The following is a 72,089-nucleotide window of genomic DNA, read 5'->3' as shown; positions in this document are numbered from 1 at the left end:
GTGTCCACTTGCAAAAACTGTTCTATTAGCTTCACTAATTAATTCATCAATTTCCTCTACAGATTTGACTAGATGTATAGCTAGTAGTTTCTCAATTTTAATTTTCTTATCTAGCTCCATAATTGCTAACCTCTTAGCATCTAACCACCTATATAATTCACTAGGCAAATCATCTACAACTTCAATTAATACTTTCTTGTAAATGTCAAGATGTAAAATAATGTTGTTCTCAATACTTTCTTTTTCTGTATTAGTAAATGTATTGTACAGTTTGGTCACATTTGATAGATTGTCGTCATCAGTTATTTCATTCAATAAGTTATCCAATGGTGGTATGACCTGTTTTTGTTTCCTTTAAGGTGTCAGCTTCTTTGCCAATGGCCTCACTGCCTGTTGCTTCTTCCTTGTCTTCTTGGGTGTAGGAGAGGGTACCAGTGAGGGTTTTCTCTTCCTATCAACTCTTTTAAACTCTGCAAGAATTTCACTCTCAGAGGATGTACCAATTGGTGAGAGATGTGCCTCCGGTTGTAATCCTTCTAAGTCACTTTCCTTTATACTAGTTATGTTCACAATGTTTTCTTTTATTTCCTTCACTTGCTTGGTTGCACTCCTAATGTACTTTTCTCTTTTCTTCCTCTGTTTCAATGTCTGCACACCACTCTCTATTGTCTCTGCATTTCCAAAAACCTTTTCTTCTAGTTCTCTAGGATCTTCTAATAGGGCTTTGGCATAAGTTTCAATGATGTTTACATCTACCTCATACCCCATTTCTATTACCCATACAGTTCTAGGAAGAACTGCCTCCATCCAAATTTCATCCTTTTTAATTAGAAACATATTTATTTTTCATATTTGTCTACAATACTTTGTGACAGTCTTTCTCTTGTTTTCATTTTTGCTTTGAAGGTTTTGAAGTACTTTGTTATATTATTTTCCTTGTTTGTACCCATACCGGTGAAGATTTCTAGCAGTTGTTTGCCTACCGGTATGTCATAACCAAAGTCTTTCTTACCAATATCGGGAACCTCTTTTGTGAGATACAACATCAGACATACCAAAAGATTGCCAAAACAAAAAGTTCCTTTCTTGTCTCCTTTTATCTTTTTCAGATTGTCTATTAATTCATCCTTTAACCACTCACATACATCTATTTTTCCATCATTGTTGACCATATCATAAGCACTTTTAATACAAAGACTAGAAATCGAGTTCAACCGGTTTGCATGTGTGGTTTTATAACCTAGAATCATGCTTATGAATATGACATTTTCATCTTTAACATCATTCACTCTCAGGGATTTGCTATCATGTGTTGCTCCTATTAATGTCATCACTATGTTATTGGGTACCTTCTTCGTCCTATCTGGCCTACTACCGGTGGAGGGTAAACCAGTCACTGCCCTAACTTCTTCTTTGGTGGTTTTTCAAACATAATCCAGCCAAAAGAATTCTCCATGAACTCTGCTAAGGACAATCCTTACTACCTCCTTAGGAAATTTAGGGATGTCAAGGATTTCCACAAAACCTAAAGTTTCAATAACCTCGTGTTCGGGTTTCACATTTCCACTTTCATCACAGATAATAGTTTTAAACATTTTCAATATTTCCTTTGAACCTAATTCCTCAATATTGCAATGAATATAGATTCTAGGGTCTTCAACATATACAACACATTTTGGAATTTTAGAAAAAGCACCTAGGGAATCATCTTGTTTTGCTATCTTGAGAATGATCTTAAAAACGGGCCTAGGGCATTTTACTACTTCCACAACAGTAGGGTTTGCAATAAATTCCGGAGTAGAGGAGGAAGTCATTGATAAATACCTTAAGCTGCCTGATAGGTTTGAGTGCTTGAAAGAACTTGCTTCACTTCTTTGCTTTGGATGCCTTCGCTCGGATTTTCGTGCTTTTTGAAAGTTTGAATGCTCGGTGAATTGAAAAAGAGGGAAAATCAATGATTTATAATGTCTTTTCCTCCAACAACCACATTAAATGCTTGTCGGTTAAGTGAAACTTAACACATCTGCCGGTAAAGAAGAAATCCATCTTCTTACCATCAATCGAGGGTAAATTTGCATGATTTTCAACTTGTTGCAATACCCCCAAAAGGTTTCTTTCCAGTTAGATGAAGAATCTCCTGCCAATGGAGTAATACTCTGTTCTACCGGTGAAGGAATAGTCTCATCAACATTCTGATCTCTCTTTTTAATCCACTATTTTGAAAATTCTTGCTTTACCTCGTCTACTTTCTCTTTGCCTTTCAAACTGGGTCCTTTATTATTTGTCGGTGAAGTCTTACTTCTACAAAATTTTGCAATATGTCCAATCTTGTTACAAGCATAACAAGTCACATTGTTCTTCTGAATTGCCTTTCCATATCCTATGTCAGTTTGTGTTCTACATTGATTAGATAAGTGCCCAAATCTTCCACAAACATAACATCTCACATTCAATCTGCAGTTTTCTAAATTATGACCAATTTTGTTGCATTTGGAACATTGACCGGTGGGTGCATTAATGTTCTGATTGTTTCTAGATCTACACTGATTTGCTCTATGACCATACTTGTTACAGTTAAAACATTTCCCATTAAATTTGTAAGCATTAGGTTGTCTTACCGGTTTATTGTGATCATGATTGTTTGCAGTACCAGAACTTTCACCAACTTCAAATCCAAGTCCATTAGTATCTCCATTAGGTTTCAGACTTTTTAGCATATCATCAAGTTCTTCTGAACTTTTCTTGAATTTCTCTTTATGTTGATTTGCAGTAGCCAACTCATTTTCCAAAATTCCCTTTTGTCTCATAAGTTCAGTTTTATCATGTTGCATGTGAATCAGATCAGTCTTCAACATATCATTTTCATGACTGAGTCTTAGATTTTCATTTCCAGCATCATTGCATCTCCTACTCAAGTCATCTTCATTCTTCTTCTTGTCCTCAATGTCTTTACAAAACCTCATAGTCATGTCTTGCATTTCATTCCTCATAGTACTGTTTTCTTGCCTCAACTTATTCACAAGATCATTAAGAGTTTTCTTTTCATCATCATCACTCTGCATCTTCTCATGAAGTTCTTTTCTTTTATTTCTAGCAATAGTGAGATTTTCCTGAAGTCCTTGAATGAATTCCTATGCAATCCTCAGATCATCTTCAAGTTTGATATTCTTCAACTTCTCTACATCATAGTCTGCAAGAGCTCCTTCTAATTGCTTTCTCAAGTTCTCCATCTGTACCGGTGTCAGAATCTTCCTCAAACTGTTAGGATTTTGAAAATAGAGGACCAGACTCTGATACCAATTGTTAGGATTAATGATAGTCCCAAAGATACTGAGAGGGGGGGGGGGTGAATCAGTATCTAAACGGTTAACAAAATATTTGACCTTATTATGTAATTTGTGTTCCAAAACAATGTACCAGTAAACAAGGATTAATGCAATAAATATGAACAATAAAGACAACATAGAAAACACACCATAACACAATATTTTTAACGAGCAAACCTGGTGTGGGAAAAACCTCGGTGGGATTCGTGACCCACAATATTCACTCACTAGCCAATGAATGGATATTACTTACAATGAGGTGCCTGCACATGCAAGAAGACAAACTGCCTAGAGCTCACTGCTCAAATACAAAATAGAAGTCTCACTGACTTACAAAATGGATTATGAGAATCCAGTATAATGTACTGCTACAATTCAGCATCTGCTATGCCAGGTTCAGTTTTGGTTTAAGCTCATACTATAACCATAACCTTATACAAAATCTACCTTAATATTCACCCATCACTTCTGCCTATCCATACTACATGTCCATCCATATCAAAATGATTTACAAGATCTCATACATATATATGAGTCTTTTTACAATATGCCATGTCAATTACAAAATATATTTACAATTAAATACAATAAACAAAAGTTGTTCTTGTCGGTAGGGGTGCCGGTATATATTGTTGTAGCTGCTGGTGAAGTGTCTGCCGGTGCCGATACCACAAGATTGCCTCAAGGTTGCCATCAATGACAACACCTTCAATTACTTTCAATTCTCATTAGAGTGTGCAATGCCAACAAGTCTCAATGTGAAGGGGTTTATTATGGGTTGGGTCTATAGATGGGGTGTCCTTGGATGTAAAGACGAGATGGTGCTGCACAACAAGGTTACCGATGAGGGCTTGGAATTGGGTTGCATTAATGTTATCTGGGACATGGGATTCTATAAGGGTTGGTTCAAGTATCTTCTTATGAATGGGTGAGGTCTTAAGGAGTTCCAAGATGGATATTTGTGCAAGCATCTTACTAAGATGATTAAGGATATCATAACAATGGGTAGATGACATGGGGGCTTGTGGAGGAGGAGGAGGAGCACCTTGAATGGTTACTCTCCCTCTGTGAGTGGTGAAATTATTGTTATCTAATTGACATTCCTATGTCAATTGTGCATTTGAGGTCCATACATAGAATGTCAAATTACATTATTGGTCACATATTTAGAATGTTCTGTGAGTCGAGGTGAAAGAAAGCATTAAAATTTGTGCACATTCTTCACTTTTACAAGATGTCGAAATAGGCATGACCTTGAAGTAATGGGAGGTTTTTAAGTGCTAGTTTTTCATGGATATATCAAAAGAAGGTCTTATAGAATTTAAAAATATTTAAAAGTGAGCTAGACTCATTTAATTTTTAGAGAAGCTTCATATTTTGTAAATTCATGTGGCCTAAAAGCTCAGATGAAGACCTTTTAGTTTATTCTCAAAATTTTTTGGAGGGAACCTTAAACTCAAAGTTAGCTCGTGGTAAAGGAATATCTTTGAGTTAGGTCTCATTTGGAAAGCAAATTACAGGGAGTTGATTGCCCTAATTCCACGAATATGGTTATTCATGTCTCCCATAGAGTGAATGGTTTCAATTAAAAGGCGGGTTTCAAGGAATTACAAAAGTTTGACAAGAAGAAAGGAGTAGTCTCCTTTGTGTTTCAAGCCAAGATTTCAACATAAAGGTAGGGTTTTCAAACATATTTAAATTACCCTAACGTGGAAGTGTCCATTTACTTTGCTTATATTTGTATACCTTTGTGAAAGGAGCTCCCACTGTCTTTGTCAAGATAGAGTTGTTTATATTCTCCTCTCTGTGTGATTTATTCACCATCACTTGAAAGTTCATTCATTTTTTAAGGGTATATTCATTGTCTTGAGGTGATCTTTTAATAAGTATTGAGGAGATCATATTCATTTTTTGTTTTGAAAAAGGATTTTTGATTGTTCTATTTCTGCTTTGATTCATGGAAAGGATGTGACTATTTTGAAGAGAGAGGTCATTATATCTGAGGATATTCATTCATTTGATAGGTATATTTGATTTTGTTCAATGAAGTATTCATTATTTTGTAGAGTTTGATGATTGTCATAGGAAAGATGCATTCGACAGTTCTCAAAAACTATAGAGAAGCCATAGTTTCAAGGAGGTAGATAAATGAAATCATAGTGTGAGAGTCAAACCTAGCATTGTAGCATAGGAACAATGAAAATATGTTATGATAGTCAATACAAGGGTAAAGAGGATCAAGGTTATTACAACTTAGAGCAACCTGAGGTCTTGATTTAGCCTCAAGGATGATCAAAAGCACTGCAATGTCCAAAAGAACCAATCTACCAAACGATGAGCAACGTTTTGAAGTTGGAATTAGTAGATTATACACCAACGGTTGATTATACCTGTAGAAAGAGGAGTATCAAAGTCTCTAGATCAAGTAACAGTCAACACAAACTATGAAGGTAGTCACCTTGTGATAGAAAAGGTAGATAAGGCCAAATGGATCTTCAAAGGTAGTTAATATTTATAGATTCAAATTATAAATAATAGCAACGAATACCATTTTGAAGCTACCAAACAAGAGGCTACCAAGATGTAGTCACAAAGAAAAGATGAAAACAATGGAAGAGGATATAAAAGTCATGATTTCAACATCAAGATGGATGAGTGAATTATTAAGAACATAAGTGGGTGTCATAGAGTATCCTTTAAGAAAAATAATGCACTAATACCAGGTAGAGATTTTGCAGACCTATGAACTAGAAAAGGTAGTACAAAGGCCATTGTCAAAAAAATAGTAAAAGAGGATAGTGCAAACTTAGAAGCATATAATTCCTAACTGTCATGATATGACATAGAAACCTAGATATGATAGTATGAAACATTAATATCCTAATACATCATCTCAAGTTATCAAGGACAAAGGTATTCACATAGAAAGATGACAATATTAGCCATATTATCAAAAAATACAGTTGTGAAATCCATGGCATGTTACAATTTTGACAAAGAATAGAAAAAGATAGTGCAGTCCTTAATGGAAGAGTCTCACAAATCAAGGACAATTACAGGATAAGATAATAGCCCTTTAAGGGTAATGCTACAGTAAGAGCCTCACAAAGGATCAAAATGTGGAAGAAGGTGTTAGTTTTCTTCATAAAAAACCATAGGTAGAATTTTGAATCACAAGAGCATGAAAAGTTATAGAGATAAAAGTTTCATTTGACAGTGAATGCCCAAATACAATGAAAGAACAATAAACAAAGATTATAGAGGCATGCACAAGAGATAGTATGTGACAAGGGAAGACCTTGTACAAAGCCAACACAAGGTCTTGGTTTTTTGTTAGGAAACCAAGGAGATATCAATGTGTAGCCCATGAAAGTTACCAAGATAAGAGCAATAAAGATCAAGAAGGAGTTTCATTAGTTTAAGAAGATAGTCACCAAGAACTAAGTCTCTACAGATCTTAAAGAAGACAATTTCAATACACCTAAGTGTATCCTGAGTCAAATATGAGTAATCCAATGAACAATCAAAGGTATTTAGAAGTTAAGGGTTTCAGAGTAGTATCAAATATGAATGAAGAGTCATATAGCTTCAAAATATAGTGAGCAGATAAAGAACTATAAGAGCAGCCCTAAATCCTTCACCAAGGGTTGTTGTGATAAAGTCTAAAGCTATTTTGACCAAGCATTGATAAATGATCATGGAATTGTTTAATGGGTGGAGTCCATTATTGAAGATAAAGCAACATCTCATGAAGAAGAGCAATTTTTATAAATCTATCAAGACCAATAACATTAAAGAACCATACAAAGAAGTAGTCATAGTTGTTGATAAAAAACGAGATACATAGTAGCATGTGGCAAGGGTCTTCACGAGCTAGTGAGACACAAGCACACTGTCCTAGAGCAATCATAAGAATACACGATGTTGAGATAAAAACCTGCAAATAGTGGAATAATGTTTATAAACAGAAAATATCTCTACATTAACCTTATAGAGAAACAAATATAGTAATAATGAATATTAGCACATAATATAGTGATTCATTGTTAAAAGGACAATGTATTTAGGATATGAGATAAAAGGTATGAAGAATCATGACAAGCATTATGAGGTTGGTTACTGACAGCTATCAAGCCCATCTACCATAATGCAATCTTAGCTATGATCAACCATTTTATGACATAAATCATCAAGCTCTAAGGCATGAGCATACAAGTAGCACAAAAGGCAGGGAAGAATATTCAGGAATGTATTCACAACCCATATTCAGTCCTCCAGAACAAAGAGATGTCACAACGCCAAAGAGCATATGTTATCATCAAAGAGTAGAACTTTAAGCTTTATGCATATGGTGGTGTTGAGGTGTCTTTGAGACCCCATACCATGGGAAAGGAAAACCTACAATCCATGGAAAGTATGATCATATTAGGGAATTTAGTACAATATCAAGGGTATGATCAAAACCCTAGATCTAAAGATGAGAATGTTTGTCACATAAGGCTTTTGTACTAGAAAAGAGATCAAAACAATGTGATGCTTAGAGACAGAGACAAGTATATTCTTAGTGACTAAAGAATTAATGAATAGAGGATCATATGTGATGGTAGTCCAAAGTGTTGAGGAGATATGAAACCTAATCATGCTATATATAAGATCACCATTCCTTATGTTAACGATAACTCATTTAGAGAAGCCTCATAGGCAATAAGCATACACAACCATCACAAGAAGATGCAACCCAATTGTTGTTTGATAGTCCAAGTCATATTGGAGATAGATCTCAAAAAAAATCTCAGGCAACCTTAATGACAGTGACATCATAAGTTTGATAGAGCATATGTAAAGATACATCATTGAATCAATGATAGTAGTTCTTTCATAGTGAGGCAATGATTTGTTGTTCTTTAGATTGTCAGTGAAAGATACCAGATAACTCTAATAGTAGACCTTAAAGGAATCAATAGACAATGAAAGTAAATAAAGATCTCATTCTTTAGCTAACCAAAGGAACATTCTTCCAGTAGACAATGCACAGTGAGAGCAACTTTTAGAGCATAAGTGTACAATCTTGAATAGTAGTGACCACATCAAATGGGTCCATGTAAAACACAATGAGCAGGTTTTTGATCTTACCAAGAATACAATGTTTACATGGATAAAGACTGTCATGAAAGGGACAACAGAGACACAAAGTCTCTAGTCTCAATCATAAATTAGTTGGTGATAATGTAGTTAAATCATAAAGTAGAAGCCGCAGCCCTAATCCTAGAACCTAAAAGACCATAAGATAGTCTCTCTAAGGTAATATCAGTCATATGAGGCTATCGATAGTAAACATGTTGGGTGAAAATTTTGTAAACTGATGAAGGTTGACAAAATGTGTGTTTCATGATAGCACACAATATGATATCTCTCAGAAGGCAAGATATAACCCCTCCTAATTATAAGGCAAGGCTCCCCCTTTCTATTGTAATTGCTTTCTATTTTTCCTACCTGCTAACTTTACACTAATCCTTATTACAATAATAACCCTCATATATATAGGAGAGGGGTGCAACATGAAAATAGGAAATTATAACTAATTCTATGACTAAGTCAAAAGAAGAGTTTGATTTGACAGGACTTGTGCACTCAATAGGTGCACATATGCAATTACAAAATGATACCTGAGGTGTTAATAGACATAATAAAATGCCACTGGAAAAATGCAGAAATGACTAAGTGTCATTCCCTTGAGCTGAATCTCACTTCTGGAACTCCTCGATCTTCTACAAAGCATTCTTCATTTGAATTCTATCATGCCCCAAGGTGTTTTTGGTGATGCCTTTGACCTTGGTGATAGAATCTTCTAACTCAGTACAACACTTCTTATGTTTTTTAAAAATGAATCAAGAAAATCCAAAATTAATTATATATCAAGTAATTTATCAATGGATGACAATGAGAAGTCTTCCCTATCAACCTCAACAGTCAGGAGTAAGCTAAACCCTTTGATGATTTCATCTTCATTAAAAACCTTCTCATTTTTATCAAGGAAAGCACATGGGATTTCAAAGATTTTGGCAACAATCTCTATTTTCTTATCAACACATTCTTTTTGCACCTTCCTCATATCCTTAACTAGGCACTCAATAATATTCATCCGGTGCTCCAAATATTCTCGTTGCTCGATATACATGCGCAGTGAAGGAATGACACCATTTTGGTTGAGGTTATCAGGATCATAATCTTCAAACTTCAACCAAGCTTCAAAACCCTTTTCTTGTGTTTCAAGTTCCTGGGAGAAAACTCTTATGGTAATGTCCACCTCTGTCCTTACAATATCAAGGTTGTTGACAATGGTGCAAGCTGAACTTAGGAGATGTGTACCTTGGCTTAGCATTTGATCCATCCATTCTCCTATGACTCCGCTCCTTGATGCAACCTGCTCATCTCTCTTAACAACTTGGTAATTCAAAGAAGTTGCTACTAGTTCAACAACTTTTGAAGAATTGGTCACTTTGATAAGAATTGAGGTGAGTTTCTTAATTCATGCCTTAAGCTAATCTTTCTTGACCTTTTCCTCGTCATACTTGGAAACTAAAGCCTCCAAGGTAGACTGAGCATCCTATTCCATGGAATCACGAGTTTTCTTACCTAGATCAATCCTTTGAATGGTATAATTTGAGTCTTGGACTTGTCCAATGATAACATCTCGAGGAGGAATAGCAATCTCAACATACTTATTCCTATTCTTATCAACTTTAACCCTGAACAAAGTTTTGGATTTCTTAACCGTCTTGGATTTCACAGGAATAAGCTGACAGAAATCAAAGTCTTTATGAGAAACAACTTGTTTCTTTCTTTTAGCTGCATTTGACATTAACCAAGGAGGTAAAGTCGTATCATCATCCTCACCTACTACCATCTCCTGAGATGGATTGGTAGAGTCCTGAATGGTGGTGGTTACTATAGGAGAGGTCATGGTAATAACATGGGGAGGATTATCAAGGGATGATTCATTGGATCTAGGAATTGCTTCATTCATGAATTTATCAAAATCATCCATCGTGGTTGCAGATACTTCAAACAATGAGGGAAAATCTAAAAATACATTCTTAATATTGTCAAGGAGTGTATCTAGAGTAGACTCACTAGCAGTAGTGGAGGATACTTGAATAACACTGGAAGGGGAAATACATGTGACCATTGGAGGCTTAGGCTCATGAGTAGAAATGGGAACTTGAAACATATATGAAGGAGAAGATACCTAAAGTAAGGATTCCTCTACTCGTGGCATCTCTTCGACATCTAATTAATTTTGTTCTTGCTCATCCTCCTGTCTGTGAATTATCTCTTCATCAGGATGATCACCCTCCTCTTGTTCATTTGATACCTCTAACTCTGATATTTTCTGAACATTAGAACTCAAAGGCTCTCCTTGAGTTTTACCTTTCTTAGACCCAAGTGTAAATTTCAACTTAGGAGCCTTTGCCGGAGTATTAGGATCCTATTTGTTCTTGGTTCTAATCTTCGATCTCTTTCCCATTGGGCCAGTAGTGTCATCATTTGAAGCATAAGAGAAAGGTTTTAAAGGAACACCATGCAAAGATAACCAAACAATAGTATTCATAAGAATACTTTGAAAACGTGCCCTGATGTAAGTGCATTCCTTTTGCGACCATTGGATAAGAGGAAAAAGAGTATAAGAAACCTTGTTCATCTCATACATTGGATCCAAGATATAACCATTTTCCTCCAAATCTTCAAGAACATCTGCAAGACCAAAGTCCTCAATCTGTTCAACTGTCAACCGACAATAATCAAGTTTTATCACATCATGCTCAAACCTACAATCAACCCAAACATCTTCAATTTGATGCACATGTACATACGCCTTCTCCAGTTTGTTTCTCATTCCTTTGTAATCAAAGTCCTTTCTACCCTTAAAGAATCTCATGGTAACTATTCTCGTCTCCTCCTCCATTTCCATGGCCTTAAAGATGGAATTGATAGAATACCTACCAATTGAAAGAGAAAATTTTAAACCTTTCTTATGAGAACATGATTGGGCCTCATGCTTAGCATTCATCTGATGAGCTGGCTCCATCAATACAATCTTGTTGGAAGGGTATCTAGGGAGAATGAAGTGCTCACCATTGAAACATCCAACCTTGATATATGTGAAGGTTGGAAACTGAAGGAAGATGCATCCATATTGATTCACTACTTGCCATGCGTGATCAAACACTCTCTTATTATACAATTTCTTATCGAGCATAACCATATAATAACCAAAGAAAGCATAATTCACTCTTTAGAAATAATTAAGACTTTCTTGAAGAACCAACTGGGAATAGTATTTGTGTACCTCAATCAGCCTATTGCCAGTAGTAGACAATCCAGGAAAATGTCTCATTGAAGCCGCAGTTTTCACCAAGTAAGAATTCATATAGAACTTAAGTTTAGTAGGAACCTTGGTGAGCCATTCACATATAGCATCACTGATATGTTTTCCCCAAAATATCTTCTCCTTGTTTTGTCGGATCACATCAATATACTGATACATCCATTTATAGAAAGTATTAGAAGCAGTAAGTCCTTTAACTCTACTTAAAAGAGTTATCAAATAATTGACCTCTTGACTGAAGTCACATTTGGGAAGAGTCTCCAACCATCTTGCAATAGTAGGTCTTGGGGTTTTAAGCCAATTATCATTCATATTACACCTACACTTATTTGAATTTCTATCAAAGTAGGCTATAGCTAACTGCATTGTAATATCAATATACTTCTCAATACTGGGACACTTGAAGACTGAATCAAATAATTCTTCATCAATCCTGATCAATTTCTTCCCGGATTCATCCTTCACACTTATGCTATCTGGATCAAAATGATTTGCCACTGTCATTACAAATTCAGAATCCTGAGACGATATGGGAAAAGATGCTACTAAGTGGATGCCACTATTGATAATAGCTTCCATGTCACAATATGAAGGTAGTTTCTTAATTCTTTTTTAAAATTCTTTTAAATCAACATGACCTATCTCTGTGTCTCTAATGTGATCAATACTAGAAGTAACTGAAGAAGGTGGAAAATTTGGATATGGGTCCTACTTCTTGAATTTCATCCCTCTTTTGTTTGGAGAAGCCTTTGTCATTGATATAATAATAATACTGAGAGAAAAATACATTCATCAACATTATAATGATATATTGGATCAATTCACTTTTGTTCTTACGACTTGAACAAATTCTGAAAATAGTGTATTTGAAACAATTAGGTTTTCCAAAAACCCCTTTTTGACAAATTGATATCTCTATGGTAAATTGGATGAAAAATCACTATTTATGTGTGTGCGATAAATGAATTTCAAATAAATAAATTTTGAAAAATATTTACAACGCGTGGGTCAAAAGATGTAATTAGGGTTTTTTAAAATTCTAATTACATTTGGAAAAACCAAAAATAGGTGTAATTCAGGTTTATAAACTTGAATTATACATATTAAAATAACATGGTAGAGAGGTGTCGGTCAGGTTCATAGACCCACCGAACACCAAAAAAGGAAGATCAAAAGAAATGGTGGAGGCCAGGTTTAGAATCCTGCCATATACCATAGCATATAAAGAAACGATGTCGGGTGGGGTCGTAGACCTGGTATACACTATTCATGGTGTATGGCGGTCCTAAAGCCCCACCAAACACCATGAAAGAACACTGCAAAAACAATGGTAAAACATGTGTTGGTTAAGGTTGTAGACCCACCAACACCACATCGTGGTGTATGGCGAGCCTAAGGTCCTGCCAACACCACATAATAAAATGCAAGGGAACAGTGTGTGGTCGGGGTCATAGACCTGCCACACACCACATTGTGGTGTGTAGAAGGCCAACAACCATGCCCACACCACAATGAATTTGATAGCATTCGGTATAACACGAAAAAGGAAAGGTGGGGTCGTGGCGAGGTCGCAGACCTGCCAAAGACCAATTAGTGGTGCATCTCGGGCCTACAACCTCGCCATGACACCAAAGGGTAAAACCAAAAGAAATAATAGAAATCACTTAGGAGCATATGATCAAAGCAAAAAATCTGCTAATAAAAACCTGTGAAATGCATACGAAAATAAAAATAAGGAAGAACAAAAGGGTTTCTAAAACCCTAACAAGAGGGAAAAATAGATACATACCTGAAATGTAAATCTCTAACTAACTCAGATCTACAAATATAGATCATGTTCACAAAATTGACATGCCCCATTCTTTTTTTCCATAGCCAACATTAATTGCTTTGTGTCAGAAAACATTTATTCTCCTCTTTATCTTTAATGTAGTAAACATTTCCACCTATTTTAATTCCTTTTGCAACTCTTTTACCAATCTTCTCCTTTCTAATCACACATCCGGTATTGCTAAAAAAAAATTCATACCCTTTTCTACACATTTGACTTACACTTAACAAACTATGTCTCAATCCTTCAACATAATAAACATCATCAATCTTATGCTTACTATTAATTGAAACACTTCTATTACCTCAAATAGTTGCATCAAATTTTCCAACAAACTCCACAAATCCTCCATCTGTTGGAATTGCACACTCCAATGAGAAATTGTAGGTGATTGAATGTATTGTCATTGATGGAAACCTTGCAATCCTATGGCAGCGACATCGACAAACTCTACATTGGCAGATAGTTCACGGGCAGCGACAAAGATGATTACCGACACCCTAGCCGATAGGATTTTGTTTATTGGATATTGTATTTATTTGTAATATCTTTTTGTAAGCTGACAAGGCATATTGTAATAAGACTCATATATAAGTATGAGATCTTGTAGATCATTTAGAGGTATGGACATAGGTGTGAACATATTGCAGAAGGAACATGCGCATATTAAGGCAGATTTTGGAGTAAGGTTTATGGTTATTGTATGAGCTTAAACTGGTACTGAACCTGGCATAGAAGATGCTGAACTAAAGCAGTACATTATATTGGATTTGCATAATCCATTTTTGTAAGTCGGTGTGACTTCTTTTGTAATTAAGCAGTGAGCTTTAGACAGTTGGCCTTCCTGCATGTGCAGGCCCCTATTGTAAGTAATATCCATTCATTGGCCAGTGAGTGAATATTGTGGGTCACAAATCCCACCAAGGTTTTTCCCATACCGATTTTCCTCATTAAAAATCTTGTGTTATGGTGTGCTTTCTATGTTGTGCTCTTTGTTCATATTTAGTACATTAATTCTTGTTTATTGGTACACTGCTTTGGAATGCAATTTATTTAATAAGGTTAGAAAATCTATTAATCGACAAGATACTGATTCACCCCCCCTCTCAGTATCTTTGGGAATCCTAACACCATCATATTTATTCATATCAATAAACCTATCTTTGTCACCGGTCATATAATTTTAACATCCAGATCTATTATCCATGTATTCAATTCTATCTTAGCATGCAACACAATCTTAACAGCCTTCTCATCTTCAGGTTTCTCCAAAGAAGTTTCCTTATCCTCAATTGCTAAAAACAAATATTCTTCATTCGAGTCATCATCAACTTATTCTTTAGATGTATGTTCTTCAATAAAGCACAATCCCTTCTCTTTTCCATTGAAAATTGTGTCTTCTAAACTTGTTCTTCTTCTCATCTTCATCTGACTTCTTATAATCTTCTCTATACTTGCAATTAGAAGCATAATGTCTAATTCTACCACAATAAAAGTATTTTAGAGGTAACTTATCTTTATATTTTCTAATGCCTTGTTGCAATCTTCTCACAAAATTTGCTTCAACTTCATCTAGGTCTCCACTGCTTTTCAGATCATCAAATCTTGAAACATTAAATGGTGCTTCTCTCTTTTCTCCTTTCTCTTCCTCCATTTCTAAAATCTCATAGGTTGCTAAGGTACCAATAAGCCGAGCAATAGAATATTTTTTCAAATCATTACTCTCCTATATAGAACATCTCTGCAGCTTATAGGATTTAGGAAAAGTCAACAAGATCTTATGCACAACATCATATTCCTCCAAATGTCCTTTGGAAGCTCTAATGCCATCAGCAAGATCAATCACTGTCTAAATATAATTCTCAACTTCATCATCTTCAAGAGTTTTTGGGTGCTCGTACTACTGCTTCAAATTCATTAGCCTAGTTTGCTTTGTCTTTGCATCACCTTCATATGTTAAACATATCTTTTTCCTCACAACTTTAGCTTCCTTCAATCCTTTTGCTCTTCCAAATATCGAATCACTTGTGCAACTTAGAATTATAGCTCTATCCTTTGTATTAGCTTCCCTCTACTTTATCTCATCTGGTATCTTAGCACCACCATATGGCTCAGTATATCCAGTTTGAATAATCTCCCAAATTCCATTATGCAATGTCTCCAAATGCAATTCCATTCTCTCCTTCCAGTATGGAAAATTTGTACCATAAAAGATATGAACTTTGTAATGAATTTCCTATGCCATATCGGGTCTACCTCAAGTAGTTAAGCTTTCTCAAGAGAAACCACACTATGATGTGAATTGTTGAACCTAAGGCAAGACTAAGAAGGGGGATGAATTGGTTTAAACAAACAATTACAACAATACATAACAAATTAATGAACAACACATATCCAACACATATCCAACACATGAACACCAATATTTATATGTGGAAAAACCAAATAGGGAAAAAATACGATGGGATTCAACCTATAAGATAATCCATTATATATGAAATTATTACAAAGATAGAGCTTACTGCTCTAGAGTTGTACAGCACACAGGGGATTCATTGGCTAGGAAATATTATATCACATGCATTCATATTGTGGGGTTTAATATTCTAAAAATTTACAACAATATATTGTCTACTTGGTGAAAATAGGGGGGTTTTAATCCAGGCTATGAAATAATACAATATTTAGTGAAAATAGGGGGATTTTTAGTTCGGGTTGTTTATTGGGAAGGGGTGAAAAAAAAGGAGTGTAGGGCAATATTTTTTGAAAATAGGGGGATTCTTTAGTATGACACGAACACATGTGCTATAACCTAGGCCCACTGAGTGACACCCTTGTGGTACAACAAGGCTAACTGCTCATGGGGCAAGATACAAAGAGAACTTGCAAAAAATTAAGCTAACTGCACTTAGGGCAAGATACAAAAACAATTCTAAAAATAAATATCTCTTGGTCATGAAGCTATCCTTGAACTTTGCGTTAAGCGACCAACATCAACACACACGACTCTGATCTTAACTGCCAACACTCTGCCTCAAATCTCTATCATAATCACACCACAACTTACATATCATTTGAACATAACTCTTCTTCATTGCTCACACTTTCTCTGATCTTTGCACTTCACCACATCATCTACTCCCTCTCTCTCATTCCAATTGCCACTAACTCAAACCTTCAAATGACTTATACACAAGATAGATCATCAAAGCATAAAGCAAGTCAACCTGAAACAAAAATTTACTTTCTGAACCAAAAACACACATGCCGATCCACTCTAGGAGAAAGAGAGGACCAAAACACATCTTCCAAAGATTAATTCGCCGATCCGCAATCACTGAAACTTAACCAACTACATATCCATATGCTACACAACCATAAAAGCAATTACTGATCAAAACATACTCTCCAAAGCAAATAACTCAAATCCGGATCTCCACACGCTATGGTGAGACCGTTAAAATATCAAACATACTTCCACAAATCATATCTGAACCTAAGAATAGGTCAAGAATAGAATCTCACAACCAACAATGAACAATACCACAATGCTCGAAGAACACAAAGATGTTTCCAGACCTCAAAACCAATATATCCATGATATTGAAACTATATCCAATATCCATGATATCGAAACTATATCCATGATAACAATAATATTCAACACCAAAAATAGATTTCAGACCCAAGCACTTCTGGAACAACCAACACAACAACTGAACCAACAACACAATAAGATAAATCTACACCATAGACATTTCGAACCAAACCAAAACAACAATTTTGACATCAATGACAATCACAACAACACATCAACTCATATTTCCAACATATTGTATGTTTTCTTCAACTACTCCAATCTTTTGGTGTACCTTCAAAGAAGAGGTTATCCACAGTGGATGGTTTTTTTGGGTACTATTTGAATGGTCCAATCCTAGTCCCTTTCAAGTGTTATATCCTTTGGCATCTCTTCCAACATTGATAATGAATAGAAACATGTTATTTTCTTGGATACTTATTCTTCTTCTCCTGCTTCACCTCCTCCTCTTTGTCTCTTTTTTATTATTGTACTTCTACTTTATCCCTAGCACCTATTTTCTTTAATCTCATAATTTAGTTGAAGTAGTATTTCCTATGTTATCATGATAGTGAAATTGCAATTCATTAGTAAAAACTAATCAATTGACATTATAACTCTTCACATAAAGCCATCAATACCAAAGGAACCTCCCATGTTCTAAATGAATCCATGTCACCTTTTATGCACTTGGAATTTGATATTTATACAAAATCTCTATTTGATTAATTCATGCGATTGTAAATTTTCTATTGAACTAATACATATCCACCTTCAATAAAATAGTTCTAAGATTTAGAATGAGTGTTTCTATAATTTGGAAAGGATTGGCTTGTTTGGATGATCTGCCTTGATTTATCAATACATGGGGTCATACCTTTAGTCATGAGATAGATATCTTTTGAATACATTATTGGAGTTGGAACATTATTTCCTTAACAACAACCATTTGTCCCCTCATTTTAGACTTGATATTAGCCACTTCTTTCATTTTAGATTACATATTTTACATACTTGCTTCCAACCAATGCAATATTCCATCTACGAAAGAACACATCATATATGAAGTTAAATATAATCCTACTTCTAAATTTGTATTGTCTTTGTTTGGAGTTTTCCCCAAGGTGGAGGAGTTCTCGCCTTAGACTCTAGTTTGTGGCCCTATCATGGCACCACCAAATATTTTTGACAATAACTTCTTCAATACAAATCAAAATATGTTAAAAAATTTAGGTCATAATCTCTCTAACTAGATGTCACTTGTTACAAAACATCTAAGAGATTAACAATGATTCACATTCTTGAAGTGAAATTGGTGAAACCTCTATTTTTATAACAATTCCTTCAAATTAGGCTCAAACAACTTTAAATTTGGATTTTAGTAGATCTAGTAGGTCCTTAGCGAACTCTAAAAAATTTAAGGAGAAAAAATACCAACTTGAGAGAGATGTGTTATTCACAATTTGGCCTACAAATTATAAAAATCACCTTATTTCTTGTCTTCTCAATGCCAAGATCATGCTTTGATACCACCTATAATGAAATAACTGCACAAAAAAAGAATATAACAAGAAATATGTTGTAAATAACAAATAATAAGCCACTTAAAGGGGACAACCTCCAAAAGTAAGTAACATTGAGGGGGGATACCTCCTATAGCCACCAATAAGAATAGAATACACAATATGATAATAGTAAGCTAACTACATCCTTCCATGTATACGATACTTATGCTATAAATGCCATTAAGGCCAACCTAACTACCTATGAAAGGTGATATAGATTTTCATATAGATTTTATGCTAGCAACAAGTTAGCTACACATACCCCATACACACTACAGGTTAAGGGTGTAACAATACACATATTTTACCATAACCAAGTCAATCTCCCATAATCCCTCTTCACACTCTCTTCTACCGCTTTCCCCCTTGCTTCTAATACCCCCCACAATTCCCTACCACTAAGAGCTAAATATTTTGTTCATGCAAGCATTCTCACACTCTTACTGTTATTTATATTGACACATAAGTCGGACATAAAACCGTCAAAATCTTGCATGAATTTGAAATGAACCCTCACTCCTTGAAATTGTCAACACCTTTTATTACCCATTACCATTTTAATTTTATTTCACATATCATCCAACATAATAATACCAACTTTATAAATATTTAAATTGATTTTAACAACATAATTACAAGTCAATTTTATCGACCCAGGTTTTAAGAATATCTCTAACTAGTACAAACACCTTATTTAACACACATTGCATTTAATCAATCTTCACAAACACTAATGCATTTGACTCCAAATTTCATCTAAATTTCGACGAACGTTCGTCGCTTTTTCGACTAAACACCCAAAAAAAAATTGTCACATTTTTTTCATCACTTCATTCGGCGAAATTTGTTTCATCGAAATGTTGACGAACTTTCCTCGGATAGTGGCACTATGTTTTCATCGATAAATCGATGAAAAGTTCATCCAAAATAATCACAAAATATTGTCATTTATTTAGTCATCAATTGTTGTTATTTGGTCATTTATTTAGTCATGCAAGTCATTTATTTAGTCATTGATTGAGTTTTGGGTTTGTGTTATATATTTGTTGATTAATATCTTCTTTCTCTCTTAGATGGATAGAAGCTAAGCTTTGGACTGTGTGTGTGTGTGTGTGTGTATATATATATATATATATGTTTTAAAAAAATTAAAGTTTAAATAAGTTTCAACTTACACTATTGAAATTTAATATAAAAAATTAGACTTCAAATTTTAAATTTGAATTTGAATTTGAATAAAATATGCTTGTTGTAGTCCAAGGGGTTGAGCTTAATTGGTTAAAACACTGGCTTCTCATTGTGGAGACCCAAGTTCAATTCCCAATAGGGACATCTAAAGTGGAATTCAAAGCTATGACTCTTGGCCTTCCATAGGATGGGGAAGGTCTTGGGGTCAATCTAATAAAACATAATAATAATAATAATAATAATAATAATAATAATAATAATTCAAAGATATGTAATGGGGATGGGCCCCCCTACTGTGTCCCCACTAGTTCATAGCTCCATTCAAAAGCTATTCAGGCTTCAGCCAATTACCTATAAAAAATAAAATAAAAAAATATGCTTGTTGTAATAAAGAAAGCACATGTTCATCTAAAGAAATTCTGACCTTCAACATGTGAATATGAACGCTTATAACATCAAACTCATAGATAAATTTAAAACACACACACACACACACACACACACACATGCAAATAAAAAAATAAATCATTTTGATCTAGTTATTGTATATATGCATATATAGTACATATACATATATACAAATATATATATATATATATATATGTGTGTGTGTGTGTGTGTGTGTGTGTGTGTGTGTGTGTGTGTGTGTGTGTGTGTGTGTGTGTGTGTTAGAGTTATCTTGTATTAGCTAATAATTATTTATTAATTATCAGTCTATTATACTCTACGCTTAAGCTAAACTTAGGCATTTAATAATATGGTAGGTATTTAATAATTATTCTAATTATTAAATACAGTTTATCCCTTTAGGGTTTCACATTCTCCTTTTATAAGGATTGTATTTTATTTTTCTATTCTATTTCCTCTCTGAATGATATTTTTTCTTTAGAGCCATTATTGTGCTTTTGTCTCCAATCTTCTCTTGTGATGGGTGTATGCGGGGAATGAAGGCGACAAAAATAAAAAAGTTTGATTCAAAAAGCCCGCACACCAATGAGACTCTTGGTGCAAGTTATAGGAACTATATGAAATAGATCAACTTCCCAAGGGGTGTCCCATTGTTATCTATCTCACAGGATCCCTGAAGTCAATGTCTTTGCTCTTAGACCACTGAGTAAAGTGACTTAGGAATGACAACTCCAAGAACGAGTGATGTTTGATTATAAGAATGAATGCATTCCTAACATGTATGATATTGAAACTATGATAATTAAGCTAGCATAAAGATGATGATAAGATTAGCTAATTATCCTAGCAATGATATACTAGTCTAACATGGATATTCTATGATATTAAAATTCTTCTAAATACTACTATGATGATATAACAAAGAGAGGCTTAAAATGCTTAGTAATTAAACTATAAGTTTCATGCACAAAGACTTGGATCTCTAAAATGAGAGAATGAGAGCTCTATTTATAGGGAAAATAGGGCAATGGAGGGTCAAGATTGGATAATCTTAACAAGGGCCAGGATTGAAAGTTAATCAATCCATGTTCACAATTCTCACCAAAGAAATGGTGACAATTGTCAACAAAAGGTTGCTTGAGAGGAGATGAAAGAAGCATTAAATGCTTGAGAAGACATGATGGTTACCTTCGGAGGTAAGGGTTAAGGTTAGGTTAGGGTTATCTATTGGATAAAGCTTTTATCCAAGGGGTAAACACTTGTGCAAAGGTTAAAGGGATAACCAAGGTTAAAGCCATGAATGCTTGATAAGACCCTTGGGTTAGATGGGAGTTGAGTTAGAGAGAAAGTCTCTAATAATGCAAGAAGGTTGAGTTAACCATTAATGGTTATGAAGACTATGAGGGTTAACTTGTTGAGGACATAAAGCCTTTAATGGTTTTCAAAGACTTTGGAGGCTTTGAGAAATGCCTTCTATTTGCTTAGGATTGTGACAATAATTAGGAGATGGATTAGGCTAAATGGAAGGGATTAGAAGAATCTAGAAGGGGGTTTAGAAGGCAAGTGGGAGATGTAGGAAAATGCAAGTGGAGGGAAAAAGATTTTAATTTAAATAAAATTATTTTATTTCAATTAAATAGATGCAACTTGCATAAATACAAGTGGGGGATTTAATTAAATGTAAATTTAATTAATTTGCAAGGATTAATTAAATGTAAATTTAATTAAAAGGGGAGAAAGGGGAACTAATTAAATAAAGTGATTTATTTAATAAAAGACTAGAAAAGGCTTAGGTGAATTTAATTAAATAAATTGAGTAATTCATTTAATCAAATAGATGAATGTGAAGGAATTAATTATTTTGAATTTAATTAATAGGAGGAAAGGGGTTAAAATAAATATTAAGTATTCATTTAGGAAAGTAGTCAAATTTATACGTCTACATTTTTCCCCTCTTTGAAGTGACGTGTGTGCACATGTTGATTGTAATGGCCCGCCAGGAACCCCGAATGAAAACCCACAACAAGGGTGAAACATTTTTAAAAAAAAAAGTATAAACATCATATGTGCATTTACACAACATGCACGATAACACAAGCGGAAGATTACACCAGAATTCCTCAAGGGTTACCAATGAAGAATTAACTCTACAAGATAAATTCCACATATACAATTAATCCATCATTAACTCAAGGATCACAATAAGCCATAACAAATACATATACATCATTGAAAAATTGAAAGGATAAAATATAAATTCCTCTTCTATAAGCATGTACACATATCATAAAGGAAACTGATAAAAACATCCCAACATAGGATTACATTGCTCTTCCAATACATGGCTTCTCAAAATACATATAAAGATACATCTTAACCAAATACAAGGTTACATAAGATCAATATTATAATGACCACATTGGTCTCCAAATTACAATAATCTCCAAACATGAGATGAAACATGAGCCACGAACCACAAAAACTCCTGCGAAGCCAATCCTCGGATGAAGGTACAAATCTAGACATCCGATGGGAAGTGGCACTACCACTTGACCATGTAATTCCCAAAATGGAATCACTCCACCATTCTAGGAGATAACTAAGGACCCTTAAACAAGCATAAGAATGACATGGTCGACAAAACAATACGACTCCATGACAACACAATATAACTCCACAAAAACCAGGTGACTCAACATCACAAATACACAAGTGAACCAAATGAGAGAGTGTCATCACATAGCTTAAGATGGATACCATGGTACAACCTCCATAGGTCCCGGTTTACTGTCCTGGTAACCTCTCCCGAGCCTCTGGTTCCAACTAAGTCTCATGCGGACCCTACCAGCCTTTTGTGAAGACAAGGTGGTCGGTTTACCATTCCAGGCCTTCTCATAACATTATGAGCCTCGGTACAAGCACTCACCTATGCGCAAGGCACAATTATCTTTATTTATGTTTGAGTACTACCCACCTAATCAATTCATTAGGTTACCAGTTATTATCTGACTTTTGTTGGGTCGTATGCCTACAACTTTGGGCACAACCCCCAAATGAAAGCCAGTCTCTCAAAGGACACTAAAAAAGCATGGTCACTCCTCGAGGACCCTATGGCGAAGCAGACAACCATAACCACCATTATCAGAAACAAGTGGTAAAACATGGACATACTGAATCTTGGTTAACCAGAAGGCAAAGACACTACATGGTTAAGACAACAAAGCCCACATATATCACTTGGTCAAAGGTACCAAATATGCCACCACAAGACGACTGAACCACAGACCAAAAATAACACAATATACACTTGCAAGGATGGCTATTTCACTAAGTCTGCACTCAGACAATCTTAGAGAAAAACATTATCATAAACACTTGCAACATCATTGATTGAAAATTAAATAAAACACTCTTCCCAACAGTCACATTATTCGATTTCCAAATCAATATTCCATCAGAAATGAAATCCACCTTAAACATTCAACCGAATAAAAACATGAATTCCAAATAGGCAATTTAATTCGTTTCCTGAATATATCCAAATTAACCAATTTGAATTCCTAATCATGCCTTGATTTCCATTAATAAATTTATTAACCACATAATAAAAATCACACGAAAATCGCCTTTTATTTTTATTCAACACAAAATTCATTCTAAAATATATTTCATTTATAAAAAATTTGACTTAATAGCACTAACCAGTTTGAACTGGTAAAGTACATGGTGACGCGGGGGTTAAACCAACCCGCAGTAGTGCTGTTGTCGGGTGTTGGCAATATTGCATTATAACAGATAATGAAAGATTGTTGGCATTTCAATAAGGATATTGAGAAGGTTGTTGATGATTATGGATATAACTGATTAAGGATGTTTACTGTCTTGATATTATTATTTTGTCATTGATGTCAAGAAATTGATTTTCTAATTCAGTATGATGTTGCCATATCTTGAGAAGTATGATTTGAAGAATATAAAGATGTCGGTAAAAGACACAGGAAAGATTATGATGAATAAGAAGATGAATAAGGTATTCAATGGGAAACTATTACCGAGTCAGACAATGATGAGATCATGATGTTTAGATTGTTTTAACATCATACATATGTTGTAAATTGAAAGGTTAATACTATACTATGTTACCAAGCAAAGAACCTAGTCGGTAAACCCTAAGGAACCTAGTCAGTAAACCCTAAAGTTATCGCTATCGGTTAATGAAGGCGAAATGAATACTGAGTGAAGTTCAGTATTTACCGAGTTATAACCGAGTTGTAACTGAGCTATAACATAATGCATTAAATGGTTACATGCGATATTTAATGAAGGAAGTTGATGAGCTGGAACTGATTAAATGATTGGTATGCTGTGCATGAAGTTTGTTAATGAATCTAAGGCAAAGGAAAGTCGGCATGAAGATCTACAACGCAGATTGAACCGCAATACCCTAACACAAGTTCCAAGAAATATATGCAAGTTCCTAGGCGGGGTAAAACATTTTCAGGTCGAAAGATGCATTGAACCTGGACAAGATTGAAGATCTGATGGCTATGATTGATCATGGGAAATGTGATCAAGGAGATTAAGCGGTTAGCTAATTGTTTATAAATAGGGAACTGTTGATAGACAATGTATGCAGGCAAGTGTATGCATAGGGATGCTACATAGTGATTACCGAGCACAAGAAGCTTGAAGACCTATTTGAATAACAGAGTATAGAAGCCTAGCAGATGGAAAAGATTAGTTCTATGTCTAGATTGTATTGAGCAAATAAGAATCTGCTTTAGCATTTTAGATGTGAAGTTGCAGATAGATTTTTATTACTGTTATTTTGTGAAAGTGACAAAAAATCTCTTAACCGAGTGGACTTAATAGTCTTATTTGTAAAACCCTCTAGCAAGGTGACATTCTGATTGAGTGTTTGAAATCCTTTTAACAAGGTCACTTCTAACAAGGTGAAGATCCTAACAAATCTGAGGGAAATCCCTTAACTGGGTCACATCTAGCAATGTGTTTGTAATCTTTAACAGGATTTGCTTTTAACCGAGCATACTCTAGAAGAGTATATTTCTTAGTGGTCCAAAATCCCACAGTGGTTTTTCCCTATTTGGGTTTCCATATTAAATCTGGTGTTATGAGGTTTATGATGTTTATATGCTTTTGAGTTTGCATGTTTAACAGTTTTGGTTATAGTATTGAAGTATATGTTACCGAGGTTGAATCTGATGTTTTTATAGAAGATTTAGTTTTGTATGATTCACCCCCCCTCTCATCTTGTTGGCTATTGGATCTATACTTACATTTAGTATCAGAACTATCAATTGGTATCAGAGCTTTGAACTCCGGAAGAAAAGTTTAAAGGTACTTGAGTTAAAGATCCAAAGATGTATAAAAGGGATGCACCGAAGCTGAACAAGTCAAGTTTCTCCACATGGCAGAAAAGGATGAAGCTGCATCTATCAGGAGTTGGAGAATATGCTGTATACTATATGGAGAATGATTTTGTTACACCGAGCACCTATGCATTGACTATGGAAGAGATAAAGGCAAAGCAAGAAAATATTCAAGCAATGATTGAAATAACATCTACATTGACCAATTCAGAGTTTAATGATCTAGAAGGCTGCAATGATGCAAAGGCTATGTGGGATAAGCTCATATCAGTATATGGAGGAGATGAACATGTTCAAAGAGCAAAAGTAGATAGTCTAAGAGGACAACTTGAATCTATGAGGATGAATGAGGTGAGAACATAACCCAATATAGTACAAGACTAAAGGAGATTGTCAATCAAATCAAAGGAGCAGGTGGAACTATTGAAGAAAAGGATATAACAAGTAAGTTGTTAAGAACCCTTCTACCGGCTTATACAATCTGAGTCTCTACAATCAATGAATTGAGGTTTGTACCTAATATGCCAGTTTCTTTAGATGCTACTATTGGTAAGCTACATGCATTTGAGTTAGGTAACTTTGATAATAGTGGATCTTCGTTAAATAAAGTTGAATCTGCATTTAGTTCTTTTCACCTTGATGAATCTAATGATTTCAATAAAAGAAAGTATAAGTACTCTAAAGGAGATAATAGTGGAGCAAGTGAAAGATTTCGTAAGAACATGGAAGAAGTACACAAACTGTATGAGGAAATCAGAAAGCAAGAAGAGTTTGAAGCACTATTAGCCAAAAGGTTACCGAGAGGTAAAGGTAAGTATAAAGGAAAACTACCTGTAAAGCGGAAAATCGCGATCGAACCCTAGTTGTTCTCCCCTCTTCCAACTCCGAGGAGAGAGAAGGGAGATTCACTAGGGTTGATGGTTTTCACTTAGGGGAGAGACTTTACATTCAAAAGAGGGGTTGAAACCCACAAGATCCAATCCCACGCAATGCAAGATTGGATGCTAAATGTGTTTCAAGGGTTAAGACAGCAAGGCCACCCTCTTTTGTAAAGAATGTTGATAGGAGAATTAAGCTAAGCATGCATAGAAAGTGATAAAGATTCGCTTATAAACTGAGATAGGAATACAGTATGAAGCTGCGGACCTGGAATTAGCAGTAAAATGTCGATACGGCGCTGTCCTACAAATTTGAGCAAAAGTTGTCGGGACGATGGTGCCCGGCGCCACGGTCCTCCGAAAAATCCGCGAAACGAAGGGGGATCTGTTCGTCTCTGCACAAGGATTCCAGATCTTCAATTTCAGCCGCGTACCTGCAACCTACACATAGAAAAGTGAAGACGATTGGGGGGTTAGGGATTAGAGGTTTGCCTTTAGGTCAAACCCCGGTTTTGGAATTAACCAAGAAATGAGCAAGTGCTGTAAATGTAAATGACTGTAAAATAAGTACTAATACCTTGTTCTAAGGATGTTTGTATCCTTATGTGCGAAGGTTTAGATGTTGTATGTTGTATGTTGTATGTAACATGTAGTATATGATCTCCTCTTCAATGGTTGAATCCTTGTCTTGAATGCAACACTTAGCCTTGAATGGAGACTTGAAATGATCAATTGCTTGAAGGAGTGCTTGAATGCTTGAATGCTTGAGTATAATTTCCACCCTTTTTCCATCATGTCGAATGAAAGAGGAAAATGTAGTTTATATACTTGTCATTTAGGGTTGATAGACTGATTTTCCCGACCTTAGGCCGACCAGGAAAGTTAATTTCCAAATTGCAAACAAAAAGACCCGAGACCCCTTAGGAGACCGGGCCCAAAATAGGACCCAGGGACCAGGGCGCTGGGCGCTCTGCTCCCACCTCCCGGGACAGCAGGGTGCAAGGAGGTTCAGGCCAAGGTGCTTGAAAAATGCAGTTTTCAGTGTCGTGAGCAAGTTTCGGGGTCTCCATTCAGGTTGCGTGTTGCGTCGCCATCGTGAAGACCAAAATGCAGTCGAAACTGCAAGTGTCGCAATTTTAGGACGCTACATTTAGCCCCCACTTTAGCGGGAGTATGTATGCTCATACTTCCGGTAAAGTACAAGGAAACAACATTGAAAGACTTTCACCATGTCAAGGAGGCAAGATACACCAAGCCCCCAATGGACTAAGGATCTTACGACTTCGATTGACAAAGTAAAAGGGAAGATCATGAGGGAGAACCATGACTGTCAGTAGTAAGGCTCCCTCACTATGAGTCATGCAAGAAAGATATCAAAAATTTTCAAGGCAAGCCTAAATTTGCCAAGAAATTTTCAAGTATCTTGAAAAGATATGAATGGGATGTATGCCCCCCTACGTTAAAGTGATCGCACACGCCTCACCGGGGGTGATTGTTTTAACGTAGTGATACACATAAGAAATGAGAAAGGAAAGGAGCACGTTATCGCAAGGATTTAGCCCCCAAGTGTGAGATAAGCCCAAGGATAATAGACACAAAACACAAAGCACGAGGTGACTTCGCTTTCCTCGGGGTTAGTATGCTGTATGATAATTCATGTATATCATATGTATGTATGCATAATTGTTCTTCATTCCCCAATCAAGGAAGGTCACCTAGAAGAAGGGAACACATGTGTCTTTTGAGTCAACATGAGAGAGATCGAGAGATCTCAATGCTTTGCATCGTCCTCAAGTAGACAACACCAAGGAAAACAAATAGAAGAATGAGAATAACATATAGAAGAAGTAACAAAAGAGAGGAGGAGAGAATCTGCTATGCTAATGTAACTAGTCTAGCATGTCATCTACCCCCCGATCTTACTGATCAATGTTTCAGGAAGGCAGGGAACACGCTAGAGGAGGAACATCCAACACAACAGATGGAGCTATCACAAGATCCAAACAAGGGCTATGTTCATGTTCCGAGCCACATTGTTCTTGTCTAGGAGCTAGAATAAGTGCTTTAGAAAATTCATTAGATAAATGGTTATCAACATCAACAAGTTCATATTCACTATCAGAAGCAAGAGGAGTAATATTTTCATCATGAATAACATTTTCATCCATATCATCATCAAGATTTATAAAAATAGGATCTTTAACTGGCACAGGATCAAGACCATCATGCATCTTATGTTTAGGAGATTTCGGCTCAATTTCCGGCTGAGGAGAAAATGGAATAATGCTTGTTGAAGGTGTTTTTGGAGATTGCAAAGTTTGAGAAGCGGCTGCCTGAGCTCTAAGATGACGCTTTCATCGGCGTTCACGTGCAGAACGATTTCGTTTAGTCTTAGTAGGAAATGGAGAAGACTGAGGAGGAGGAATGTTCTCATCCTTAGCACTTGGGTGTTTAGGTTGTGGTCTCTTAGGTTGGATAATAGGAGAAGAAGAAGGTCTCTTCTCTCTATAAAAAGAAGGAGGAGGAACTGCTCCATATAAAGGAGGAATTTTTGGTTTAGGGAGAAGACCAAGTCCATCATGACGAGGAGGTATAGGTCTACTCTTAGGAAGTTTATTAGGTATAGACATAGTCACATCCATAGGGATGGGTTGAGAATCTTCTTGAGGAAAGACATTAGTTTTATCTTTCAAAGGAAGAACTTCCTTCTCAATAATGATAGGAATATCAAGCTTAGGTGTTCTAGGTTCACTTAGAGATAGGACCATATCTATTTTCCACTTTTGATAAGATTTGAAAAGATGATCACTTCGCGGAGGAAGAGATTGAAATTGTTTAGGCCAAAAGTAATCAAGAGGAACGCTAGAAGTTCTTTCAGCTGGTTTAAAGAGACTATGATTGACAGTAACAACTTCACCATTATGGGGAAATTTCAAACACTTGTGGATAGGAGAAGCAATAGCTTTCATGGAAGATAGCCAAGGATAGCCAAGCTTCACACAAAATTGTTCGGAAGATGGAATAATAGCAAAGTTCACATCAAGAGATTTGTTATGGACCTCAATAGGCAATGTAATAGAACCAATTGCAGGAGAAGAAAATGCATCAAATAGTTTCACAATCACATCTGTTTTGTCATATATCACTTGATTCAATTGCAAAGTAAAAAGGAATTCTTCAGTAATAACATTAATCATGCACGAAGGATCAATAAGCACTCCACGGCAAGGTATATTCTTAACTTTTGCAACTATGTATAAAGGACCATCAGGTGCCCTAATGGTTTCACTGGAATCAAATGTGATGGAAGGTTCTTTAGGGATTTCTTGCTGCTCTACAAAGTTAATCACATTCGGAGTCATAGACACAAGACCATCAGATGAAAGAGAGGAATCATTAGCCTCAATTGCATTAGAGGTATGAGAAGGCAATGGATCAGTGAAAATCTGAAGATTTTGGTTAGGAGGAGCTACAGATGTGTTGCCTTTATCATTCACTCCAGAAACAAAGATAGTATTGTTATCAATCAAATCTTGAATTTTACCCTTTAAAGAAAAACATTTTTCAGTATCATGCCCAGGCTGATGGTGAAATTGACAAAAAGATTTATTATCAAAATAAGGTGAAGTAATCTTTGCAGGATCAACTTGTCTTATAGGAGGAAGAGTAAGCACATTTTGTTCCAATAACTTATTCATAATACTATGCAATGATTCATTCAAAGGAGTATACTTTCTTTCTTTCTTGAAAAATTTAGAAATAGGAGGCACACCTGATGCTGCATTCACATTGTTGTTGATGATGTTTTCATTGAATTTGATGGAATCTCTGTTCGGTTTAAACTTCCCAAATGGTTGTTGACTGCTATCACCCTTATCACTCGGAGCCATAGGATGTGATTGTTCCATTTGACTCACAGTCAGTTGATAATTGTGAAGAGTGGCACACAACTGTTGGAAAGAAGTAAACTCAGAAAACAGAAGTTTGTCTCGAATATCTTTTTGTAAATTAGAAATAAAGATTCTTTGAATATCATTGTCAGGTACTGGAAAAGAAATTTGAGCATACAAATGCTTATATCTACCAATGAAATCAGTCACTTTTTCTTTAACACCTTGTTTACAATGCATTAAATCAATCAAAGTAACTTTAGGACTTATATTGTTTTGAAATTGTTGAATGAAAGCATTTGCAAGTTGTTCGAAAGAAGTAATAGAATAAGAAGGCAACGAGCAATACCATTGTAGGGCTTTGTCTCTTAATGTTCTAGTAAACAGTTTTGCAAGCAACCTTTGGTCATAAGCAAAATCGGTACATATTGTTTGAAAAGTCTTAACATGTGTTAGAGGATCTCCTTTACCATTATAAAGTTCCAAATGCGGGATTTCAACATGTTTAGGAGGGATAGCTCGAACAATGTCAAGAGAAAGTGGGCTCGCAACATCAAATGTGGGCACACTAAACTTAGATTGATTCATAGAGGCAATTTGTTGCTGTAAAGAAGAGACAGTTTGTGCTAGATTGTTAATGGTCGCTTCAGTCGAAGAATTCATATTGGATGTGTTAGATTGAGATGGAGGTGTTATGTTATTGAAAGAAGGTAAAGAGTAAGGTGGTGGGACTCTATGATAATTAGTCATAGGAGATGATTGGACAGGAGGAATACTACAAGGAGGGATGGAATGGTTAAATGAATTGCCCCCTTGTGTCATGTTCATTTGTGGAGATATAATAGGGACACTCATTGAAGGAATGAATGAAGAAGTCGGATTGAATGAAGGAAGAGGGTTAATTGAAGAAGAAGGGTTGCCCCCATGACTAGTAATCATGGGAGGAATATCTTGTATAGAAGTAGCCATGATGTTTGATTTAAAGGTAGGTATACTAGCAATAGGAGTTGTCAAAGGAATAGAATGATTGACTTGAGTAGGAGGTTGTGTATAACCTAAATTTTCAGCACAACTTTTCATAGGCATCACATTCGAATCCACAATGTGTGCAATACCACGCAAAATATCAATTCCATTCTTATCACTTTGAAGCATACGTTTTAGACCCTCAATTAAAGGAAGAGCTTGACTATCAGGGTATTCTTGAGACATCCATTGTCGAAAATCGTCAAATTGATTATCTAATTTCGAAAGTTGTTCTTCAGAAACCTCATGGAGAGCTTCTTCATCATTAGGAGGATTAGAGGAATTACCCATGTCCTCGTTAAAAAGGCTATTCAAATTAGGTTCCATCTCCTCAGTAGTTAAACCTTGGAAAGACTTAATTCTACGGCTTCGTCTAACGGGAATAGTGTAAGTAGGGCTTATTGTTGTAAAACTCATGCACTAGAAAGAGAGAGAAGATTTTGAATTTAGAGGAAGCAATTTTCAGTAAAATCAGCCAATCTTCTGGATTTAAGCTGTTAAATGCAATCACAACAGTCTCCCGAAATTTCGGAAAAAATGCCCGGGACCGTGGCGCCCAGAGTGCAACACGGTCCTTGCAACTTTTTTCGAAATTTGCAGGGATGAAAGGTATGATGATAAATGTGTGGGAGAAAAAGTGACACTAAGCAAACATGCCCTAATCTCACTTTCAAGCACACATTTGTGGAATACGAAAGAGCCTAGAGGTATCACACAATTGGCTACTTCTTTTTGTGGAAGAGAGAGCCACGGGCTACCTATTAGGATTTCTATTCCTTTGTTGTAAATGATAGATAGAATGATGCAAGTTCAATCCCTAACCCCAAAGTGCAAGTCTGAACTAATAACAAGATTACAGAATTGAACTTAAATGATGGAAAGCTGTAAACACAAAGACAAGACAAGAATGCAAATGCGTACCTGGAGTTAAAATCTGACTGAAAATGTTCGGGACAGGGGCGCGGGCGCCACTGTCCTGATTCTGCCCCTGAAACTGCTCTGGAAAACAAACATGCCCTAAGCAAAAACCCCTGAATCAAGATCAATACATCACTTAATCAAAAACCCTAATTAAGTCCTATTCCGAACTTGGGGGCTTGGTTTCGAGGTCAAAACATCTCGAAATCACTTGTAACTTCGGGATTCTCTCTAAAATCATCATATCCGACGGCCCTGAAAATTTGGTGAAAAGTTGTCGGGACCATGGCGCCCGTGCACATGGTCCCGGACATTTTTCCCAAAATTTTAGGAGCGCGATCCAATCATAAAATAAAGCTTAACCCCAAGAAATTGGCGGGATATTCAATCTCTAGGTCGGCCAAAATACGAATTTACGACCTAGGGTTTCATACATAAGAACTCTCTTTCTTCATTTGGAAGGATGCGATTTTTGTTTCCAAGAACTTCATATGCAGCGAAAGAGCAGATCTTTGAGTACTTCAACAACATTCAACATCATTCTATCAAGCATCTATCAAATTCATTCATCCACTTCGGGCTTGGAAGACATTGAAGAACAATAGGAGATTACCGACTGAAGATTGGCTTGTACTCCTCCCTTGAGGGTTGGGTATGATTTCGTATTGTTTTCATGTCTTTGCATAAGCTTTGATACATCATTTATTCATGCTTTAGATCACATTGCATCTTGATTTAGAGCATTTACATTATCATTTACAAGCAATTAGGGTTTACTTTCTAGGTTGCTCTAGTTTGCTTTCTTGCATTTTGGACCTTGCACACACACTAGGTCCACACACACACAATACATTTTACAAAACAACTTGGCTATTCGTGGAGGTGGAAATCACCGAAGCGGGGGTTTGACTAAGGCAAAACCCTATATAGCCGCCCCTCCCCCTTTTCAGATATTATTGTAGGTTTCGAGATTCGGACGACGCCACGGGATACAGATCTGGAGAGAGAAAGCTGAGACAGAAACCTGTGTGAAATTGCAGGTCAGAAGACTGGGACAGGGGCGCTGGGCGCCCTGGTCCCTGGGACAGAGGCGCTGGGCGCCCTGGTCCTCTGGACAGATAGTGTACAGACAATTTCTAGACAGTGTTTCAGAGTGCAAAACAGTGGTTTTCGGTGCAGTTTTCAGGACAGTGGCGCCCGCGCCCCCGTCTCGAACATTTTCAGTCTGATTTTGACTCCAGGTACATATCTGCATTCTTATTTCATCCTTGTACTTACAACTGTTCATTGTTTAATCTCAATTCTGCAATCTTGTTATTAGTTCATACTTGCATTTTGGGATTAGGGTTTGAACTTGCATTACTTGATTTTACAATTTCAACAAGGGAATAGAAATCCTAATAGATATCCCGTGGCTCTCTCTTTCACCAAAAGAAGTAGCCAATTGTGCGATATCTCTAGGCTCTTTCGTATTCCGTAATGTGTGTCAAAAGGTAGGATTAGGGCATGATTAACCTAGTCTTGAAAAAAATGTCGGGGACGATGGCGCTCGGCGCCACGGTCCTCGCAACTTTTTTCCAAATTTTCAGGGATGAAAGATATTGTGATTTTATTGCGGAATCCAAAGTTACAGCTGATTTGAAGATGTTTTGATCAGTGAAATTGTCGGACAAAGGTTGAATCAAGAGGGTTTCAAAAATTAGGGTTTTGACACTTAACCACTTAATTTTCAGAATTAAAGCACAAATATGAATTGAAAATTTGTAGTAGAAGGGCAGATCTAAAACAGGCATTAACATTTAGACATTTCGCAGGTTCAATTACTAAAAAGAAAATTTAGGGTTTTTATGCAATCACCTCTAAAATTTTGCAAAAGATCAAACATGGAAATGTAATCAATTTTTTCAGATCTAAGCATGAAAAATCAGAAAGGATGTTCACGTCGGGTTCACCAAAATGTAAAGCGGAAAATCGCGATCAAACCCTAGTTGTTCTCCCCTCTTCCAACTCCGAGGAGAGAGAAGGGAGATTCACTAGGGTTGATGGTTTTCACTTAGGGGAGAGACTTTACATTCAAAAGAGGGGTTGAAACCCACAAGATCCAATCCCACGCAATGCGAGATTGGATGCTAAATGTGTTTCAAGGGTTAAGACAGCAAGGCCACCCTCTTTTGTAAAGAATGTTGATAGGAGAATTAAGCTAAGCATGCATAGAAAGTGATAAAGATTCGCTTATAAACTGAGATAGGAATACAGTATGAAGCTGCAGACCTGGAATTAGCAGTAAAATGTCGATACGGCGCTGTCCTGCAAATTTGAGCAAAAGTTGTCGGGACGATGGCGCCCGATGCCACGGTCCTCCGAAAAATCTGCGAAACGAAGGGGGATCTGTTCATCTCTGCACAAGGATTCCAGATCTTCAATTTCAGCTGCGTACCTGCAACCTACACACAGAAAAGCGAAGATGATTGGGGGGTTAGGGATTAGGGATTTGCCTTTAGGTCAAACCCCGGTTTTGGAATTAACCAAGAAATGAGCAAGTGCTGTAAATGTAAATGACTGTAAAATAAGTACTAATACCTTGTTCTAAGGATGTTTGTATCCTTATGTGCGAAGGTTTAGATGTTGTATGTTGTATGTTGTATGTAACATGTAGTATATGATCTCCTCTTCAATGGTTGAATCCTTGTCTTGAATGCAACACTTAGCCTTGAATGGAGACTTGAAATGATCAATTGCTTGAAGGAGTGCTTGAATGCTTGAATGCTTGAGTATAATTTCCACCCTTTTTCCATCATGTCGAATGAAAGAGGAAAATGTAGTTTATATACTTGTCATTTAGGGTTGATAGACTGATTTTCCCGACCTTAGGCCGACCAGGAAAGTTAATTTCCAAATTGCAAACAAAAAGACCCGAGACCCCTTAGGAGACCGGGCCCAAAATAGGACCCAGGGACCAGGGCGCTGGGCGCTCTGCTCCCACCTCCCGGGACAGCAGGGTGCAAGGAGGTTCAGGCCAAGGTGCTTGAAAAATGCAGTTTTCAGTGTCGTGAGCAAGTTTCGGGGTCTCCATTCAGGTTGCGTGTTGCGTCGCCATCGTGAAGACCGAAATGCAGTCGAAATTGCAAGTGTCGCAATTTTAGGACGCTACACTACCTTTGAAATGTTTCAATTGTGATAAGATAGGACATATGGCTTCTAACTGTCCTAACAAAGTTTTTACTGAAAGGAGAGATTACCGAGATGACAGACAGAAAGACAATCATTACAGAGGACACCGGGATTTCAGAAGAAGAGTTAGAAAGACATGCTTAATAGCTGATGAGGAATCCGATGATGATAAATCAGATGATACTGATACAGAGGAAGTAGTTTATGTGGCTATCAAAGAGGGATCACATGAAGAAAGGTATGAAGAAAAAGCCCTAATATCTCACATAAACACTAATGATTCTTGGATCATAGATAGTGGATGCTCACATCAAATGACAGGAGATAAACACAAGTTTGTTATATTAGAAGATTATGATGGAGGCTATGTTAGATTTGGTAATGATGCACCATGTCTGGTGAAAGGTAAAGGATCTATAACACTTCTTGACAATGCAAGATGCAATGATGTTTATTGGGTTGAAGGTTTGAAATACAATTTGTTGAGTGTAGCACAACTAAACAACATAGGTTACCGAATAGAATTTCAGAAAGGAATTATCAAAGTTCATGACAAGAATGGAAAATTAGCTGCTACCAGGACACAAACAAAAGGTAACACATTTCACCTTGACTCAACTCGTAACAAGTGTTTGTATGCAAAGATAGATCATACTTGGTTATGGCATAAAAGGTTTTGTCATGTAAATTTTGATAATTTGATCAAAATAAGTAAGAAGCACCGAGTAAGAGGTCTACCGAGTCTTGAAAAACCTGAGAATGCTACGTGCCGAGGATGCAAGATGGGTAAGATGACAAGATCAAGCTTTACAAGTAAGTCTTACACTTCTAAGGGAATTTTAGATCTAGTGCACACTGATCTTTGTGGTCCTATGAAAGTTCAAAGTTATTATGGTGATAAATATTTCATATTATTTGTGGATGACTATTCAAGGATGATGTCAGTAATGTTTTTAAAAGATAAATTAGAAGCTTTTCAAATGTTTAAATGGTACAAGGCAAGAGTTGAAAATGAAACAGGAAGACAACTGAAATGACTTAGATCAGATAGAGGAGGAGAGTTCACATCTGATGAATTCAACTTATTCTACAATGATCATGGTATTAAAAGATAAGTCTCTGCACCGAGAACCCCACAACAGAATGGAATAGCTGAGAGAAGAAACATATCTATTGTGGATTGTGCTAGAACATTGATGATTGAAAAGAAGGTGCCACAAACATTTTGGAGATAAGCAATAAGCACAACAATTTACACCTTGAATCGAGTACAATTGAAGAAAGGTACTTTGAAGACACCATATGAAATATGGTATGATAAGAAACCTAATGTAAGTTATTTTAAAATCTTTGGAAGTAGATGCTATGCTCACAAAGATGATAGAAATGGCAAGTTTGATCAGAAAAGTGAAGAAGGAACATTTCTAGGTTATTCTTCCAGAAGCAAAACATTTAAATGTCTGATCAAATCATCTAACAAACTAGTAGAAAGTGCAAATGTGAAAATTGATGAATTTGCAGAAAGAAATGATGAAGGAAATTCTAAGGAACCAGAAGACTATGATGAATTTGTCTATGTTCAACCGAGAAGTCTTACCGAGAAGACTGTTGAAGAAAATGAAGAGAATATCCAGTTAATGAGTGATGGAGAAGATCATACAGAGCCTATCGAGCCTGTATTAGCCAAGTATGTTAGAAGACATCATGCACCAAGTCAGATTATAGGAGATAAGGATGATCCAGTGATGACAAGGAACAAACTGAGACATAACACATGTCTGATATCTGAATTTGAACTGAGAATAGTGAAAGAAGCATTTAACAGTGAAGATTGGATAAATGCTATGACAGAAGAGATTGATCAAATCAAGAAGAATGACACACGGACACTAATCCCAAGACTGAAGGACAAAAATGTAATCGTTACAAAGTGGATTTTCAGAAACAAGCTGAATGAAAAAGGAGAGGTCATTTGAAACAAAGCAAGACTAGTTTGCAAAGGTTATGCTCAAGAAGAAGGAATTGATTATGGTGAAACTTTTGCACCTCTTGCTAGACTTGAAGGAGTAAGAACATTGTTGGCCTATGCTACTTTCAAAAACTTCAAGGTATATCAAATGGATGTCAAATCTGCTTTTCTGAATGGAATATTAGAAGAAGAAGTTTTTTTTGAACAACCTGAAGGATTTGTTGAAGACAATAATAAAGATCAGGTATGTAAATTGAACAAAGCTTTATATGGTTTGAAACAAGCACCTAGAGCATGGTATGAAAGATTGCACTCTTATTTGATTAAGATTAGTTTTATAAGGACAAGTGAGAACAACAATATATACATGAAGAATGATGAAAATGGAATACTGATCTCAACCATATTTGTTGATGATATTATATTTTGTGGAAATGACTCTTTATGTAAGAACTTTTGAAATGAAATGAGCAAAGAATTTGAGATGTCATTAATCAGTGAGATAAAGTATTTTATAGGTCTATAGATACTGCAAATGAAAAATGAGATTTTCATTACTCAATCCAAGTACATAAAGGAAATCTTGAAGAAATTTGGAATGGAGGATTCAAAAATAGTAAGTACTCCTATGACTACCAACTGTAAATTATCAAAGAAAGATGAATCTACATCTATTGATAAGACACTTTACCGATCCATGATTGGAAAACTACAATATGTTGTTCACAACAGACTAGACATAGCACATGCAGTAGGCATAGTTGCAAGATTCTCTGCAGATCCTAAGGAAACACACATGACAATAATCAAAAGAATTTTTAGATACTTGAAAGGCATTGAGGATTATGGCTTAGTATATCAGAAAGGAAATGATTTTGATTTAAAAGCTTATATTGATGCTGATTGGGTAGGCAACATTGATGACAGAAAAAGCACAAGTGGAGGAGCTTTCTTTTTAGGAGAAAGACTAGTGAGTTGGCTTAGCAAGAAACAAGGATGTGTTTCACAGTCAACAATAGAAGCTGAATACGTTGCTGCAACATTGAATTGTACCAACATTGCATGGATCAAACAACTATTGGAAGGTATAAATGAGAAAGTTACCGAGCCAGTAACTATATTCCGTGACAATACTAGTGCCATTAATATTTCAAAAAATCCTGTTATGCACTCTAAGACAAAGCACATCTCTATCAAATATCATTATCTTAGAGAAGAAGCTCAAGAGAAGAAAGTGGTGTTGGAGTATGTTAGCACAAAGGAACAAATTGAAGATATCTTCACCAAGCCACTACCAAGGGACACTTTTGAATATTTCAGAAGTAAGTTAGGGGTCCTACCCCTATCTTCTAATCACTGACTGAGTTCGGTGAAAGCATCAATCCGATGACTCCATCGAATATCTTTTAGTAGTTGATGCTGCATTACACACTTTAGGATGTTTTCTAAAGGTGTACAGGAAATATTACAGGAAACAATATAGGGAACAAGAATTAAAGACAAAATGCTCTGACTGAGACTCAGTTGATACACAACAACAAGAAATCACTTCATACAAGAAGAAATTATGTTTTAGTTCTTTACTTTTTGGCATTGTTGTCAAAGGGGGAGAAGACCAATTTATGGGGAAGAAAACTGAGAAGACTATAGATTGGAAAGAAGACTGAAGAAAAGAGGAGAAGTCTAATGTATGGGGGAGAGCATTTCGACATTTTAGAATCACAACAATCCGAATCTTTTAAGGTCAAATCAATTGGTTTTGCCATCAATGCCAAAGGGGGAGATTGTTGGCAATATAGCATTATAACAGACAATGAAAGATTGTTGGCATTTCAATAAGGATATTGAGAAGGTTGTTGATGATTATGGATATAACTGATTAAGGATGTTTACTATCTTGATATTATTATTTTGTCATTGATGTCAAGAAATTGATTTTCTAATTCAGTATGATGTTGCCATATCTTGAGAAGTATGATTTGAAGAATATAAAGATGTTGGTAAAAGACATAGGAAAGATTATGATGAATAAGAAGATGAATAAGGTATTCAATGGGCAACTATTATCAAGTCAGACAATGATGAGATCACGATGTTTAGATTGTTTTAACATCATACATATGTTGTAAATTGAAAGGTTAATACTATACTATGTTACCAAGCAAAGAACCTAGTCGGTAAACCCTAAAGTTATCGCTATCGGTTAATGAAGGCGGAATGACTACCGAGTGAAGTTTAGTATTTATCGAGTTATAACCGAGTTGTAACCGAGCTATAACAGAATGCATTAAATGGTTACATGCGATATTTAATGAAGGAAGCTGATGAGCTGGAACTAATTAGATGATTGGTATGTCATGCATGAAGTTTGTTAATGAATCTAAGGCAAAGGAAAGTCGGCATGAAGATCTACAGTGCAGATTGAACCGCAATACCCTAACACAAGTTCCAAGAAATATATGCAAGTTCCTAGGTGGGGTAAAACATTTTCAGATCGAAAGATGCATTGAACCTGGACAAGATTGAAGATCTGATGGCTATGATTGATATGAGAAATGTGATCAAGGAGATTAAGCGGTTAGCTAATTGTTTATAAATAGGGAACTGTTGATAAACAATGTATGCGGGCAAGTGTATGCATAGGGATGCTACTGTGTAGGGGAAAAAGTGACACTAAGCAAATATGCCCTAATCTCACTTTCAACCACACACTTGTGGAATACGAAAGAGCCTAGAGGTATCACACAATTGGCTACTTCTTTTTGTGGAAGAGAGGGCCACGGGATACCTATTAGGATTTCTATTCCTTTGTTGTAATTGAAAGATGAAATGATGCAAGTTCAATCCCTAACCCCAAAGTGCAAGTATGAACTAATAACAAGATTACAGAATTGAACTTAAATGATGGAAAGGTGTACACACAAGGACAAGACAAGAATGCAAATGCGTACCCGGAGTTAAAATCTGACTGAAAATGTTCGGGACGGGGGCGCGGGCGCCATTGTCCTGATTCTGCCCCTGAAACTACTCCGGAAACTGCTGTTTTGCAACCTGGAAAGTTGTCAAAAATGCTGAAAACTGCTGTCTGTCAGGAGGACTAGGGCGCCCAGCGCCCCTGTCCCAGGGACCAGGGCGCCCAGCGCCCCTGTCCCAGGGACCAGGGCGCCCAGCGCCCCTGTCCTGGCAAGACCAGGGCGCCCCACGCCCCTGTCCTGGTCTTTTGCTCTGAGATTTGGTGTGAAGTTCGGTCTCCGTCTGCTTCTTCCAGATCTGTAACTTGCGGCGTCGTCCGAATTCCGAAACCTGCACTTATATTTGAAAAGGTGTGGTGGGCAGCTATATAGGGTTTTGCCTTAGTCAAACCCCTGCTTCGATGATTTCCACCTCCACGAATAGCCAAGTTGTATTGTAAAATGTATTGTGTGTGCAAACCTAGTGTGTGTGCAAGGTCCTTAAATGCAAGAAAGCAAACTAGAGCAACCTAGAAAGTAAACCCTAATTGCTTGTAAATGATAATGTAAATGCTCTAAATCAAGATGCAAAGTGATCTAAAGCATGAATAAAGGATATATTGAAGCTTATGCAAAGACATGAAAACAACATGAAATCATACCCAACCCTCAAGGGAGGAGTACAAGCCAATCTTCAGTCGGTAATCTCCTATTGTTCTTCAATGTCTCCCAAGCCCTAAATGAATGAAATTGATGAATGCTTGATGGATGGATGTTGAATGTTATTGAAGTCTTCAAAGATCTGCTCTTTCACTGCATAGAAGGTCCTTGAAAGCCAAAAATTCCGATCCCTTCAAATGAAGAAAGAGAGCTCTTATGTATGAAACCCTAGGTCATAATTTCATCTTTTGGCCGACCTAGAGATTGAATTTCCCGCCAATTTCTTGGGGTTAAGCTTTATTTTATGATTGGATTGTGCTCCTAAAATTTTGGGAAAAATGTCCAGGACCATGTGCACTCCGGGCGCCACGGTCCCAACAACTTTTCACCAAATTTTCAGGGCCGTCGGATATGATGATTTTAGAGAGAATCCCAAAGTTACAGGTGATTTTGAGATGTTTTGACCCCCGAAACCAAGCCCCCAAGTTCAAAATAGGACCTAATTAAGGTTTTTGATTAAATGATGTATTGGAAGAATAAAATGAAAGGGGCACACTTTAATGAAAGGGCCCAACTTTATGATGTAGGAGATGATAAAATAGGACCTTAGACCTAATTAATTTAATTAATTAAGTGCTAAAGGGGAAATGCAATGCAAAATACAAAATGCGCCAAGGTGGGTGCTAAACTAGGTGTGAAATTGTACCACCCTAGCAAGTGCGTACAATTTATGACGTTACATTTAGCCCCCACTTTAGCGGTCATATGAACACTATGTGCATATGCAAGCTAAAGTATAGAAAAGTAAACATTATTTGAAAAAGGATATATCCATAAGTCTGTCGAACGAAGCCCCCAGCGGCATCTGCAGTACACAGTTAGGAACCGCACCCTACAAAACACACATGTTAGATCACAAAATCACCTAATGCTTACTAAGGAAGGTGATGAAAATTCGAGGGTAGCTATATGCCCCCCCCTGTTTCGGCTTGCTAATTTTAGTGAGTTGAAACAGGGTATCATGTTTACCACTTCGAATTGTTAAATAATATTGATGACAAATGCTCACAAGAAGATTTGATATGAGATCAAAAACTAATGGAGAATCATTTGGTAAGAAAGATGACTAAATCTCAATTCCAACACAACAAAGAGTGTGAGGATTCGAGAGTTCTCTAACACAAGATGAAGGATGTAAATGGAAACAAAATGCAAAGAGAAGAAAAGAAAGGAAAAAAGCATGAATACACACATTGGTGATCCATGAGAAGAATAGTGAGAGAGAAGACATGGACTTCTCACCCCTAGATCTTGTCTAGGTGATCCATGGGAAAGAGGACATGGAAAACTAGCCCCTAGAGTCTGTCTAGGTGATCCATGTAAGGGAGGAGAGTGAGAAAGTCTAGCCTTATGCCGCTAGTTCCACTCAACCTCGTGCATGTGTGTGTAAGTGAGGTTAGAAGCATCTCATAGGAGTCTATGCCCGAGTATGCTACAACCTATATATGTATAGTACAAAAGTGTGACATCTCGCTCTAAGAGTCTGTGCTCTGGTTCCGAGAATAATCACCTTGCATAAAAGAAAAATGGAGACATCTCACTCTAATAGTCTGTGCTCTGGTTCCGAGAATGACCCATTGCTCAAAAAGTGTAATGTTTATGTCATAAGCAAAGTAGAACAAGGATACCTACCTTCATCACAAAAGAAGATACCCCAAAAATGCAACAATGTCATAGATCCAAGCAAGAGAGTTTTGCACTCTTTAAGCAAGGATAAGATAGTTGAAAAGGGATTTCTTGTAGTATGTGTAAAAGAGATCCTTAGAGGAGAAGAGATCTTTGTACAAAAGATACCTATCCCCGAGAGGAATTGTCCTAGACAAAGATAACATGTTATAGAATAAGACAAAGAAGAGAATAAGAATGCAATACTTCCTTCTTTTGCGAGGTGAAAGTGATTCTTAATGAAGGATGATGCTCTTTTTAACCCAATTGGGAGAGTGAATTCATTATGGATGTATTTTACCAAGTGCAAAAGAGGTTGTAGTCAAGGACTTACACCTCTTGTAAGAGAGAATCCTTGAACAAACAACAACAAATGCATACAAGGAATAACATCAAGTAATAAAGTTCACACCATCCACGAAATAGGAAAAAGTGGATCCTTAGATAAAAATAAGGAAAGATCATTGTCTCCCAAGGATAAGGTCAATGAGAAGGACTTACACAATCTTCTAGGGAGAGATTTGGACATAAGCAAAAGAAGAGATGTATGAAATCACTCTTGTCCCCATAGGAACAAGAAAATTAGGCTATTATGTTGCTTCAAAAAATATGATTGCACTTGAAATTGTACTATCATGAATGACAATGAGCCCCTAGTAAATGAGCTACCAATGTCACATAATGATGAGCAACATAATAGCCATTAATGTTATTTAAAGACATGATAGATTGAATGAGGTATTTGACATGCTAAATGCTCAACTATAAGTGAGATCAAAAACATGTATAAAGTGATAAAAATTGAAGAAGGACAGTTACGAGAAATCTTAGAAGAAAGATGAGTGTAATTTATTAGAGCCTTATCCCTGGAGGAAAGGACTTTGTGATGAATAGGAGATAAAGATTCATAAGTGGATCTAGAAATTTGAGGGGAATCATAAAGAGATTTGTTCATCGCCAAGATTTCCTTATGAGGGGAATGAGAGATGATAGAAGTAGAAGATGATTTAGTTGAAGTGAGATCATCATCACTACTAAATATAGCATTCACATTGAGAGATGGTCTTTTAGATGCTTTGGTACGTTTGCAGGGATTTGCTTTTAACCGGGCATACTCTAGAAGAGTATATTTCTTAGTGGGTCCGAAATCCCACAGTGGTTTTTCCCTATTTGGGTTTCCACGTCAAATCTGGTGTTATGAGGTTTATGATGTTTATATGCTTTTGAGTTTGCATGTTTAATAATTTTGGTTATATTATTGAAGTATATGTTACTGAGGTTGAATCTGATGTTTTTATAGAAGATTAAGTTTGTATGATTCATCCCCCCCTCTCATCTTGTTGGCTATTGGATCTATACTTATATTTAGTATCAGAACTATCACCGGGGGCCGTAGGCACTACCTGTTGGTAGTAATGATGCCGACTGGTAGCAGGACTACCGATCGGTAACAGGCACTACCGTCCGGTAGCAGGCGCTACCATCCGGTAGTGCTGCTACCGTTGATAGTAGTGGCTACCGACCAGTAGTATTACTACCTGTGGGCAGCAGAGACTACCAACCCTCATGGTGGGACTAGGCCACCACGGGGTGAGGTAAGGTAAGGTTAACAAATCAAATAAAATACATGCCTCCAAGGCATTAAAATCAACACTCCACCCAATCGTTTGAACATGAAAACAATTCATTTCCGGAACATTTCACGGGCACACACATACACAGTGCCAAATCCAATTTTCAAATGGAAATTTACCAATAAGGCAAATGGTGAAATAAAACCCCACAAGAACCCCAAATCTTGGCCAACAAGATACTTGAAAGCACACAACAAGCTAAATCTACTTCATTCTTTCCAAAAAGAAGAGGTAAAACAAGAAATTGGTTTTGAAGAACAAACACACAACAGATAGAGAAATGAACCATTTCCTTCCTAACTACAAACATATGGTATAGATTTCACAAAACCAAGAAGAATAAATAGTCTTCCAAAACCAAGAAGAATAAATAGTCTTCCTTCCATTCCAATCATTCCACAAGCATCTGCAGGAAGATTTGCATAATTTCCACACACAGGAAGTAAACTAAAAATTCCAAATTTAAAATGAAATCCAGAAGAGATTATCCAACCTTGAAGCAAACTAGAAACCAAAATGAAGGAAGGATCGAATCCCTACAAACCAATTCGAATTCTAGGTCCTCCTTCCAGAGTGATTTTCCAATTTTCTCTCCAAAATTATGCCTCCTTCTTCCCGTGCATTTCTAGGCATATATGGAAAAATAATTTCTAACCTAAACTTCCTAGGTTGAAAGTTATTCCATCCAATCATATTTAAATATTTTAAAATGTAAAAAAAACAATCAGATTTACTCCCTTTTTCCAAAAATAATTCTTTTCCAACAATTAAAATAAAAAGGTCAAATGGAAAAGTAAAAAGGAAAGGTTTGATTAATTTCCATTTCCAAAAAAACTTTCTTTCAACAAAATCTTGATGCTGAAGGATGCGCACTGGCTCCATGGAAAGCTTCCCATCCTCGACCTACAAAGCATTCCAATCAGGAACATGGGTCACATCAGGATGAGAAGGACAAAGAACAGAAACATGAAAGACATCATGGATGCGGGATAGACTCAGCGGCAAGGCAAGACAGTAAGCAATTGGTCCCATCCTCTCAAGGATCTCAAAAGGGCCTACAAAATGAGGTGCCAACTTGGAACCCTTTCCATAATTGATCGGACTCTTCTACGGATGCACTCTCAAGAATAGTTTTAACTGGTGATCGACTCTATGAGCATCGACATACTTCTTCTGCCTATCCTAAGCAGCAACCAAATGCCCATGAATTTGCTCAACGTGCTGCTCCATCTCACAAAGCAAATCTGGGCCTAAACACGCCCTATCCTCCAATCGATCCCAACTCAAAGGAGTATGGCAAGGAGGACTATACAATGCCTAGAAGGGCGACATGACAATAGAGCTGTGATATCCGTTGTTATAAGCAAACTCCACAAGGCATAGATATTCCTCCCAAGGTGACTGATGATCCATAACATACATGTGAAGCATGTCCTCCAAGATTTGATTCACATGCTTGGTCTGACCATCGGTCTCTGGGTGATAAGTTGACCTAAAGTTTAACTGGGTTCCCAAAGCATGCTGAAGAGAGGTGCACAAGGATGAAGTGAAAATAGGGTCTCTATTAGAAATGCTCTGCCTTGGAATCCCATGCAACCTCACCACATCTTCCAAGAAGACTTGTGCCACAACTGCTGTCATATAAGACGATCGAATAGGCACAAAATGGGCAAATTTGGTCAATCTATCAACAATGACCATGATGGCATCATGGTGATGTGAATAAATAGGCAGCCCTACTATGAAATCCATGGAAATGATATCCCATTTCCAATCCAGTATCAAAATAGGCTGTAAAAGCCTTGCAGGGTGCTGATGCTCTGCCTTCACCCATTGACACTCCAAGCACTTGGACACAAAATCAACAATGTCACGTTTCATGCCAGCCCAATGATATATCCATCTAAGATCAGTGTGCATCTTCTTGACACCAGGGTGTGCCGAATAAGGTGCACGATGGGCTTCGGTCATGATCAAAACGTGAAGACCCTCCAAAGGAGGTACATAGATCCATCCAAGATGTCGAAGAAGACCATCTGACTCAAGAGTATATCCAGAATATCTACCCTCCAATGGTCTTCCAGACTCCACCACGGCTCTAACGTCCTGATACCAAGTTTCCTAAGGAAGAACTCCAAGAATTCTCTCCCTTAAGTCCACACCAAGGGATAATGTTGCAACCCCATGCCGCCTACGGCTCAAAGAATCTGCCACTATGTTCTCTTTCCCTTGAATATAAAAAACCTCAAAATTATACTCGTAGAGGAATTCCATCCATCTTCGCATGTCAAGCATTCAAGTTCGGCTGCGTGAAAATATACTGCAAACTGCGGTGATCATTATGCAGCTCAAACCGATGCCCCAACAGGAAATGTCTCCAATGAACCAATGCATGCACTACAACTGCTAACTCCAAGTCATGAACTGGATAGTTCAACTCATGATCCTTGAGTTTGCGAGACTCATAGGCAACCACACGTCCATCCTACATAAGCACTGCACCTATACCTTCCAAAGAGGCATCTGTGCATACCATGAAATCTCTGGATGGGTTGGGAACAACAAAAAATGGAGCACTAACAAGGAGTTCCTTCAAGGTACGAAAAGCTAATTCGCACTGCTCTGACCAAAAAAACTTCTTCCCTTTCCTCTGAAGAGAAGTAATCAAATGACCTATCCGAGAAAAACTCTGAACAAAGCGACGGTAATATCCAGCCAAACCCATGAAACTTTGAACCTCAGAAACATTGGTCAGCACTGGCCAATCAACAATGGCTTGGATCTTAGAAGGATCCACGGATACACCTTCTCTCGAAACTAAATGACCAAGATATCTCACCTCTGATTGGAAGAAATCACACTTCACCAAATTTGCAAAAAGCCGATTCTCCCTCAAGCACTGCAATACGTGACGGAAGTGACCCTCATGCTCTTCCATAGATCTAGAATAAATCAATATGTCATCCAAGAACACAAGGACAAAGTGGTCAAGGTAGGTGTGAAAAACCCCATTCATAAGACTCATGAACACTGAAGGCGCGTTCGTCAACCCAAATGGCACCACTTTGAACTCATAGTGACCATAATGAGTATGAAACACCATCTTATGAATGTCTACATCATGAATGCGGAACTAATGATACCCATATTTCAGATCTATCTTAGAGAACACCTTGGCTCCCTTCACCTGATAAAAAAGATCATCAATCTGAGGCAATGGATATCGGTTCTGGATGGTTACCTTATTCAACTGTCGATAATCAATGCATAATCAAAGAGAACCATCCTTCTTCTTAACGAAGATAACCGACGCACCCCAAGGAGAAACACTAGGAGGAATGAACCCCTTGGCCAACAACTCCTCAACCTGCAACTTCAACTCACTCAACTCCTGAGTAGTCATTCAATATGGTGCTCTTGAAATAGGTTCCACACCAGGAACCAAGTCAATGCAAAAATCTATGTCTCACTTCGGAGGCATACCGGGAATATCCAAAGGAAACACATCAACATGCTCTTGAAGAATAGGGTGACCATCAAGAGTGATTTATTGACTCTCTCCCTCATCCACATCCTCAAGAGCAACTACAAAAAGCTGACACCCTTGATGCATGCACCACCTAAGCTTCATAGCGAAAATCATACGTAAGGATATCGATTGCTAAACTCTAATGATCCCCACTTTCCAACCATGGTCATCTAAACTCTCTACTGTCTTCAGATGACAATCTACATGAGCGTTGTGAGACGATAACCAATCCATCCCCAAAACAACTCCATAGGACCCCAAAGGAATAACTCAAAGGTCAACAGAAGTGATAAACGGTCCTAGGTCCAACTCATAACTGGATACGAAGGCATCTACAAACACTCGAACACTGGTAGCCAACATTACTTGCCACCTATTTGCCTGCTTAGCAGACACAAGCCCACACCGCTCCACAATGGATGAAGAAATAAAGGAATCTGAAGCACCATAATTAAAAAGTACAGAGATAGGAATACCACACAACACACCTGTGGTCTCAATCATGGTACTCTGATGCTCAGCCTGGTGGTCATCCATCGCTGCAAGTACTTTATGGGATTTACCTGCATCCCCCACTATCAGCTCTGATGCAGTTGACCTCTGGCTACCTGTCTGGTGAGGATGCTAAGGGCACTGAGTGGCCTTGTGGCAATACTGAACACAAGTGAAGCAATCTCCCCTAACTGGTCCTCTACTCCCAGATGATCCACTGGATTGTTGAAAGCTCTCCCCACTAGGGGCCTGAGATGCTCCCTGAGAAGACTATCCTGGAAAGGTCTGCCTACCCTTCTGCCATTTCTTGCTCTTTTGAACCTGAGAGTTGCCACCTTACTGGCCTTGAGACTGCTTTGGTCTCGATGGCTGCTGCTGCTATTGGCCACCCTTAGCGGGTGCGTGAGAACCCCTAAAAGGTGCAGCAGTCTAGGATTGATTCCCTCTGCCTCTAGACCCACTGAAAGGATCACTCCCAATCTGAATTCCAGACTGGCCGCCATGAGCACGACTAAGGTTCTTCTCTACCAACTTGGCTTTCGCCACAACTACCTCCACTAAAGTAGGCTCAAAAACCCTCACTCCACCGTTGATGTGGTCATTAAGACCCCTCAAGAAGTGCTGCACAAGCATAGCCTCGTCATTGCTGATCCTGACATATTGTTTGAGCTCATAGAAGCTGTGCTCAAACTGGTCCACTGACAACCCAAATTGATGTAGAGCATAGAACTCATCTACTCATGACTGCCTCCACTAGGGTGAGAGAAATCATGCCTTGAACCTCTCTAAAAAGATCTCCCAAGATGCAATGTTAATGCTCACACCGATCCTCTCCTCCTCTAATCTCCACCAGATAGATGTGAAGCTCTTGAGATGCATGATCGTGCATCTCACCTTGGTGTTGCTACTATAAGGATACATAGAAAAACACTGATCCAAAATGATAAGCCAGGTCTCTGCCTCGAGACCGATACCTTTACCATCAAAGAAGGGAGGATTGGACCTCATCAAGTCCCTCATGTGCCATATGATAGCTGGATCCTAGTCCACATGGAACTCTCTCCTTTTAGGAGATCTCTCCCTCCCTCTCTCTGGAATCTGCTGAAGCGATTCCTCTACTCGACCATGGATGGGTTGATCCACCTTAGGTCTGAGGCCTAGTCTATCTAGCACCTCCTAAAACATTTGATGCAACTCTTCCCTTTCAGGAACCTACTCTACTCAATGGGGTTCCTCCTAGTGAACCAACTGATCTCTATCCACACTTGCATGAGTGGGTGGAGGCAAAGGACTATGGTGGTCAAAACCTTGACCCCTTCCTCCTCCTCTACCTCTGGTGCGGCCACCAACACATCCACCTCCCTTGGCTTTCCTAACCATGACCTAACATTGCACAAGAGAAAAAGGTTCAGATCAAAGGTAAGGAAAGAAGCAAGGAAGTCACACCACAAGACCTACACAAAAGGTCAAGGCGAATGGGCTCACTACAAACCTAGAGTACCCAGTGTTTGAAACATGGGATCTGATACCAAATGTAATGCCCCACCAGGAACCTCGAAGGAAAACCCACAATAAGGGTGAAACAATTTTAAAAAAAAAAGTATAAACATCATATGTGCATTTACAGAACATGCACGATAACACAAGTGGAAGATTACACCATAATTCGTCAAGGGTTACCAACGAATAATTAACTCTAAAAGATAAATTCCACAAATACAATTAATCCATCATTAACTCAAGGATCACAATAAGCCATAACAAATACAGATACATCATTGAAATATTGAAAGGATACAATATAAATTCCTCTTTTATAAGCATGTACACATATCATAAAGGAAACTGATAAAAACATCCCAACATAGGATTACATTGCTCTTCCAATACATGGCTTCTTAAAATACATATAAAGATACATCTTAACCAAATACAAGGTTACATAAGATTAATATTACAATGACCACACAGGTCTCCAAATTACAATAATCTCCAAACATGAGATGAAACATGAGCCACAAACCACATGAACTCCTACAAAGCCAATCCTCGCATGAAGGTACAAATCTAGACATCCGATGGGAAGTGGCACTACCACCCCACCATATAATTCCCAAATTGGAATCACCCCACCATGCTAGGAGATAGATGAGGACCCTCAAACAAGTATAAGCATGACATGGTCGACAAAACAATATGACTCCATGACAACACAATATGACTCCACAAAAACTAGGTGACTCAACATCACAAATACACAAGTGAACCAAATGAGAGAGTTTCATCGCATAGCTTTAGATGGATACCATGGTACAACCTCCATAGGTCCTGACTCACTTTCCTGGTAACCTCTCCCAAGCCTCTGGTTCCAACTAAGTCTCATGCGGACCCTACCAACCTTTCATGAAGACCAGGTGGTCGGTTTGCCATTCTAGGCCTTCTCACAACATTATGAGCCTTGGTACAAGCATTCACCTATGCTCGAGGCACACTTATCTTTATTCATGTTTGAGTACTACCTACCTAATCAATTCATTAGATTACAAGTTATTATCTGACTTTCGTTGGGTCGTAATGCCTACCACTTTGGGCGCAACCCCCAAATGAAAGCCAGTCTCTCAAAGGACACTAAACAAGCATGGTCACTCCCTGAGGACCCTATGGTGAAGTAGACAATCATAACCACTATCATAAACAAGTGGTCAAACATGTACATACTGACTCTTGGTTAACCATAAGACAAAGACACTACATGGTTAAGACAACAAAGCCCACATATATCACTTGGTAAAAGGTACCAAATACACCACCACAAGACGACTGAACCACATACCAAAAATAACACAATATACACTTGCAAGGACAACTATTTCACTAAGTCCGCACTCAGACAATCTTAGAGAAAAACAACATCATAAACACTTGCAACATCATTGATTGAAAATTAAATAAAACACTCTTCCCAATAGTCACATTATTCGATTTCTAAATCAATATTCCATCAGAAATGAAATCCACCTTAAACATTCAACCGAATAAAAACATGAATTCCAAATAGGCAATTTAATTCGTTTCCTGAATATATCCAAATTAACCAATTTGAATTCCTAATCATGCCTTGATTTCCATTGATAAATTTATTAACCACATAATAAAAATCACACAAAATCACCTTTTATTTTTATTCAACACAAAATCCATTTTAAAATATATTTCATTTATAAAAAAATTAACTTAATAACACTAACCAGTTTGAACCGGTAAAGTACATGGTGACGCGGTGGTTAAACCAACCTATAGTAGTGCTGCTGTCGGGGGCCGCAGGCACTACCTGCTGGTAGCGCTGCTGCCGACCGGTAGCAGGTGCTACCATCCGGTAGTACTACTACCAATTTGTAGCGGTGACTACCGACCGGTAGTGCTGCTACCATCGGTAGCAGTGGCTACCGACCGATACATTGCTACCGCGTAGCAGTACTGCCGATCGGTAGTACTACTACTTGCGGTAGCAGTGTATCGGTAGGTAGCAGAGATTACCGACCCACGTGGTGGGACTAGCCCGCCATGGGGTGAGGTAAGGCAAGGTTAACAAATCAAATAAAATACATGCCTCCAAGGCATTAAAATCAACACTCCACCCAATCGTTTAAACATGAAAATGATTCATTTTCGGAACATTTCACAGGCACACACATACACAGTGCCAAATCCAATTTTCAAATGGAAATTTACCAATAAGGAAAATGGTGAAATAAAACCCCACAAGAACTCCAAATCTTGGGCAACAAGATACTAGAAAGCACACAACAAGCTAAATCTAGTTCATTCTTTCGAAAAAGAAGAGGTAAAACAAGAATTTGGTTTTCAAGAACAAACACACAACAGATAGATAAATGAACCATTTCCTTCCTAACTGCGAACATATGGTATAGATTTCACAAAACTAACACTAATAAACACTCTTTCTTCCATTCCAATCATTCCACAAGCATCTGCAGGAAGATTTGCATAATTTCCACACACAAGAAGCAAACTGAAAATTCCAAATTTAAAATGAAAACCAGAAGAGATTATCCAACCTTGAAGCAAACTAGCAACCAAAATGAAGGAAGGATCCAATCCCTACAAACCAATTCAAATTCCAGCTCCTCCTTCGAGAGTGATTTTCCAATTTTCTCTCCAAAATTCTGCCTCCTTCTTCCTATGCATTTCCAGGCATATATGGAAAAATAATTTCTAACCTAAACTTCCTAGGTTGAAAGTTATTCCATCCAATCAGATTTAAATATTTTAAAATGTAAAAAAAAAACAATCAGATTTACTCCCTTTTTCCAAAAACAATTCCTTTCCAACAATTAAAATAAAAAGATCAAATGGAAAAGTAAAAAGGAAAGCTTTGATTAATTTCCATTTCCAAAAAAACTTTCTTTCAACAAAATCATTTTACATTTAAATGGCAAGGCAATTATTTATTTCCTTCCAAAATATATCAACCTACCATACAAAATAACCATTTAGTCTAGCAATTCATTAGTTAATTAAATCAATAATCACAGAGCATACTAATCAACTAATTATGCCAACAAAAGATAGCACCATCTATTTAAATAAAATAACCAATTAAATAAATAGAAACACGCAAAACCAAGAATGATCAAATGATGACTCTCAAATGACCAAACCAAGGCATCATGACTCGCATAACAGCCAGACAGGAAAGACAACCGACTAAAAACACTCACACGAGTGTAATTGCGGGTCAAACTAGGGTACCACAACTATCTCCTCCACTCCCATCGGATATATAAGGCATACTCAGACCTGTGAAACCAGGTGGAGTCAATACCCATAGTACCTGCAATGTCCTGCACCAAAGAACCACATGTGCATATAGACCAATATATGTACAAACATGACATGCACACCGATGAAGGAGAATCGTGATGTTCCCTGTCTCACCAGAGTGAGTGAAGGAAAATCATCCCCTTGCATCCCATACATGTGCAAACACACAACGTATAAATAACACATCACAATATAAGGGAAAAGTGTCAGTTAATGATACTGATCCATAAAATAACATTAATCATAAGCACTAAGATATTGCATAAAATCATACACCATAAGTCCAGATAAAACATGAAATAACATCGTATAACAACTAAACTAATATACAATAATGTTCCACTGAACAATCATAGAAGTAAATCAAAACATACAAAAAAAGGCTGATCGCGGAGGGGTACTACACTGATTCAAAGAAAATTTGCTGGATATGTTGTCAAAATTTGATCGATATGATATTGTGTGTCAAAATGTCGATATGAAGCCCCAAATTTGATGAACGATATTGATGATGCCCCAGATATGAAGAATTGATTTGATATGAGACTCATGTCGATATGAAATTGATGTCAAGATTTGATATGATAATGCCCCCCTGGGAGATCGTTCATGCATAGAAGGCATGAATGATCTCACAAAAGAAGAAGAATGCTATTTGAAAGATAGAAGAGTGGATAGTGACGACATGCATGGGTTTGATAAGATTGATTAGATTGAGATTAAGATTGATCAAATTGAGATCAAATTTGGTTTCAGGTATGACACCTCCTTTATAAGACAAAGATGATCGAAACGTCTGGTTTCAAGAATGACACCGCCTGTATAAGACAAAGATGATTGAAGCGTCTGGTTTCAGGAATGATATATCCTATATAAGAGCTGATCAAAACGTCTAGTTTCAGGAACAATATATCATGTATAAGAGCTGATCAAAACATTTGGTTTCAGGAAATATACATTCTGTATAAGACATGATAAATGATTTTTGGAAGAATGATGAAGATATGAAAGTGAAGAAAAATTCCATGATGATGCAATAGATATGCATGCGAGGGATGCAATGATGAATGTGACTAGATGATGATGGTGAGATGAGTGATAATGTGATGATGTGAGATGTATCTTGAAAATGAGATGTATGATAATGACAATGATGTGAGACTAATGCAAGATTAAAATGATATGCAACTAAATGCAATTTAAAATGATATGCAACTAAATGCAATTGTTAAAATGATATGTAACTAAATGCAATTGTTAAAATGATATGCAACTAAATGCAAGTTCTTAAAAAATATATAAATCTAAATGTATGATTAAAATGATATGCAACTAAATGCAAGTGATAAAATGATATGCAACTAAATGCAATTGTTAAAATGATATGCAACTAAATGCAAGTTTTAAAAATGATATGCAACTAAATGCATGATTAAAATGATATGCAACTAAATGCAAGTGTTAAAATGATATGCAACTAAATGATCACTTTAATTCTGTCATTGTCATTCTTGCGTAGTCACTTGTTTGTGCTCTATTTGTGTTTTTCATCATTGAGCTTTTGATATGTTGGAAGTTAATACAAGCATAATGATATAATTTGCAAGATGACACAAGTGTCGAGGTATAATTGAACCAAGACGACCTGAGTGTTGCTTGCATAAAATAGACAAGAGTTAACCATTTGCATGTGCAAAGCGGAAAATGTCTTCAATGATATGTTTCAAATCATGTCGCGAGACAAATTTTCACCGTACGAATGATCACCTCATAGACAGAAAACCAAAAAAATCAAATTTCCTTTGTTGCTTTCTCTAGCTCGATGCATCCTTGAGTAGCTCAGGGGATCTAATGATTTCAAAATTAAGATACAAAATAGCCAAAACTTCATGCCATATGTAAAAAAATCATAATTTTGAAAATCATCCCTCATGTGCGTGTTAAAGTTATAGTTGGATAATGGTCTTGTTTTCTATCTTGAGGAGTAGTTGTTGACATTAGTTTGCTTAGCATGTTGCGATCCTTGTTTGTTTGCTGTCAGAATGCTTAAAGTGAGAGGAATGCTGCCCCTAGTCGCAAATATCTATCGATGTGGATATATACGTTGATCACCAAGCCATGGTGGGATATGATATGGAGAACTATTTTTGGATAATCAAGAACAATGACTACGCTAAGTATGTCCAGGATAATGGTGCGTGAATAAGTGTTATGGCGATGGCTTTTAGCTGAGACTAGATGGATCAAAAGATATAAGTACTGATAGATAGAGGAGTTGTTCTCTCACAAATAGCACCTATTGCTAGGTTTTCACTACTTGTTTTATTGCACTTTTTTGATTTTTGATTTTTTTATTTTTTTTTGTGTTTTTTTGATTTTTTGATTTTTTGATTTTTTTTTCTTCTGATTTTCTGGTTTTTCTGCGCATTGGACGACTCAAGTGTAGAATTTCTTCAGATGGATACTGTTGGTTGGTTCGTTGAGAACATCCCCTTTTGAAGTTGTTAACTGATAGGCACCTGATCCGTAGGCTGATATGATGACAAAATGACCCAACCAGTTAGGTTCAAACTTCCCCTTCTTTTCTCGATCTTGTTGATTTCTCGGATTTTCTTTTAGTACGATATCGCCAACTTTGAAAGCCCTTGGGATGACTTTATGACTATAACTCCTACACATTCACTGCTAGTATGCCTTGAGATGGTTATAGGCATGTTGTCATTTTTCATCAAGAAGCTCTAGTTGCCACCTGTTTACCCGATATTCTTCATCTGGTATGAGGCCCTTCAAAGATACTCTGAGAGATGGAATTTCTACCTGAAGAGGCAGAATTGCTTCTGATCCGTACCCAACGAATATTGCATATCCCCTATAGGTTTTATAATACTAGTCCTATATGCTCAAAGTGCCAGATTGAGTTGTACATGCCAATCCTTGCCTGCATCATTTACTATTTTTGAGGATTTTCAAGATTGTTTTATTTTATGCCTCTGCTTGACTATTCCCCTATGGGTAGTATGGTGTGGAGAAGCGATGTTGGATTTTGAATCGCTCACATAGCTCTCACACATCTTGATTTTTGAAAGGACGCCCATTGTCTGTGATGATGGAACTGGGAATGCCATATCTGCAAATGAGATAATTGAGAATAAATGAGGTGATATGTTTTCCAGTTATAGTGGTCATCAGGATTGCTTCAATCCACTTTGTGAAATACTCTGTTGCAATGATAATGAACTTGTGGCCATTTGAAGAAGAAGGATGAACTTTCCCTACTAAATAGAGTCCCCATTGACAGAAAGGCCAAGATGTGGTAAACGACTATAGCTCCTGTGCTGGTGCATGGATAAGATTGTCATGAATTTGGCACTTAGGACATTTCTTTGCAAATTGATAGGACTCTTTCTCCATTGTCAACCAGTAATATCCGATTCTTAGAAGTTTCTTGGCGAGAGTAGGACCACTTGAATGCATACCACAGATACCCTTGTGAAGCTCGTGTATGGAAAAGTCAGATTCGTTACAATCGAGGCATCGAAGAAGAGTACCATCTAGACCTCGACGGTAAAGTGTGTTAGCGGTTAAGGTATAACGGGTGGCTTGCCAGATAAAGCTATGTTTTTGGTTGCAAGATAGGTCAAGTGGAAGAGTATTGTTCTTGAGCTAATCATAGATTGTTCCATATAGAGGTGAGTCTGAACCAATTAGGGCATAAATGACTTGGGATGTAGAATTGTCATAGGATGGGGAAAACAATTTCTCTACTAGGAACTCATAACAACTTTGTTTGTCTGGAATTTGTAGTAGTGAAGTGATAGTGGTCATTGCATCGACAACTCTGTTGTCCAATCTTGGTATTTTCTCAAAGGTGATATGTGCAAAGTACTGCTTGAAGTCATCCACCATTCTCTTGTAGGGCATTAGCTTATCATCCTTTGTTTGATATTCATCATTGATTTGATTGATAACTAATTAAGAATCCCCATAGACTCTTAATTCTGTGATTCTCCATTCCATAGCCATTTTGATTCTTGTCACCAGGGCTTCATATTTAGCTATGTTGTTGGTGCATGGAAACATTAGTCTATAAGATCATGGAATTGTGTGCCCTTCTGGAGTGATGAACAAGATTTCGACACTCGATCCATGTTGGGTATAGGATCCATCAAAGTATAGGATCCATTGTTTGGGTGTGACAGTGAGTACATCCATGTCTGGAAATTCCACCTATAGTGGTTGTTGATCTGGTAGTGGTGATTCAACTAGTTGATCTGTAATTACCTGTCCTTTGATAGCCCAACATTCTATGTACTGGATATCAAACTCACTGAGAATCATGACCTATTTAGCCAATCGTCTTGTAAGAGTTGCTTTGCTGAGTAAATACTTGAGAGGATCAATTTTTGCTACTAGCTTGATTATGTGAGCTAGCATATAATGACGAAACTTTTGAGAGGTGAACACCACGGCTAAGCAAGCCTTCTCAATGAATGTATAATTTAGCTCATATCCGTTCAAAAATCTGCTAATGTAATATATAGCTCATTCCTTGCCTTCTGGATCTTCTTGTGCTAGAAATGCCCCCAATGATAATTCAGTTGTTGATATGTGGATAATGAGTGGCTTGCCTACTATTGGTGGTACCAGAACTGGTGGATTCATCAGATATTGTTTGAGTTGGTATAATGATTCCACACACTTGTCTTCCCATCCGAAAGGTATGTTCTTGTGGAGAAGATGATTGAATAGGAGACATTTATCTACTAGTTGGGATATAAATCACCTGATGGATTGCAGCCATCCCTACAAAGATCCGAGTTGGCTAATGTTCCTGGGAGGTGGCATCTCCATGATGGCCTATACCTTTGTTGGATCTACTTCAATGCCCTTTTCTAACATAATGTAGTCTAACAGTTTGCCTGATGTGACCTCGAAGACACACTTCTTAGGGTTTAGTCTGACCTTGAATTGCTCCAACCTTTGAAAGATTTTATCTTATATGCCAAGATGTTCTGCTCGGGTGAATGATTTAGCCAATAAATCATCCACACAGTCCTCTATGAAGGTATGCATCATATCATGAAATATTGTCGTCATTGCAATTTGATAAGTTGCTCTAGCATTTTTCAAGCTGAAATGCATGACGTTCCAACAATATGTTCCCCACGTATAGGTGAACACAATTTTATCTTGATCCTCTAGAGCTATTTTGATTTGATTATTGCCAGAGAAACTGTCCATTAATGATAACATTGCATGGCTTATTGTTAGATCCACAATTATGTCAATGCTTGGTAAAGGAAAATCATCCTTTGGGCATGCTTTGTTGACATCTCTAAAATATATGCATATTATGATGCTTCTGTCAGGTTTTAAAACTGGTACAATGTTTGAAATCCATTCAACATAGTCTATAGGTAGGGTGAATCTAAGATCTAATAACTTTTTTAGTTATGCTTTGACCAATAATGCTACATGCAATTTCATTTTTCTTAATTTCTGCTTGACTAACTTAGCTGCTGGAGTGATGGATAAATGATACATGATCAGGTTTGGATCTATTCCAGGCATATCAACATATGACCAAGCAAAATTGATTTTCTTTTCCTTGAAGAATTTGATTAAATCTGGTTGTTCCTCTTCTGTCAATGATTCTGCTAGGTATATGGTTTTGGCTATTGCTTCAGTATCGATGTTTATTGATCGACTTGGCTGAATTAATATTGGTGACCTTTCTTGATAATACTCTGAAAGAGTTTCAAGTCTCCTATCTTTAGGTGCCTTAAAAAGGTTTTCACTCGCAGATGCATCCTTTATTTTTACTTTTTTGCGATCTAATGCTGCTATTGACTGGTTTTCAACATTAGATCCTTTGTTTCTTTCATTTTTGTGACTGAGAGACTTGACACTCCTTTGATTGTAGATATCATTATTTTGTTCATTGGTAGAGCACGTTTCCGGGTTGACTGAACATAGATACTGGACAATAGATTCGTCATCTGAGAATATTTGTATATCATGGTGTTTAGGTTCTTCCCAGTCCATGAGATCAAGAATACAAGTGGTAAAGAGTCATTTGGTGGGTTGAGATTGGTCGTGGTAAGTGTCATGATATAGGAACCATTATAGTTGTTTGGGATACTAGTTAGGTCTGGGATACTAGTTAGGTCTTCGATGGTATATCTTCGATGTAGCCTTGTTCGTATTGTCACTGCTCGTTCTCACTAGCCTCGTAGATATGTCGTGGTCCAAATTCAAGTGATTGATATTTTGCACTTTGTCCTTCTTGAGAAAGGAGTGTGTATGAGTGGATGGTATCTACCTCAATTTCCTCAGTACTGTCTGAACAACTACACCATTCATATTCATTAGAATCAGTTTTAGAATTACTGTCCCAGAGTATTTCGCTACTTCTAACAAGTATGTTGTACGATGAAAAGAGATCTCTGACAATTGATAACAGTTTTGTTGTTTGTTTTGATTCAGAATCGAAGCTTGCTTGTAATCTTTGCATTTGTTCATACACTTTTTCCCTTTGGTTAATAGTAATTTATTCTGGTGGTGGCTCTACTCTGGTTTGATCAGGTTCTTGCACATGATGCACTTTCTTATAAGAAGCTTCTTCCCTTTGAATGGCTAGTTATTCTTGTCGTTTCTCTTTTTCCCAATGTTCTTGCTATTTCCTTGTCATTTCTGTTGCTTGGTGTAGTGCCTCTTTCCATGAGTTTTCATTATATTTATTTTTTGCTTTCCACTGAGGTTTCTGATATTTATTTTGATTTTTGCTAGGTGGTACATGTTGTCCATATCCCAATCCTATTTTATCTCTCACAAATTGTGAAGGAAGTTGCAGAGGTTCTGTAATGCCTTCTTGGCACTTGCCAATAGGTCCTTTGCCATTGTATCCCATTTGTTGCATGATCCAGAATCATTTTCCATGTTTTTGTGTTGGTGTTAGTCAACAGATTTGTCTTTTATATATTGTATTCTTAAATCTCTGTATGCCCATTAATTAAAAGACAAAAGCAACTAACAGTTGGATAATTTTAGGAATAATTATCCTCTACATACGGGTACAGCTCCCCAACAAAGAATGATTTTCAATCAGCTTCGATTATAGTAATTTAATTTGCATACTTTTTACCCGAAAGTACTTAAAGGCAGATTTATATTCACTTGTCAGCACACAATGAATATATTCTCAATTAACAACACCAATTTAATCATGAAGTTCACATACTTAAGCATTTGTTTTTCAGAGGAAAAACATTTTACATGCATTCACATATAATGAGAAGAAAAGTAACAAATTCCAGATTCAAACTAAATCCACACAGAGATCATCATCCAAATCTATTAAACTCACATATTTAATACTATAGAACTTGCAACAATTTTATTTATAAAAATTGTTCTCTTCTTTCTCAAAACATCATGAAAAACAGATCTTTATCTATTGCATTCCTTTTTCCCCCAAAATCTTTCGGAACCAAACAGAGTCTTTTTCATCCCTTAAATAGCCACAACAAGGCTTACAGTAAAGCGGGAAACACGAAAAAAACCAACTTTCTGCCCCGTGAATTTCAACAAAATTTACCAAATGAAACTGTCTTTTTTCACTACTAGAAAACAGAGCCTATCGTCTAGAAAACATGAAAGAAATTTCAAGAAACAGATTCTTTCTTCCAATCAAAATACGCCGTAATGAAGTGCTAGATAATAGGCTTATGTGGAATCCCCATGTGTGCTATGCGCTACTTCCACACCTCCTTTTCCTTGTGAACCTGTGCAACTTTATCGGAGTGGCTATCCAGATGTCCAATGCATAGGAAGAGAAGCGACTCAATTTTGGCGATAGTAGTTAGGTCATCTGAGACCAAGCCTTTAGCCTCCTTCACATAGTTAATCTTTTTCTCAAAAGATTTTGTTATTACTTCGATGGTCTCTAGTGTCCCGTTGCTTTTTAGGCACTTAGTTCCAATGCATAAGAGCTCATTTCGCATGGAAGTGGTTAACTCTGCAAGTTGGCCTGCCAATTTTGTGAATTCTTCATATGCCTGTTTTATCAATGAATTCCATTCAATATTCTTTTGGTAGACATACAAGATGCTATCATGTAGTCCTGGCATTGGTTTCTCAGTTAGGAATTTCATAACTCCGTAAGTTTGTACTTCTCACATCTGTGTAGTCCTTGTTGCCCATTCCACCTCTTCATTTTTCCAATTACTTATTTCAGTCTCCAATTCCTTCATTACTTGTATTGCCCCTTTATGAACTTTACTCAGGTTCCCAAAATACGGAGCTCCAGATTTCTGCATCTATTCAAACCACTCCATCACTGTTTTTGTTATCAGTCTACCTTTTTGTATTTGTTCCAAGGTTTTCTGATTGATCGAGGACTTTAGATCAAATGATGTAGGCAATTGTGACAAGGGTTGAGGATTTAGACTGTTCACTGCCTCAATGTACTTTGCAATTCTGCGCAACATCTTCCTTAATTGCTTCAAAGGCTTTCTTTCCCTCTTCATTCCATTTGAACACTAATTTTTCACTCATTAAGTTTACAATATATCGGGTGGTCTCTGCAAAATCTCGAATAAACCTCCTTAAAAAGTTTACCTGCCTAAAGAAAGATCTGACTCCATTCCTGTTAGATGGCAAGCTTAGTTGCTGAATCGTCCTTACCCTTTCAGGATCTACTTTAACACCTTCCTTTGAGACAATGTGACCTAGTAATTTACCTTCGGTGACACCAAACACTGATTTCTTAGGATTTAAAGACACTCCATGCTCCCGGCATCGTTGTAGTACCTGTTTTAAGTCTCCTCAATGATCTTTTCGCCCTTTTAAAAATACCGTTAAATCATCAAGATATACAACTATTATTTTATCCTTTAGATGACCAAAAGACAAGTCCATGGCTCTCTGAAAGGTCGCTCCAGCATTGATCAGACCAAAAGGCATTTTGTTGTATGCAAAGGTACCCCAGGGGGTAATAAAGGCTGTTTTATGCTGATTCTGTTTTTGAACACTTATCTGATTGTTACCAGAAAAACCATCTATCATAGACATCATTTCTGAGCCAGAGACCGTCTGCAAAATATGATCCATTGAGGGCAAAGGATAATTATCCTTCAAACTGGCCTGATTCAAATTTCTAAAATCTACACATATCCTTATTTCTGCATTTTTCTTATGAATAGGAACTATATTTGCAATTTAGGTAGAATGATGAATAGGATAAATAATCCTTGCTTTCAGCATCTTATCCACCTCTCTAAAGATAGCCTCTGCAACTTTGGGGTTGAAACCCCTTAGCTTCTGTCTAAAAGGACTCACTCCAGGTTTTAAAGGAATAAGATGTTGAAAATGTCCATCTCTAAAGTTTTTCAGATCGTCATAACACCAGGCAAACACATCTCGAAACTCCATTAAGAGACTTATGAATCCCTATTTTTCTTTAAACGTACAACATTTTCCTAAGTTAACATACTTAGGATCTTCCTCTATTCCAATGTTGATTCTTTCATATCCTCCTGTATCCTGTGCTACAGGAACCTGCTCATCCTTCCTTTGCCTTAAGGCATCATGATGATCAAAAAGACGCTCGAAAGAAACCAAACCTTTAGGAATTCTATTTCCCTTTAACTATAGTATCCCTTCATTTGCCTCTTGTTTTAAATCTGAAGAAAACTCTCTGCAGTCTGAGGTTGAACCTTCAAAGAAAGTAGCTGTAAACATCTCTGCACATTGCAAGAAATTCTTTATCTGTTGATCATTTTCAAACACCTACCAAAATATTGTGTTATCAGGAACACTTGGTCGATAAATCAATTCCACTCGATAAGTATCATTTGTAAATTCTGGGTGTGGAATCAGGAGAGAAACCGAAAATGCTAGAGAATCAGCTTTAGCATTTTGTTCTCTAGGAACAGCTTCAATAAAGAATGCATCAAACCCTTCAATCTCATCCCATACCCTGTTCTTGTAATGCCTCAATCTCTCATTCTTAACGCTTAACAACCCTTTGACTTGCTTCACAATCAACTCTGCATCCCCTTTAACTCCTAGCATCTTAATTCCCAATTTCTTTGCTTCAGACAGCCCCAACAACAAAGCCTCATACTCAACTGTATTATTTGTATTCATAAATTATAACTTAAAGGAAAATGGGATAAGCCTTCCAGAAGGAGGAATTAAAACAACCCCTGCCCCTGAACTAGATGCTGAACAACTGCCATCAAACTCCATATTCCAAAGTTCATTGGCTCTTTGTGATTGATGAGCTGAAGCTATTAGCTCGTTGTCAGACAAAATCATATAGTTACCAAAGTCACATTCTTGATACAAAATTCATGCTTTAGGATCATCTGTTGGGAAAATAGTAAACTTAGACTTTGGTTTTGGTTGCAAAACAACTTGTCTTTTCCCAATAGGAATGGTGGCTTGGGACTAGTCCATCTTAATTTCACCACCTAGGTCTTTGCAAAAGGTCTGACTAAGTAGCATGCCATAACCTGTCGGGATATCAGCTACTAAAATGGTCAACCTAACACGTTTATCAGGATGTACAGCAAGAGTCACTTGTGCATCTTTAATTTGTCCTACAAGAGGAATTTGTTTGGAATCCATGGAATAACATCTTCCAAAGGTTCTTGTTAAAGATAACCCCAAGGCCTTAGCTATAGCAGATGGCATAATATTGTCTGAGGCACCGGAAACAATAATATAGTTATTCAATCTATGTCCATTTATGAACAAAGATACATAAAAATGGTCAGGTTTAGGTTCAAAAACAAGAATCATTTCATCAGTTTGATTATCAATAATATCAGGTGAAATTTCAGGACCGACTGGATGTGTTGACTCTTGGTTAACTTAGTGCTGCGTTGTCCCAATTTGTGCCGAAGTATTGTTTCCTTTAACAAATTTAACAAGCCTATCAAGTTCTTTAGGATTCAATTTCAAATATTCCGCTGGTGAAATTTGGATTCTAGAAGATTTACAAAATTCTATTATATCAAATGGACTGACCATATCTATAGGCTTTAACAATGGGATTTCTTGTACCTGTAAATCATTATTGTGAGAACGAGAGAAGATTCACTTACCTTTGAAACTCCCAGGTAAGGATGAAGAAGCCCCTTGAGACTTGATATTGTATTGGTTTCTAGTTAATACTGCACATGAAGGATCTTCTAAGGTAACCAAAATGTCACCTCCTCTTTCTGAATCTGACTCATACTCTAGGAAGTGTATTTCAGAGTCGCCAGGCTGCCCTAAAGATTCTTCTTCGCTTACTTCCCTTAGCATCTCCTTTGAACCCATCAATTGTGTATAGCGTACCATTTTAGGACAAGAGTTTCCATCATGATCATTAGTAAGATGAAAGACACACATATTAGCTTTTGATGGAGGTGCCTCAATGGCCAACCTTTGTTGCACAGGAGGTAATTGTGGTACTCTTACTCCAATTCCGGTTGATTGATTTGGAAATCTTCTAGGAACATCTTGATAAGGCTGAGGATACGTCACATTAGACTTAGGCAATTGTCTCTTAAGTGTTATGACATCATTCATTAACCTTTGAATCACATGATTTGATGAAGTAGTTGATGTTGAGGCTTGTGCAGTGGAGGTTTGAACTTCTCTTTTCCATTTCCCAACAGTAATTAAATCATCCTCCAATTCAATTGCTAGGGTCTTAGCAGCTTCTAAGTTTTGTACTCTCTGCCTATAGATCAAGAAACTTATCTTTGAGGGCATTGAGTTAATAAAGAAACACTTCAAATTATCATCAGAAGGTCTTTGATTAGCAGAGATTTAATGAAGTATCTTGTTAAATCTAGCCACAAAATCTCTCATAGTTTCAGGAATCTCTTTTATAAGCTGTGCTAATTGAGCCAAAAGGAAATGCTCATCCTCAGCCAACTTGAACCTGGCTTCAAATTTTGTCTTAATATCATGCTAGTTCGTAATATCACCATTCGGTAAATGGTAGAACCAATCTGCAGCTGCATTAGTTAATGTTTGAACAAAAAGTCTGACTCTACATCCTCATGCTGAATTGATAAAACACCACATGCCACATGAAAAGCATTCAAATGCTCACTAGTTGTAAATTTTCCATCTCCATTAAACTTAGGCAAGTGATCTCGTGAGCTTTTTGGTAGAGGGTTTAAATTAGCCCCTAAAGCAAGTGGTCCTACAGTTGGTCCCCAGGGATTATTCAGTAAGATAATGTTCAAAGGTGTAGTGTTGAAAATTGTAGGAAGGGCAACACCATGCAATGTCAGCGCATGACAAGTAGATGATGCGGGTATATGAGAAAAAGCACTAGGAGGTCTAGTCCTCGCTCTTCTTTGTGATGTAAAGGAAGTAGAAAAACTCAAATTCTTCAATTCCTGAAAAATTGAATCAATAACCCCTTCACGCCTCTGGGACCTCGTATACCTTCTGGACTCCAGTCTGTTTGCAAAATATATCTCTAATATTTAACCAGAATGAACTCTAAAGCTAATCACAAGATAACCCTATACATCTTATGATTTTATTACTGATCTCTTATTCGACTCCCCAACAGAGTTGCCAAAAATCTTTTAGTCAATAGATTTGTCTTTTATATATTGTATTCTTAAATCTCTGTATGCCCATTAATTAAAAGACAAAAGAAACTAACAATTGGATAATTTTAGGAATAATTATCCTCTGCATACGGGTATAGATTTCCAACAAAGAATGATTTTCAATCAGCTCTGATTATAGTAATTTAATTTGCATACTTTTTGCCCGAAAGTACATAAAGGCAGATTCATATTCACTTGTCATCACACAATGAATATATTCTCAATTAAGAACACCAATTTAATCATGAAGTTCACAGGCTTCAAGCATTTGTTTTTCAAGGGAAAAGCATTTTACGTGCATTCACATATAATGAGAAGAAAAGTAACAAATTCCAGATTCAAACTAAATCCACACAGAGATCATCATCCAAATCTATTAAACTCACAGATTTAATACTACAGAACTTGCAACAATTTTAATTTTTAAAAACTGTTCTCTTCTTTCTCAAAACATCATGAAAAATAGATTTTTATCTATTGCATTCCTTTTTCTCCCAAAATCTTTCGGAACCAAACAGAGTCTTTTTCATCCCTTAAATAGCCACAGCAAGGCTTACAGTAAAGCGCGAAACACGGAAAAAATTAACTTTCCGCCCCATGAAGTTCAACAAAATTTACCAAATGAAACTATCTTTTTTCACTACCAGAAAATAGAGCCTATCATCTAGAAAACATGAAATAAATTTCAAGAAACAGATTCTTTCTTCCAATCAGAATACGCCGTAATGAAGTGCTGGATAACAGGCTTATGTGGAAGCCCCATGTGTGCTATGCGCTGCTTCCACACATCCTTTTCCTTGTGAACCTGTGCAACTTTATCAGAGTGGCTATCCAGATGTCCAATGCATAGGAAGAGAAGCGACTGAATTTTGGTGATAGTCGTTAGGTCATCTAAGACCAAGCCTTTAGCCTCCTTCACATAGTAAATCTTTTTCTCAAAAGATTCTGTTATTACTTCGACGGTCTCTAGTGTCCCGTCACTTTTTAGGCACTTAATTCCAATGCATAAGAGCTTATTTTGCATGGAAGTGGTTAACTCTGCAAGTTGGCCTACCAATTTTGTGAATTCTTCATATGCCTTCTTTATCAATGAATCCTCCATTCAATATTCTTTTGGTAGACATACAAGATGCTATCATCCAGTCCTGGCACTGGTTTCTCAGTTAGGAATTTCATAACTCCGTAAGTTTTTACTTCTCACATCTATGTAGTCCTTGTTGCCCATTCCACCTCTTCATTTTTCCAATTACTTATTTCAGTCTCCAATTCCTTCATTACATGTATTTCCCCATTATGAACTTTACTCAGGTTCCCAAAATACGCAGCTCCAGATTTCCGCATCTGTTCCAACCACTCCATCACTGTTTTTGTTATCAATCTACATTTCTGTATTTGTTCCAAGGTTTTTTGATTGACCGGGGACTTTGGATCAAATGATGTAGGCAATTGTGACAAGGGTTGAGGATTCAGACTGTTCACTGCCTCAATGTACTCTGCCATTCTGCGCAACATCTCCTTCATTCGATGTTTGTCCCTTTCATCTTTCCATGTCCTTGTGATATTCTTCTTAGTTGAAGCTTCAAGGTGAAGAATGTCTGTGGCATGAGTAGCAGTCCCTATGTTTACTTTTTCAATAGTAAAATCTTGAACTGTATGATTTTCAATCTTGGCATCTGTTAATGGATGTGCAATCTCTGCCACCCAATCTCCACTATCAACATCAAAATCAATTTTTGACACAGTCTTTGATTTCTTGGCTTTGGGAGTCTTTCCTAGGCACTTACTCACCATATCTTCCATCGGAATGGATGCGGGGACTATGTTTCTCTTCTTGCTACCAAGCATATTATCCAACCAGACTGGGCCTGTGGAAACTGGAGTCTTTATAGAATCAATTCCTGCATCTTTTTCATTTCTTATTACCATGATAGAATCTACTTGAAAGGTTCCCTGTGCTTGCTGGCTGATTTCCTCATCATCTAGTTTTTGTTGCTCTAAACTTGGATTATCTTGAAGGGCATCCATTTCAAGATCAACCACTACTATGTCTGGAGGAAAAGACCTTCTTTTACTCCTGGTTTTAGAGTGGGTAACTCTAATTGGAATCAATTGCCCCGTGCTTTGTAATGCCCTGCTCTTCTGCTCACCTTTATCCCTTTTGTGAGAATGACCTGCATCACAAGATTGAATAAATGTATTAGAAACCAGTCTCTTAGAGGATGAAGTTGAACCCTTCTGCCGACTTTGCCTCAATCGGTGTTGCTTAAGCCATTTCTCTGTTCTTCGTATGACCATAAGGGTTCTAGCCTTAATATCTTCCTCCTCATTTTTCTCCCAATCTATCTCTGGGATTACCTCTGGCTGCTTATCTTCAACAAATTGTGGACCAATTAAATCTTTTCCATCTTCCTCAATATGAGCAGTGTTCATTTGCAGGCCATACTCTCTTACTTGTTGCACAATGAATCTTAGGTGGGCTCTTCTCCAAACCTCATACTCATCCTCACAATTTATCCAGAAATCTTCTAGACTCGACATATGCTGAAAATGTTCACTAATTGTAAGATGAGCCATTGCAAAACCTTTAATATCAAAGTTAGTGCGAGGAATATACAATTTGAAATTGAACTGTTTGAACTCTAGCTCTAGGTTCAAGGCATCTGAAACAGTATTGCAAGTGTAATGTGTTAGTTCAATAGGGAAAGATACTCCTGTTTGATGCTTTTCTCTGTATTTCGTTTCTATATAGGCTAGCTGTCTACTTACTTCCATTAGCACCCGTTTATCAAAGGCATACCTCGACAATTTATAGGGTTGTCCTTCAAAGCCACCAACCCTCAGATAAGTGAATCTAGAAAATTGAATATAGACACCACCATAGGTACTTATAAATTGCATAGTTTCTTCAGTCAATCTCTTATGCATATCTCCCCTTAATTCAAATACTATCCTACCTAGGAAAATATTTTGAACCTTATAATAATTTTCTGCTACCCTGTGTTGCTATAAATGTGGATGGTACTCATAAATTTTCATATTATTCTGCCAAACTTCATGGAATAAACCTGTCCATTGTCTTATATAGGCTAAGCAATATATAAGATAGGATGACATATAAAAATTCTTGTTTCCAAAGCAGCTTAAGCTCTCATGCATTCCCTCTGCAATCAACTCGGCCCAGTCTATATATCTTTTCTCACCAAAGATGACGTGAACAAAGAAATACATCCAATCCTCTAGGTAATAGGCAATCTGATTCCCCCACATTCTATGTAAGAGAATGATAATGTACCTTACTTTTTGAATCATGTGATCACGGGTTAATGGGCTGGGCAACCGAGAACCTCCTTTTTGAAATTTCAATAGCCAATTTCTAGCAATAACACTTCGGTAATAGGCCTTTTTTTTTTTTTTTTTGGAAAACAACCCTTGTGACTTGCAAACCATCCCGTCTTCATATTGTTCTTTCTCAGGAATCCTCATTACTGTGGCAATAGTCTGTCGACTAATTAATAGCAAACTTTTCCCCTTTACATCCCTAATACACCTCTCAACAGGGTCATATCTACTCATACATTCTAAAACTAACTCTGGACATGATATGGCAGGGGGAAATGCTGCGGTTTCAATTAACCCACTGTCCAGAATCTTCTACATCAATGGGGTATTAGCAGAATCGCATGCTCTTTCATGAAATTCCTATAAATTCACTGCTGGCAAGAAGGTGTCTCCTATGTCTGGCAGGGAACAGACTAAACCAGATTTTGGGTTCGGTTGAGTTGGTTTTGGTCTCATCTTTACTCAACAAACAAGAATAGTGCACATCAAGAAGAATGGACTGAACTAACTGAAATACTGAACAACACTTTTCAATTTACGCAATTTAACAGGGAAGAAAGAAGAACTTTGAGCTCACCTTTCATGCAGAACCGAAAATTCACACAAAGCTAAGAAAAGAAAGTACCGCTGCTGCTACTTCCCTACTGACTGATTTGAGCAAACAATAGAGGCCAATAATTTACTTTCAAAGAAACAGACTTATAACATAACCTGAAATGTCGGCTGCACGACTCTTTATGACTCCTGCCTATCAGATTATTCATGCCCATTGTGCCTAGAGGATTTGATCTTGACACCTTATTAATTCCCGCGTGCCTTCTCCTTTCATATCTTTCCTCAACATGATTATCTCTTGTATGGATGTCATTATCATTCATTTCCCTTGAGATTCATCATACAAATTTGAAATATTCCCTTATATGCCGATAGTTTATTACTTTGTCTTCAAAATTATCTATCCTCGAACCTTGAACACTGAACCACTTAAAAGTAGTTCGGAGTTTCAAGTTCAAGGATACACTAGAGAACAAAACATTCAGCCAAACAATGACTCACACTTTATGAACACGACTCACAAAAAACTTAATACAAGATGTTTGAACCTTGAACCTTGAACCACCAAAAAGAAGGTTTAAATGTTCAAGTTCAATGACAATTATCACAAAGAATATTGATGCCCTATTAAACATAGCCATTACTTTATAAACTGACTTTGAACTTTGAACTTTGAACCACTTTTTGAAATGTTCAAGGTTCAAGTTCAAGAAAGGCCACAAAACGAAAACTTTCTTTGGATGCGGAAAAATTAAAAGAGCAGACTAACATTGGCTTTGACTGGGGACTGGGACGGCAACGGACTGAGGTATGAACTCAAAATCTCTGGTTTCACAAAATAAGACTCAGAAGGAAAATATCTAAACCACAACAAACTGAACCTATGACTACTCACAACAAAATTTTATATACAAGACATGCAGGGGATTCCTGCTTACAATTTATACAATTTCAGATCTTGCCCATTATAGGTTAGGGGAAGAACGGTACCATCTGGGTATGCAAGTATAAATGAATTTGGTCCTTTTACTTCATGGATGTTGAACGGTCCCTTCCAAAGTGATTCAAATTTTCTGTGGGCTCCTTTTGGTGCTTTTCGGCTGTCCCAAAGTAAAACCTAATCACCTAACATGAATTTCTGTGGTCTGGCTCTCCTGTCAAATATTTTCTTGATTCTCATCTGATGATCTGTAATCCGATCAACCAATTTCTCTCTTTCCTCTTCAATTTTCATTAAATGCATAATTCTCCTCTCTAGCGAATCCTGAAAATGCACATCCTCTATTACTGTTTGTAACTTTGAAGCTGCAAGTTCCAGATGAAGTGATACTTGAGCTCCAACACCATAGACTAACTCGAAAGGTGACATGCCAATTGCTCTCTTTGGAGTGGTACGGTCTGCCCAGAGAGCTTCATATAACTTTTTATGCCAATCCGCTAACTAATTTCTTCATAATGTTTATCAGGTTTTTATTACTTGATTCCGCTTGGCCGTTACCCTGTGGGTAATAATCTGAGGAATGAGCTAGCGAAATCCCATAATCATAGCAAAACATAGAAATTTTAGTGGAGGAGAAATTAGTTGCATTATTAGCCACAAGTTTGTGGGGAACACCAAAACGAACCAAAATATTTTCCTTTAGAAATTGACAGACAACCTCTGATGTAGTCTTTCTTACTGGAATAGCTTCGACCCATTTCGTGAAGTAATCAGTAGCAGTCAAAATATGAGTGTGTCCTGCACTTGATGTAGGTGACAATGGTCCTATGAAATCTAAACCCCACTGTTTAAATGGTTCATCAATAATCACAGGTCTGAGAGGCAATGCTGCAAGTTGAGGCTTTCCGGTGAACATTTTACATTTTTCACATTTGGCTACTAAGGCATAAGCATCTTTGAACATACCTAGCCAATAATAGCAATTCCTTAGGATCTTAGAGACAGTTACTGTTGATGAAAAATGACCGCCACAAGCTTCATCATGAAAAGCTTTCAACAACGATTCTTTGAGTGGTTTATCTACACAGCGTAAGAAAGTTCCGTCCAACCCTTTTTTGTATAGCACATCATCAAAAATGACATACTCGACAGCCTTCAATCTTAGGTTTCGCCTTTCTCTCGGAGATAAATGCACCAGACAATCTCCATAGGTCAGATAATAGGCAACATCTGCAAACCAAGTATCTTGTAGTCCAGCAAACAAAAC

The sequence above is a fragment of the Cryptomeria japonica genome, chromosome 11, assembly GCF_030272615.1.
Source record: "Cryptomeria japonica chromosome 11, Sugi_1.0, whole genome shotgun sequence".
Classification (NCBI taxonomy): Eukaryota; Viridiplantae; Streptophyta; class Pinopsida; order Cupressales; family Cupressaceae; genus Cryptomeria; species Cryptomeria japonica.
Note: the sequence above shows the minus strand (reverse complement) of the source record.